At 39.2% G+C, this 70,026-nt stretch overlaps 5 protein-coding genes and 1 long non-coding RNA gene across 12 annotated transcripts in view; 4 read left to right on the top strand and 2 right to left on the bottom strand.

The window, feature by feature from the left end:
• The window catches only part of slc12a5a (solute carrier family 12 member 5a), a gene marked incomplete at both ends in the record, with an annotated part of 157,038 nt that extends 148,806 nt beyond the window's left edge, over positions 1–8,232 (top strand). For 2 of the 5 annotated variants that reach the window (XM_079241736.1, XM_079241738.1), the window contains 12 exons: positions 1–115; positions 501–605; positions 879–1,047; positions 1,626–1,821; positions 2,295–2,464; positions 2,686–2,817; positions 3,471–3,578; positions 3,976–4,101; positions 4,863–5,056; positions 5,273–5,287; positions 5,500–5,633; positions 8,141–8,232. The exon at positions 1–115 is cut by the window's left edge and continues 5 nt beyond it. In XM_079241736.1, the coding sequence (XP_079097862.1) occupies positions 1–115; positions 501–605; positions 879–1,047; positions 1,626–1,821; positions 2,295–2,464; positions 2,686–2,817; positions 3,471–3,578; positions 3,976–4,101; positions 4,863–5,056; positions 5,273–5,287; positions 5,500–5,633; positions 8,141–8,232 (1,556 nt within the window). Of the gene's footprint in view, positions 116–500; positions 606–878; positions 1,048–1,625; positions 1,822–2,294; positions 2,465–2,685; positions 2,818–3,470; positions 3,579–3,975; positions 4,102–4,823; positions 5,057–5,272; positions 5,288–5,499; positions 5,634–8,140 lie in introns of all 5 variants that reach the window. The other 3 variants (XM_079241734.1, XM_079241737.1, XM_079241735.1) reach the window with 2 other exon arrangements.
• Positions 8,233–13,995: 5,763 nt separating this feature from the next.
• Positions 13,996–24,842, bottom strand: ncoa5 (nuclear receptor coactivator 5). 3 transcript variants are annotated; one of them, XM_079241960.1, is made up of 12 exons: positions 24,751–24,842; positions 23,032–23,090; positions 21,529–21,798; positions 21,176–21,283; positions 19,230–19,293; positions 16,984–17,256; positions 16,788–16,906; positions 16,327–16,459; positions 15,948–16,150; positions 15,615–15,819; positions 15,410–15,501; positions 13,996–14,955 (listed from the first exon to the last, which is right to left on the bottom strand). In XM_079241960.1, the coding sequence occupies exons 3-12, from the start codon at positions 21,695–21,697 to the stop codon at positions 14,396–14,398; spliced, it is 1,926 nt and encodes a 641-aa protein (XP_079098086.1). In that variant the 5' UTR covers positions 21,698–21,798; positions 23,032–23,090; positions 24,751–24,842; the 3' UTR covers positions 13,996–14,395. The 3 variants fall into 3 exon arrangements, with proteins under 3 accessions (XP_079098086.1, XP_079098087.1, XP_079098088.1); XM_079241961.1 differs by having other exon boundaries at positions 15,948–16,147; XM_079241962.1 differs by lacking the exons at positions 21,176–21,283; positions 21,529–21,798.
• A 1,078-nt stretch (positions 24,843–25,920) lies between these two features.
• Positions 25,921–31,472, top strand: LOC306756793 (F-actin-capping protein subunit alpha-1-like). Its single transcript, XM_079241662.1, has 10 exons — positions 25,921–25,978; positions 27,631–27,694; positions 27,780–27,831; positions 27,914–27,977; positions 28,097–28,303; positions 28,393–28,472; positions 28,621–28,699; positions 29,529–29,600; positions 29,708–29,770; positions 30,567–31,472. The coding sequence occupies exons 1-10, from the start codon at positions 25,943–25,945 to the stop codon at positions 30,705–30,707; spliced, it is 858 nt and encodes a 285-aa protein (XP_079097788.1). The 5' UTR covers positions 25,921–25,942; the 3' UTR covers positions 30,708–31,472.
• Positions 31,473–34,132: 2,660 nt separating this feature from the next.
• LOC306756670 lies at positions 34,133–40,426 on the top strand. The gene is made up of 3 exons (XR_013771327.1): positions 34,133–34,197; positions 35,922–36,097; positions 40,329–40,426. It is a non-coding gene; the product is annotated as an uncharacterized lncRNA (long non-coding RNA).
• A 315-nt stretch (positions 40,427–40,741) lies between these two features.
• mov10a (Mov10 RNA helicase a) lies at positions 40,742–50,617 on the top strand (the record flags this gene model as incomplete). The annotated part of the gene is made up of 18 exons (XM_079242040.1): positions 40,742–40,929; positions 41,150–41,290; positions 41,381–41,543; positions 42,540–42,691; positions 42,784–42,954; positions 43,184–43,331; positions 43,912–44,070; positions 44,252–44,355; positions 44,476–44,573; positions 45,292–45,390; positions 45,552–45,639; positions 45,724–45,841; positions 47,550–47,741; positions 47,818–47,889; positions 48,045–48,170; positions 49,083–49,171; positions 50,230–50,342; positions 50,595–50,617. 18 exons carry the CDS (start codon positions 40,742–40,744, stop codon positions 50,615–50,617), a joined length of 2,244 nt encoding a protein of 747 aa, XP_079098166.1.
• A 562-nt stretch (positions 50,618–51,179) lies between these two features.
• On the bottom strand, positions 51,180–65,792 carry LOC306756903 (rho-related GTP-binding protein RhoA-D-like). Its single transcript, XM_079241822.1, has 5 exons — positions 65,666–65,792; positions 58,970–59,127; positions 55,995–56,115; positions 55,463–55,593; positions 51,180–53,850 (listed from the first exon to the last, which is right to left on the bottom strand). Exons 2-5 carry the CDS (start codon positions 59,123–59,125, stop codon positions 53,677–53,679), a joined length of 582 nt encoding a protein of 193 aa, XP_079097948.1. The 5' UTR covers positions 59,126–59,127; positions 65,666–65,792; the 3' UTR covers positions 51,180–53,676.
• Between the last annotated feature and the right edge of the window lie 4,234 nt (positions 65,793–70,026).

Genomic DNA, 70,026 nt, shown 5'->3' with positions numbered 1-70,026 from the left:
TGTCCTTCCTGGGAATGAGCTTGTGTCTTACTCTTATGTTCCTCTGCTCCTGGTACTATGCCATCGTTGCCATGGTGATTGCTGGCTCCATCTACAAGTATATCGAATTTGCAGGGTGAGTTTAACGCAACACCAGGAGAGACTGGCTGCATTTGTGTAATGAGTGAGAGAGTGTGTGTGTGTGTGTGTGTGTGTGTGTGTGTGTGTGTGTGTGTGTGTGTGTGTGTGTGTGTGTGTGTGTGTGTGTGTGTGTGTGTGTGTGTGTGTGTGTGTGTGTGTGTGTGTGTGTGTGCGTGCTCTCATGTTAGAACTAATGGTTTTGGATGAATAGAAAACTCACTTCTAATAGTCTAATAATAATCCACACTTCTTTCTGATAGTCCAGTAAAAAGATGTGTATACTGGGCACATTAGTGTTCTGACTTCCTATTCTAGGGACTCTTACCGATGATGCTTAATCTTTGACAAATACTGTATTAACTGAGTTGTGTTGGTCACAGTGCGGAGAAAGAATGGGGTGATGGTATACGAGGTCTGTCTCTGAGCGCTGCACGTTATGCCCTCATGCGGCTAGAGGAAGGTCCCCCCCACACCAAGAACTGGAGGTATGACACACAAAACAGCTGTGTTAAACATAGAAACGAATATGTCTGTACATGTTTAGTCATTCAGTCATCACTGCTGTCAAACAGATATTTGTGAAAATGAATTAACACATAAAGCTTTAATGCTTTTTTCCTCTGTCTCTGTTTCCCAACAAAAACTTCAACATGGCCAACTCAGCCATTTCTGCACTATTTTATTTAAATCTTTCTCCTTCTCCCTGCTCTTTTCTTCCTTATTTGCCGTCCTCTTCTTTTGATTTCTGTCCTCTTCAGGCCTCAGCTGCTGGTGCTGGTTAGTACAGATGCAGAGCAGAATGTGGAGCAGCCTCGTCTGCTGTCTCTGACCAACCAGCTGAAGGCAGGCAAAGGTCTAACTATTGTTGGAACAGCTCTAGAGGGCACTTTTCTGGAGAACGCCAACCAGGCCCAGCGTGCAGAGCAGGCAAGGAGCCTTAACCCTACGAAGTCAAGCATATCATGTTTGATACACACTGATTTTGAGACCTTTATGGTAGAAACTTTGCTGTGTTGGACAAAATCTAATACTTGTCTCCTGGAAGCAGAGTACTACCCTACTATAATTTTGAACTATCACACAGTAATAAATGGTATAAATAAAAATAAACTATTTTTATTTTGGTAAAGGGCCAAATCAAGACTTCAGATTGAAAAACTTGGACTTTTATCCCCAGTTTTGGTTTTAAAGTGTTAAACAGTTTAAAGAAAGTCTTCAAACTCAGGACATGACAATTTATCATAGTTCTGCAGAACAGTACTTTGATTTATTAGAAATATACCATGAATCTAATAAATTACCTGAAAGGCTGTAAAGATGCACAAAAGCTTACTTTTCTCTCATGAATTCATTCCTTGACTTCAAAGAAAATATAGTAAATTTTTAAGGTTTCTTTCATCCACAAATCCTAACTGTGAATTTTATCTGATTATTCCTTGTTTAGATAGATTTTATTTTCCTTTTTGCCATTCTGTAACTGGTATTTTCTGTCTTACCTTTTTTAGGCTTTACGTAAACTGATGGAGACAGAGAAGGTGAAAGGCTTCTGTCAGGTGACTGTGTCCTCAAACCTCCGTGATGCTACATCACATCTGCTCCAGGCCAGTGGGTTGGGAGGCCTGAAACATAATGCTGTGCTGGTTGGTTGGCCACGTAACTGGAAGCAAGGAGATGAGCACCAGCACTGGAGGAACTTTATTGGTGAGTTGGTTAAAAAGAGAAGACAAAAAGTTCAGGCCAAAAATCTTTGGTTCAAGATAAATCCTGCAGATTTTTTAGGTGACCTACTGGGATGGTACTCAAACACCCAGGTCTTCCAGTATATATAGCAGGTTTTATACTTGTGTCAAACTGGGACATCCCAGTGAAAAGATTCTCTCCTATTTTTAGTATGTTTTCTCCTCTCCTTCTCTAGGTAGAGGGAGAATGTGTGGAAAAAATCATCCTATATAGTATTAAACATGCATTTAGAAGGTATAATAGCAGAAAAAATATTATCTCACCACAAAAACTCTTGTCAGAGTATACGTGCTTCCATCTTACAAATATCAAATCCACAACCAAGATAGCATTCACCGTGACAGACATTCAAAGGAAAACTATATATTTAGCAACAGATTTCCACTCCTGTACATCTGACATGTTTCCTCTATATCTGTTTCGTCATGCTGTAGAACTGGTGAGAGAAACCACTGCAGCGAGCCTTGCCCTGCTCGTACCGAAGAATATCTCTGCCTTCCCATCCAATGGCGAACGCTTCACTGAGGGTCACATTGATGTGTGGTGGATTGTCCACGATGGAGGCATGCTGATGCTGCTGCCCTTCCTGCTCCGCCAGCACAAGGTACTGTGTAGTAGTTTCCACTAAAGTTTAAACACGCGTACACAACAAGGGGACATAATATATATTTCTTTTAAGTTCCCAGTCATGCAATATGAAAAATGAAAACAGTCTATAGAGGAATTTCATGAGTATTAAAAGTTCCTCTTCAATGCACAAGCAGATGTGCAAGTACTGACCACAATATATTTAATGAAAATATTAATAGCCTTGTTTGTCTTCAGGTCTGGAGGAAGTGCAAGATGCGCATCTTCACGGTAGCCCAGTTGGACGACAACAGCATCCAGATGAAGAAAGACCTGACCACATTCCTTTATCATCTCCGTATCGACGCTATGGTGGAAGTTGTGGAAATGGTGAGTTCTCTGACAGCTGTAAACACTATTGTATAAGTAGAACAACACATCTCATTAAAGTGCATTTATATGCACTTCAACGTCAAAAGCAGTCAGCTGGGGACATAATTAGAAAATCCGGCACTGCCTCAGGTCTGATCAGTTGCTTCAGTAAACACAACTCACTTTTTTTTTTTTTCTTTTACATGCAAAGAGGAAATGACTGCTGCAATCACTACACGACTGAAGCTTATTAAAGGATGTAATGGAAACCTTGAAATACAGCTAGTTACAAGGGGTTGTCATCCAAAGGGTTTGTCAGATGGTAAAGGAAGCTGACACCTTTCCAAAGCTGGAAATAAGGGGGTTGCGTCTGACTATTGCATAGCTTAAAACACACAATTAGACTGATGATGTCCATTGTTTGAAGTAGCTGTTCAGGCGTGCAGAGACAGGAATTTAATTAACTCTCTCCAGCTATTTTTTTTTACTTGAAATTACTTTTCATTTGCACAGCGTAGAGACTCTGTTTCTATAACTTCTTTCGTTTGAACTTTTTAGTCACAGAAAATGGTTAAGAGGTGGATCAGCACAGAAAGTGCAAGGTTACACTACAGACATGTTGGTTTATGTCATGGTCCAACTGTTAAAAATCAGGTTGTTCTTTATGACAGCATGACAGCGACATCTCGGCCTACACTTATGAAAAGACCCTGGTGATGGAGCAACGGTCCCAGATGCTGAAACAGATCAACCTGACCAAGAATGAGAGAGAGAGAGAGGTAAGGAAGTTTGTTCGAGTTAAAAGTTTTCCTGTAAAATTCACACAAAGATGCACTCATAAACTTGACATGACTTGACAGGCCAACTTGGTTTTTGCTTGGCTTGATTTGACTTAACATGACACTGAATCCCCTCCAGACAAAAGCATATCAGAGGTCGTGTCAGAGCAGTAGGACACCATATTTATCCCCTCTATCAGAGAGTCGTCCACAGCCACAATAGTGACTGTGTGACAACACGATGATGTTTTATCAGATCAGATTTCAATACCAAGCTGTTAGCAACTGATTTTTCGAGTCAATGCATCTAAAAAGTGCAGCCGCATTCATTTAGTTGGTCAATGTTCTCGTAAGCACAGGATTCATCACATTTCTCCCTTTATCTGTGACATTGTAGATCCAGAGCATCACAGATTCTTCCCGCGGCTCTATCCGCCGCAAGAACCCGGCCGCTGTAACCACCCAGCTGAGCGTCACAGAGGACCCACCGGCAACCAGCAAGGAGGAGAAGCCTGAAGAAGAGGTAGGATCAGCCTCTTCAGGTCACATGATGACGGAAAATGGTCCAGTGTGGAAAAAAATAAAAATTAACAAGAACCAAGGAGTGTATAATTTGTTCAATCTAAAGTCAAACAGAGGTATTGAAAAGGAACAGTTTAACTTTTCACTGAGATAAATGTAGGCACTTCTGCTTCTGAGGTCCATCTGAGTGATTATTGTCGTATGAAGCTGCAGTTAGCTTAGCTTGAATACTTTCAGTAGTTTTAAATCACTGCTAGATTCTCCCTCAATACAATTACTCCAGCAGTGACAGGTTACTGCTTATGTTTTGGGCTTGCTATTCCCAAGCCTCAGTCACTGTGTAACTGGATCTACGCTGCTGTTTGTAGCTTATAAACAAATATATGTGAGAAAATGGCATTATCATTGAAAACGTAGTAACAAAAGCAAACAAAGAGATTTCCCCAGCTGGCTGAAGGAAACACAACACTTTTACCATCTCAAACTCAAACACCATTTTGATTTTTAAGTGAACATGCAATTAAACAAAGCAGACAATGTAAAATAAAATAAACAATATAAAACTTCTTAACCACACTTGTTCTTCCTCTCCCCTCTCAAACACTGTGGCTCTCTGTGACTTTACCTGCATTCCTGCATTTTCACCTCAACCGTGGTTCTTTCAACCTTCCATGTAATGCATATGTAAATCCACATCCGTCCTCTTTTCCTCTTGTCCCATAGTCAAAGTCGGCCTCTCCCCCTGTTTCCCCCCCTGCCCAGGTACAGCTCATCCACGACAACACCACCCCGGCCAGCCCCGCAACCCCAGCCACCCCGTTGACCCCAGGAGAGGGGGCTCAGAGCCCTGGACAGCAGGTCCAGATGACCTGGACTGAGAAGTGTGACGGTGAGCCGGCCAAGCCTCCTGGAGCAGCCACACCAGAGGGCATCAAAGACATCTTCAACATGAAGCCGTGAGTGTTTTGCAAAGCTCAATGACTCATTAATTTTCATAAAGCCGACTAATTTCTGTTCCTGATAAATAGTCTTCATGCAGATTTTTAAGTTTTTAATCATTCATTTTAAGCACCATATAATAGTGGTGGAGCACAAGGTTACTAAAACCATTAAGTACAACACTTGCAGTTGTTTCTGTTTCTCTAACTGTTTCTCTTCCTACCATGCTGCAGTGAGTGGGAGAACCTGTAAGTACTGAACCACATGAACTCCATCCACATCTCACACTTTATCTTTTCACCAAGATGAGAATCGTTTAAAAATGCTAGAATGAGCCTTGGACAACTATATGAGCTCGGAGAACCATGAGAAGATGTCTGCATGCTGTCAAATATATGACATCTCAGCTGTAAACCGTGTAGATCAGTCTGACCTCCTCCTTTGCTTCGTCTTCACTCAGGAACCAGTCCAATGTACGACGTATGCACACAGCACTCCGACTGAACGAAGTCATTCTTAAAAAGTCCTCAGAGGCCAAACTAGTTCTCCTCAACATGCCGGGACCTCCGAGGAACCGGACAGGTGATGAGAACTGTATCCTTGACGGGGACAGAAGTAGGTTTCCTCCGAAGAGTCTGTAATGTGCTGGTGACGGCGCCGCCTTCCTATCAAAACACAAGTAATCAGAAATGACACTGATGTCACTACTGCTCAGATCCTGACTTGCTCCCCAAGTCCTGGGGTTTATCCTGAAAGATTTTTTTATGCCACGCCAGCAGTTGAATCATTTGAAATTCAGATTGTTCTAACATTAGCGTGACCAAAGCTGGAGGTCTCACACGGAGTTGGTGTGGCTTCCGGTTCTCTTGACTTTAAATAAGACCATTTGTTCATTTTCCAATCCTTAACTTTCAATAGGAAAGGGATGGTATTAAATCAATCAAAAAATGCAAACACTTAAGCATGAACAAGAGTTTGTGATGATTTAGGAGATTTTAAAACTGTTTACATTTTAGTTGAGCTCTACAGACGAAAACAGCCCCAGCCTTCAGGTTTGTTCTCCAGGAATTATCTGGGATTTTGTGTCCAATGAAAAAATGCTCAGTTGATTTACTTTTAGGAGTGAAAATCATTTGTTATCGTGAAGAGTGTTTGGACCAGCAACAGAGGTAAAGAGCTGATTTTAAAAAGCAAAAACTTTTTAAGGTAATTTATTATGTTTATTCTTCCTTCATTTCAGCGCACTGAATTTACATTAGAGGGGACCTTTTATCAGTTACTGTTGTCTCCTATCAAATAAATATTTTTACAAAGCATATCATGTATAGACAAGGATTTAAATACAGATACCTGCTGAGAAAGAAAAGCAAACATGCAAGCTCATGACAAAAAGAATGCCATATGCTGTATTTACACATCAACAAAAAAAAATGAGTAAAGAAAATCAAGGGAAGTATAAACCCACAGAAGCAGAACTAAATGGATGGCTGAGGGTCACTCAATCCAGCTCTAACTAAAGAATTCATCAAAAATGAAAAATTGATGCCTAACTTCAACAGAGGAGAAGATTTCTGCTTCCTAAACCCAAACTGGGTTATCTATCTGGTTTTATGAGAGAGAGAGAGACCTGATACCTAAAGGCTCTCCCTCCTGTTTTACGTTTAGAAAGTCCAGGATCCATAAGTAAAGCCTCAGCTATGTGCACATCCTGACTTATGCTTTCACCTTCTGCTCTCATCTGCAAACAGCTGTTTTCAGCGGAAATGCTCCAGCACATACATTATAAGGCAGGTTTGTCATCTTTTAGTTATCTGGTTGAACAAACCAAATCATTTTCAGTGTCTTAACAGGTTATCAGTTTAATAAGTCAATATATCTAATAGAGGCTAAGTTGTCATTTAGTCAGAGATAATTTCTATAATGTGGGTTTCTATGTACACTTGTGCTATCGACAGTTGCTGTCTCCGTTTAAACATAACAGTAGTATGCTGACAAGAAAATAATAGTTTTTAAAAACAATTATAATTTGTAATAAAATTACAGGTTGTGAAGCAGTTTGCGTAAGAGCACCAGAAACTGCTGCCAACATGTAAGAAAACATCAAGGAAATATTTTACACTGCATTCCTTTTAATTCAGAGAAAAAAGGTGACGTCTCAGTCTGATAATGTCAAAGCAGAAGCAGTAGTGGGTGTGATCTGTGTCAAATACTTGTCAGGGAGAATAAAACCCTCCCACCATCTACACACCAAAATATGTATTAGGTTATTTTCTTCTTTTTTTTCCTTTTTTATTTGTGTGTGCTTTCTGACATAAGCTACCATGTTAGAAAGAAGTAAACAGCCTTCATAAAACTGAAAAGTCACAGTTTAAGCATAAGCTCTTGGTTTGCAGTGCCTTCTGTAGTCTGACCAGCACCAAACTGCTGACAAGCTCATCAGCTAATAATTTAAAGGCTTGAAGTGTAAAAGTCTGGGAAGAGAAAGATAAGACATCTCTACATAAATACTAATGTTCCAGTATATCTGCTGGGTGTGTGAAATTACTTCTAAATATGTTCAGGAAATCTCTTTACTTACTGTTTTGCTGCGGCATCCATTTTTCTAAGATTGCAGGGTTTACGCTGCATGTGAGGACAAAAACTCAAAGTTCTGTGTGAAGCTCTGTGATGAAACAGTGAAGACATAAAATGATTTCTAAAGCCTTAAGTGGTCCCAGAAGCCCAGTGGTCCCACTAATTGTGATATAAAGGAGACATGACACCGGCAGGAGTCTTCAGCATAATAAAAAAAAGACGGGAACCAGCGCAGAAGCTGCAATTCAGTTTTGGTGTTTGTTTGGATGGATGGATGGAGGGAGGGAGGGATGGATGGATGGATGGAGGGAGGGAGGGGTGGGTGGATGGATGGAGGGAGGGAGGGGTGGGTGGATGGATGGATGGAGGGAGGGGTGGATGGAGGGAGGGAGGGGTGGGTGGATGGATGGATGGAGGGAGGGGTGGGTGGATGGATGGAGGGAGGGAGGGGTGGGTGGATGGATGGATGGTGTCCAAAGTGACGTGCAGTTTTTCCTCCTATAGTTTCTTTAACCGTTCTCTCACAGACATGGAGTTCCTGGAGGTTCTTACTGAAGGCCTGAACCGGGTCCTCCTGGTCCGCGGAGGCGGGCGCGAGGTTATCACCATATACTCCTGAAAGATCAGCCCCCTTCCTCCCTTCACCTCCCCCTCCCTACTACCTGTCCCTGTTTCGGCTGTACTCCCATCCTTTCATCAATGTTGCTTCAGTGTCAGGCTGTTTTTGTTTCCGTGAGATAGTTCTCTCACACCCAACCAATAGCCCAGCTCAGCATAAGCACCTCTCCCTCAGCTCCATCCCCAGCAGACCAACAATAACCTTTAACTCTAGTTCAATAATCTGCTTTAACTACTGCAACATCAAGACTCAACTAAATGTTACTTAGATCTGTCCTTTCTCTCTGCTAGTCTTTAACGTACTATAGTATCCTCACACTTGGTTAGGAGGATGTGTTGGCGGGCGAGGGTTGTTAGCTGAGGTGTGAGTGTACATGCATGTGTCTGTCTTTTTATTTCCCAAACACAAGTGTGGCATAGGCATGACTTCTGTTCAGAACGAAGGAGAGCCAGCTGACTGGAGGACTGTTTGTTAAGCTCCCTCATGGTGATTGGACATATCCCACAGCCTGTTGTCTCTGATGTGGATTAACTTTCAAGGCAAAAGACTCTGTCATCCCGGAGAAAGCTGGAGGAAGGAGGAGAGTACAGCTGTGAAGTAAGAACTGTGAAACTCACACATTTGAAGGAGGCTGAAATGTGGGTCAGACCTACGGTACTATCTTTAACCTGATCACTCTTTAGCATGACAACCTTACAACTCTTGTGTGTTTCTACTCCACTGGTTCTGCTACTGACATCACTGTGTTACCATCCACCCTCTTTTCCTCTCATTTCTTAGTGGCTGTTTATCCCTGTGGCCACTGTTAGTGCCAAAAAAAGGAAAAAAATGACAAGGCTAGCTTAGTTTGTTGAGGTTGACACGTAATTAAACTGTGAATCGTTTCCTAGCAGAAAGCTGGCGTGACAGCAAAGTGGGGAGACATTACATAGCCCCCCTAACCCCCCTCCCCACCCCTCACTGAGGATGTTATCACCGCCAGCATCCCCCCACCCTCATGTGATTCACTGTAAATAATGTACAAGCTCTGACGCATTGTTCAGTATTAGTGTAGTATTTTTGTGACAAACTACGAAGCTTCTAGTGGAGAGAAAAGGTCCCTTCACTCAGAGGGAAAATGCTCTTTTTAAAAAAATAATAATAATTTATTTATTTATTGTATTTATTTATTGGATGGCATAGGTCCCTTTCACTATGGTAACCCTCATTGTGAGCTCAGCAAAGTACTGCACATGCACTGTTAACGACTGTGCAACACACAAAGTTTTGATGACATCATCAAGTTAATTTTAGAAAGAAATTAAATGTTATTTTTCCATCTAGAGAACAAATATGTATTTATGTTTATAGACAAAACTTATACATATTAATCAAATAGTTTTATGTCATGTTGATTGTAACTTAAAGCTATATATCATTTTTGCCAAATTCAGATACACTAAATGTGCCAAATTTAAAGTATTTTTAAAAGAATATAGTAAACTAAATTCTATGGATTGAAAAGATAAAATGTAACGTAATGGAAAAGATAGAAATAAAACTAAAAAGTTACAAGAAGTGTCTTTGTAAAACTAGAATAGTGAAGATGCAGTTGGAAAATTGCCCTTCAGATAAGTAACGAATGGATGATCAGCACGCCGTGAAGCTCGCAGCTGCCGAATTTCCTGCTCACACCGAGGCGAGATGCTCAGCATCCATCAGTTATTTGTTCATAGGGGTCTAATTAAACAGAGGACAGCGGCTTCTGTAGCTACAAATCTTACTTCGTCCACAAGAAGGAACTCTATGCAGTAGATTCTCCAGTCAGATTTTATATTCGTTAGAATCAGTGAAGATTTGAGCCACTTGTTTCCCCGACTGAGTGACTTGTTAGCAACATAGGATTGAAAAAGTGCATCTTGGAAGGAATGTGCAATAGTTGAAATCTGGACCCACGTTGTCATGTTATTTATTTTTTTACACATATATTTTGTATATGTAGATTTCGTAAGTCTCTATACAATCCAGAATCATCTCACTCTGACCAAGGACAGCTGTCACTTTACTTTGACTATTCCTGTTTCTTTTCTTAAAGAAACTATTTTTGGTCATTTGCACTTGTAGTAGAAGTATAAATATAAATAAATACAAATATATACACAATATATACAGTATAAAAATACAAAACAGATTAGTTTCTAGAGCTATTTAAAAAAAACTATTTAATGTTTTTAGTGTTGCTTGAATGTCTGATCATATGTTGTGAATGCTGCTAGTATCTATAGATTTATTTGTACTGTAAATAGAGATGACTGAATCAACATTAAAGCGAAAAAGGGTATAAACATACATATCAGTGGTGGTGTTTATCTGACAAGGGTGAGGGTGAGGCTGTACATGTATACATTTGGCCTGTGATCTTTGGACAGGGTTAGCTTTCTGTTTTATTAGAAATCTTTAATGAATATTGTGATGCAATATTACAACCGAGGGCAAATCCTCCACCCTTTTCTCTTTTGAAATGCTCTCATCACTATCTTTATCACACACATTTAGAAGCAACTTTAAGGTATGAGAACTTTAATTGCTGTGGTTTATTTAAAGATGGGGGTTACCAAAAAAAAAAAAGTGTTTGATGGATTTGATATACACCTTACTGTTTGGAAAACTACCTTTGACACTTGTGATACTCCCCAAGAGACCACACCTAGTTTTCAAAGACGCTGGGGATTTTTTTTTCCTTTAAACACACTCGTCGCTGACAAAGACACAGCAGTTTTTGAAGAACGCTGTCACATTTTAGGATTGTCTCTACAACATCGCCTGCATCATCTGAGCCTTTTAAATTTATGGAAAAGAAAAGATATCTCATGTTTATTGGAAACGTTTATTGGAAATGAATTTATTTATTGAATTATTAATGTTTTATAATTGCTGTTTGCATGGTACTACGTGGCAATATTTGTTTTAGTGGTTTCTATAGTAACGACTTAAATGTTCAAGGTGCAGCATGGGGGAAGAAGGAGGTTGGTCGTTCTCAATCGGCTAAAAACATTTTGAGAATGTCTGTTGGCAGCATCGACCAGACCTTGAAAATGAGTCTTTTGCAAAAAAAAAAAAAAAAAAAAGAAAAAGTATGAGTTCACTTTATTGTTACTTGTTATATTTCAATCTTGCTCAAGTAGTCTTATGTAATGTAATAGGAAATTTTGAGTTTGCTAATAGGTGGGCCTTAAGAAGGGTCATTTCATTTTTGTATATATATATATATGTGTATATATATATATATATATATATATATATATATATATATATATATATATATATATATATATATATATATATATATATATATATATATCACTTAAGTCAGAGACACTGTAACCTACTAGTGTTGTCTTTTGTTGTACACTGTTCGATCACTGTGGACAGTCTTGGAGTTTTGTAAGACCATGTGCAATATTATCCTAACATTCTTTTCTCATTATGTTAGTTATGTTTTTCTTTATATGAACAACAGGAGATGTCACTTTTTTTTCACCATAAAAATTTAAAGCATTGAACCCAAAAGTGGTCTAAGTGCCACGCTGAGAAGCTGCGTGAGTGTGCAGCAGTGGAGGGTTCAGACTGCCTCGCAGTGACCTCTAGTGGCAACGGAGTGTATTACAGCTAACTGTGGCAGTCTGACAGCTTGTACTGCAAAATGATTCATTTCTACCATCAGAAACCTTCCTGCTGATTTTATCTGTTGAACATTTAAGCATGCATCACATAGACTATTTTTTAGTCTCTAGCCAAAATAATTTAAAAGAAAAATACTAATTGTTACATTTATTGTGTTTGTCACTCAGTCTGTGAGGTGAGCCCTCTCAGAACGCTTCTCTCCCCTCTTCACCCCATCTGCCTGAACCCCCTGGTCTCCCCCATCCCAGCCACAACATCCACCCCAGCTCTGTATTTTAAATGTGACTGCAGTATATTTCTGAAAAATGATCAAAGAATATAAAACTTGCGCTTCCAGTTCTGGTACCGGCTCTGCTTGAACAACAAAAGACAGTTGACTTTAGAAACCAGCATGTCCCTCTCTCTCTCTCCCACTGCCCTACTGTCCTACCCCAAACTGATCCATGATTTAGATCAGATCCTTCGCCTGCACAACTGTAGCATGAGACAAACCTGCTGGTGATCATCACTCAGTCTCCATCCTTAAACGGATATTAAGGGCTCTGAAACACATCTGTTACCGGGTTGAGGAGGTTTCCTGTTAGGACATCATTGAAAAGGAAAAACTAAACAAATCCCAGATAATTGCAAAGGGGGTGAACAGCCAGCAGCCGAGATAAGACCAAACCCTTCGGCAACAGTAGCGTCAGACAAACGTGAATGATGCTGGTGGGAAAACAGCAGCTGCAATTAATGTTTCACAAAGCTGATCTCTCTGGGAGTCAGATGAGAAAAACTCAAGCGTCTGGACAGTTCAAGCAGAGCCCCAAACCAGTTATGTTGTGTAACTCAGTGCATGCATGCAACTACCCTGAACAAGGTGTACTGAAAATATATTGGGTGTTTGTGATATAAAAAGTATTTTGTTTATCAGTCAGTTATGTTTGCTTTCTGGTATTAATACTTTTCTCTTTCCGTAGGACTGGCCTATCGTATCAAAGATTAATATTACAGTACAAAATTTTATTTTTATTTTTTTTACAAGATCTGTTGACAAGGTCCTCTTATCGTGTCACTTATCTGCAGATAAAATTATGACCAAAGTACTTATTGGTTTGGTGTGGAAATGTGTGCTCCAGTGAATTAGATGCAGACAAGGAAAATGTAGTTCCTCTAAAAATGTAGCAGTTATCAAAAACCTGCAGAAAATCAACACATGAACCAAGTGATGAAGAACAACCTGAGAAGTTGCTTGAAAGATGGTGTGTTAGCTGCCTGATCTGCGTTGCAGCCGTTGTTAAATATAATTATCTTAAATCAGTTAAATGTTTGGTTTTGTAAACAAAAAGCCTGTAAAGAATAAGTTGTTTTTGGTTGATGACGATAGTTGGCCTCGTTTACAATGTTTTGGGAAGCAAACAGACTGAAAAGCTCAGTCTTTGTACCCAGTTAGCCTGCTACAGACATGACGGCTATTTATCTTCTCATTTTACAAACACATTTCCCAGAATACTAAAGTTTTAAAAATTCCTCAACAAGCTGCACCACCCGGCAAAGGAACCATGTCACTTTCCATGCCTGCCTTTAATTCACTGGACTTGAGAACATTTTGTATAAATGCGTAAACTATCCCGGATGTAGACGATGCATACAGCATACACACACCTGGATCAAATTTCAATTGTATGAAAATGTTTGTTCATTCTGAACTTTACATTATTTTTCCTTAATACTGTACCCAGTCTTATGGTAAAGCTGTAGTGTTCCTTTCAGTTCTGTGAGAGTGTGTGTGCGTGTGTGTACATGTGCACTTGTAACTGCTGGGGTCCAGGGGTAGGTTGTGGGTAGGGGTGGGAGGGGGCTACATGTAAATAAAATCAAATACAGTTAGTGTGGAGGTGTTAATTTTCTGTGTCTGTGTAAGTTAAATATTCTAAAATAAAAAAAGACATGTATTATTCTCTATTGTGATTCATGGTACATTAAAAAGGAAAAAAGTAGTTTTATCTTACATTTCAAATGCTTATCTATGGCTTCTGGCAATTCCCGTTCCATTTTATAGATTTGTCAGCACAAAATGCAATAAACCAATACCATTTTATTACAGCAATTGTGTCTGGAGTTTTTAATTGTCTCATTTTAACCATGACAACAAAATACAAATTAAAACATTGTGCAAAACTATAAAACACACAACAGGAAATGGCTGGAAAACCAAGAACCAAAATGTACTTCAATAGTCTCCTTGTTTAACACAATTGTAAAAAGAATGCATAAAATTTTTCAGGTTAACAATTGAAAATATAGACTATCAGTAGTCTCAATATGTCACCCAATTTTAACAGCACAATATACTGCGGGGGGGGGGGGGGGGGTAGGAGAGGGAGAGTAGATTATAGAAACCTTTACAAAATGTCCCTAAAGTCTAACAAGACTAAGCTGGTAAATGCATCACACAGACAAACATGTGGTATTTACTTCTATCAGAGGAGAGGTGGGCCACATGAATCATTACGGCTTGTCAGTAATGTCGCGGATACATGGACATGGGTGGTCCCTGACCCATGCTGGCTGCTGGTCTTTGAGGTGGCTGCTGAGAAGCACCAGGACCCACCAGACTGTTGAGAGATGGTCCACTCTGTATGAGCGTATCGAGAGCTTTCTGGACACTTGGGTTGTCGAAATTGATGCCTGAAGCAGCTGCAGGAGCCCTCTGACCAACTGGTGTTACAGACACACGGCCTGGTGGGGTGCCGTAACCCTGGGATACAGGTCCAGTTGGCCCAGACAAGGGTTGGCGAGAGGGGTTTTGGGAGGGAGATGGGCCGAGAGAGCTGTACGGGTGTGACTGAGGGACAGGAGGAGGGAGGCCGCTGGTGCTTGACCCAGAGCCACTGTTAAACAGACTGAGGATTTTGGCCTGCAGCTCCTGCTGATGACTGGGGTTGGCCGAGGCGCTGGACGCTGATGACAGACTGTGGTGACCTGACTGTGGGGCTTTGTGAGTAGAAGATTGGAGTCCTGCAGCTGACAGTGACACATCATGATGAACTCCTGCAGTAGGTCCAACGTGGACTGAAGCTGTAAGGGAATACATTCAGTCAGTCTGCTGCCTTCAGCAACAGAGGAAGAACTCTTATTTCTACCATGAAGAGACGTGAAGTAAAACAGCAGTTTTACAAACTACACTGATGGACAGTTGCAACTACAGGCCCGGGTTACTCCCTCCCTCCCCCGCCGTGTTGGCGCATCTTGTCTAAATCTTGAACGATTTAAAGTTGACAACTTAGTTCACAAATGAAGGGTGACAAAACATTAAAGACCTTCTTGTGTTGGAAACTTCATTTTATTCATTTGGTGGTTAATTTGATGGTTTACTGGGTGCTCAATGACATTTTTGACATCTTTAACATACAATCCTCCTTTCTGCTTTATTCAAACATTAAGGCACATGTGACTAACCACACATTTAATGTATATTTATGTACAAATATTAATTTCAGATCAAATATAAAAACTTGAACAACATGATTACCTGTCAGAGAATCTCCGGTGCTTCGTACCAGACGAGATCTTTTGTCCTTCAGATATGCAACAAGGCTGTCCAGTTCCTCCGGGGTTAAAAACCTACCAGACCACACAAACAGCGTTCATTAATCCAGTGTAATCTTTTTTATGTTTTACACCCAACTTTCCAAAAAGCTGCAGTTATCAATGATAAATTCAACATGGCACAACACCTGTTTTCTGACAGCAGGGTGATGGCAGTGAGAAGTGAAATGGGGTGCGCCTCTCTGTCCGCTTCCCTGAGTAGCACATCGTCCGCCATCTTGGCAGCCTTTCTGGCGATTTCCTCACGTTCCTTTTCACGGTTTTCCACTTTGTAGGTGTCATAGTTGTGGGCAACCAACATCATGGCATCCTGCATTGGCATGTTTCGATGCTCTGCAGCAGCAAGTACACAGCAAAAAACAACTTATAAACAATGACTGAAGACACATCTTTCACATGGTGTGTGTGTGTGTGTGTGTGTGTGTGTGTGCGCATGCATGCATACTGTTGCTCTGAATCACCTTGGGGTGTGCCAAACAGGATGTTGACAGTGCAAGACCGGTGCACCTGGTGCTGCTGGGTAATGATGATGGCAAAGGGAGTGCGGGCTCTGCCTACATCCTCCAACGCCTGGGTGAGAGACACTTCCGTATTGAGGAAGATCAGATCCACCACCATTCCCAAATCACGGACTTTCCGCCCGACCGTCTCAGCATACTCCCTACAGTTGTTTTTGAAGAAAAAGTACAAGACAGGCAGACACACGCAGACAGACACAGACACACACACACAGATACAGGAGCAATATGAAATGAAAACATGCCATGTCCTGGTTGAATATTCACAGAAGCTTCTGCTCCATGATGGTTACATCCTATACAGCCCAGAAAGTGGACTTACTTCTGCGCCTTGTTGACAACAATCACAGAGCAGTCGACAGGACGGTCAGTGTCGTAGCGCCGCTGAAGTTCTTCATAGTACTGTCTATAGAGTTCATTTCGACGCCGCTCTTCAGGACGGGCACGGTCGTCTACTGTAGAACAGGGGCGATGTCAAAGTTTCATGTCAGTATCAATGTAACTTATTGAACTTTACTTCAGATTTAGCTGTAAAATTAAAATCATTTAAAGTCACAACTCAGTGTGAAAAAATACTTCTTTCACATGAATATTTACAAATTTTCTTATGTGATCAAACGTGTAAATGTGGCACTAAGCCTAATGTTGTGGTTTTGTTTCCAAATACAGAAAAAAAAAAAAAACAGTGAAACTAATGGTTATAGAAAATAAAACTAAAAGGACCGTAAGAGCAGAGCATCAGACTTAATAAACTGCAGTGTGTGTTCTATGTCATCTACGTACCTCCTGGCTCACGGCGTCCATTCCAGGGATCCATGTAAGGATCCCTGTAGGCTTCATCCTTCCTCCTGTAGTAGTCGTCTGCAGCGCTGCCACTGCGGTAGTATCGGTCATAATCCTCCCTGCAGTATTGAAAGGTTTCAGGATAAATAGAAACAAAGTGACTTAGACAAGTCACAGCTGACTGACTGAAAGTCACCTGTATGCAGAATCCCGCGGATCACCCCTCAGGTCCTTGTCTCTGCTCTCTGAGCCACGGTACCGATAATCCGGATCACGCGAGTGGCTCCCTGGTCGTGGCTCTCTACCGGAGTCTCTACCGGAGTCTCTCCCATCGCGGCTGTCCCGAGGATCACGGCTGTCCCGAGGATCACGGCTGTCCCGAGGATCACGGCTGTCCCGAGGATCACGTCCGTCACGGCCATAAACGGGTGAACGTGACCGAGGCCGCAGATCTTTGCTGTACGGAGCCCTGAGAGAAAAGATGATAATTAGCTTTACAGGAAGAGTGAAAGTGCCAATGAAATACTGCAGCTGGTTACAGGAACATCTTAACCCGACAAAATCACTTAAAGTTTTGCTTTTTTTTTTTTTTTTTTTTTTTTTAAAAGTATAAATTAACCCACATTTATTGATTGAACATCTGATACAGAGCAACCAAAGCCTTTTTGTTCGCAATATAACAATTTATTTCAGGAAGCAACTCTGTTGAAGCCAACAGCCTTTCCAGGATGTCCAGTGACTGATAAAGTGCGATGACCATTTGAGGTTAATCAATCATAAAGGAAAACAAAAAGCACAAGGTGGTTTGTTTTGCACCGTCGGCTCTACGCGGTTACGACACTTTCCTTTGGTCAGTAAAACCACAATCTCGCACTCCAAAAGGAAAAGTCGAAAATGCTGAAATGTGATCCCCCCCCCCCCCAGAGAAACGAAATCAGCATGAGGCTGCGGCATTAATGGAAACATAGAGGTCTAATAGAAGTCATAAAAAACAGTTTGAGTCAGGAGATCGGGTTAAGTTTTTTCTGAACTCCACTGAAGTAGTTTGAGACAACTTGGAAAAATCAGATATGAATAAATGTTGCTCAATGTACGTTTACTTCATCAAAAGGAAAATCTTATCAATTTAAGTGGGCTTGTCATAATAAAGGACAAGTTAAAAATACAAACAGTTCCTTTGCAATACATCTTGTTACCTTACATTAACATCTGCACTTTACCTCATCAGTTATAAAGACAGACACCTTCTCTTCTGCTGAAAAACTCAGCCGTTTCAGGAAAACATACCTGGTCTGAGTTCAGTTCTTTGACACAATTTGCATCAATGGTAGCAGAACACCAAAGCCAGGCCAATGCACTGAACTGAGACCATGTTCAGATGGATCAGTTAAATGCAAACGTCACCGCACAGCAACCCAAAATATTTTGCAAAGGAATGCAAAGTGGTTCACAAAATAAAATTAATTACCATTTTCCTCCCTTGGAGGATTCAGAAACAGTCAATTTACTAAACGAATCCTCCTTTTCCCCACACCTACCCGAAGCAAGCTTCAGGTAAACTGATGTGTGGGAATGTATAATGATTAGTTGTGGAGAACCAGTGTGGTCAGACGGCCAGCTGTGGGCCGGGTTCATTTCAGTCACATACATTTCTGTGTCAGGTCTTTGTTAAGCACCAGAAGTCGTGTGGAGAAGTAAAGATGCGTTCCATCTATTTCCATTCTGAAAATCCACAGAAATACAAAAGTTTTACTTTTCTGCTGGTTGATAGTTGGAGCCAGTTGAGAAGAAATATTTTTTTGGCAAATCTTTCAACGTAGAAAATTTGATACCTCTTGGGTCTTTTAAAAGTTTGTTTAGTAAATAAATTAAGTAAACTTTATGCACCTGTCTGCATGACAACCTACTTTTATTGGGTTTTGTTCTTCATAGTTTAAACTCCTTTCAGCATCTTTTCACATATAGGTTTCACTGCAGCTTTTCTTTTTTCTTTCTACCTCCACGTCATGTAATTGGTAGAGCGCAACTGATGTGTGAAAAGTCCACATGCTGCAGGATACAAGGCTGTTTTCTCCAGATGTTGCAGATCAGAATAAAGTCTGCTTTACCCAGATCGCCGTATTTTCTAGCCACAACATGAAATGTGACAGAAATCCCACAAAGTGTTGCTGGAAAATCAGAGTTGAAGAATCTCAGAGACGACACTTTAAATTACATCCATATGTCTCTCTCCTTTATTTCAAAACAAAGGAAATTTAACTTGGAGAGGAAAATCGGCTGTTCCACAAGGCATGACAAACTCTTCCCATGATGCAGCAGCTTCCGTGAGGACTCCGCCAATGGCAGAATTTACAGGTGAGGAAAAAGTTAAATGTTTTTGTTTTTAATACCGACACCTCAGAAGCGATGGTAGTTCTTCATATCCATTTTGCGTTACTTTACCTTCGTGGAGGGCTCTGCTGGGATTGAGGTTTAGCTTGCCGTCGCTCCACTGCCATATTTACATCTGAAAATAAATCAATCCAAACGTTGAACATAACAATGACATGTAGAACAGCTAATGTTGTTCACGCAAAACGTGTGGCCGCACCAACATTTCCACCATCCGTGTGAAATCGAGTGCCGATGTCCAAAATTTGGAAATCCAAACGGGGCGAAACGATCAGATCAAAGAAAAGTGAGCCGTCACATCTGACGAGAATCAGTGAGTGAGTGAGAATCACGGACAAATGAAGGAACAAAAGTTCACTTTTAAAATGTGCTCGCAGGTAGCAAAGCGTTAGCATGGTAATGAAATCTGTACATGACGCAAATGATTCCACGCTGAGCGAAACTCCAGAACACTGTGGTAGATAAACATGAGATTTCATGAATTGAATTTTGCCATTATTTATTAAAGAACTTGTTTGCATTGTTTGGATGCATTCAATCAAATTAGCCGTCAGACAGGGCTCAGATTTTCTCATTTTGTTGAAACCATTTTATTTACCGAATGCTGCGCATCACAACGTATTGCTGAAATAGTATCAAGAATAACACAGTAATATAAACTTTTCATTACAGAACAACCCAATAAGGCCAAATGCAACATGTATGTGCAGTGTTTGGAAGATCATGTATGAAATCCAGGGATTACTGGTCAAAATGCAAAGAAGGAATAGCATCACAATTCATTGGACTGTTACTCTAAGAAATCTTTCTGCAGAGTGGACAGACAAAAAACCAAAAACAAAAAAACTGAAACTTTTAGTTCAGGCGAGACATTTGGTTAGCGTTCCCTTCAGGTTCCAGATAACATCATCGTGGGTTATTAATTAGGACATGGCTGATGCTACTAATTTTTTGTGGTGGTGTGAGGTCTGCATATAGTTCTGCAAACCCCAATCAGCTCCCACTGCCCTTCTGTTCTGCTGCCACTTGGTGGCAGTGAAGGCAATATGTGGAGCAATCTGAGCTGTTCTTGCTTGTGTTGGGGCTGCTGGTGATAATGTAGCTTTGCACTACTGTGGAAAACAGACTATCAAGTTACTTTCTGATGCTTCAGAGTGGCATCTGTTGCGGCATTCAACTAACAGCGTTAGCTCCAATATGCATTTGATATATGGAGAACAGCACGTCTATCCATCTGTGTGGGCTGAGAGGATCTCACACACACACACACACACACACACACACACACACACACACACACACACACACACACACACACACACACAGGTACTTCTGTCAAGATGTAAAATCCAGCTAAGGTTGAGTTTGTAGCACTAGGATAGACAATGAGCCCAAAGTTCCTTTCCAAATTCACCAGTCTGATTTTGGGGATTAACATTTATCTCGAGAAACCCAGAATACAGAGGATGGTACCTGGGGGGTGTTGAAGGGGGATCAAAGTAAGAAAGTTTTTATGCCTTCCTCTCTCATTTGTTCGTCTACAACTCGCTGCACCAGGAGGAAATTAAACTCGCTCTGCTGTGAGGGCGTAGCTACACCCGATGCGTTCCAGACTAGTCAAAAGTTTACAAACCTCCCATTCATTGCTTTTGAAGGTGCAATCACCAGCCAGACAGCACGACACTGAGAGGCCTACAGTGTGTCCCATGTGCTTCTGAACATTTAATATGTGTCCTTCATGGAAAAAAGGATGTACTAATTAAAGGAAGATTTGATTTTGGGGGGCAAAAATGTTGCATCTGGTCTTCAGGATTTAAATTTACTATAACAACAATATAAGAGATGAGTTATATCTTTGGAAATGGCTTTTTCCCCCATTTTTCCTTTGCTGACATTTTTTTTAAAGACAACAAATGAGAAAAACTATCATGCCCATTGTTAAACAAAAAGGCATCCTCTTTACCCATACAATCATATTTTCTGCAGTTTAGGCTTACCTATTTTGTAACCTTTATATATTCGGCCCTTTTGAGCCGCCTTTGCAGCCTCAGCTTCCTCAATGCGCTCAAATTGTACAAATCCATACCCTCGAAACAAGGATACGCCTGGAAGAGGAATATTTTGAGTGGCACAAACTTAGGACCAGTTTTCAGAACATTTGGATAACTTTCCAATTATCAAGCTGAAAAAAGTTGTAATGGCTTTTCTCTTTAATGAAATGACTTGAGTTTAAGTTAAATGTTACCAGACATCTGAAACACTTTAACAGCGGTGAAATTCAGGAACAGCATCGCAGGTATGAACTGTTATGAATCAAAATTGGCGACTAGACGTTTATAAATTTACTAACCGACTATCTTCCCATACGGGCTGAACAGGTCTTCCAAATCCTTGATTTCCATGTCCGAAGTCGGCAAATTCCCAACAAAAATCCTTCTCTCCAAATCTCTTGGATCATTACTGCTGCAGGTGCGTGAAAAACGCCCTGGTGACGGGCTGCGGCTTCTTCTGCGAGACATGGCTAGATCCCAAGGTTTAGCGGTTTCTTCCTTCGTGCACTTCAAATGCTCGCACAGGTTTGGGTTGTTCGCGAATAAGCGTCTTTAAAGCATCCACAATCCTGAAACATGTCAGTGAGTTAAGAAAGGAGATCATATTCCTTCAAGGATAAAATGTCTGAAAATTTGCAAATGAAAAATCACATCAAAGCTCAGACAAAGTAAATTCCAAAGTGCTGCAAAAAATATTAAATGTTGCGCAAAACATCTTCAGGTTGGTTTTTGTTTCACTTGTGCTCCTCAAAATGTTTTGATTGCTGGCCTTAAATGATGGATCAAGAAATAGAATTGAATACTGGCGAGTAACACACGCAGAGAGCTCAACTTCAAGCGCAAAGTCAAATTCAGCCATGATTGTGTGAGGTGAAGAACTGCAATAAAGATTCCCATCACGTACCAAAAAATTATCTGTTCTTTATTGTATCAGAAAAATGCAAACTGTGTTAATAAATCAACTTTGGGTAATATTTTGTTCCAAGCTGTTTTATTTTTTTTTAGATGCTCCAAACAAAAAGTTAAAATGCTTGGTTGACATTAGTTAAACTGATTTATGTATTTAAATGGCACAGGGATAAGGACTGACGGATTAGTGCGAGGGGAACATAGATTCCACCTACTAGTCGGTGACAAGTTCTTGGTCAGTGTTGCAGAAAAATGATGATCCAAACGTCAAAATTAGCATAGGCAAATGTAATCCTTTTGTCTTGCGCTTCGAAAAGTGGGAGAAAAAGTAAACATTGCGCCCACGTTGCTTTCTTAAAAATGTTTAAGTTATTTTAGAATATTAAAATACAAATTCTGAGGGCAGGAACACGCATCTTTAAGATACGACTGTTGAAAGACACATTCAACCAGTTTTATGATGTCCAGAGTCACTGCACCCAAGAAAATTTCACCCACACTAGGGTTGTCTCATTTCACTTTGGCGTAGGCGATTTTCAAAGGGCGCTTGCTAATGATGATGAAGATGATGAAATGCGTCTTCACAAGTCCTCTTGAGATTAAGGAGTCATCTTGGTGAAATTCAGTGAAGAAAAAGGATGAGCTCACAATCAATTGAAAATGTCAAAATTTAAATGTAACCTTCTCCTCACAAAAAAAGGAGAGGGGGCATGTTTCCCAAGGACAAGTGTGTCCTGCCTGTTGCCCTCCACGCCACAAAAGACATTGATAGCCAAACACTAATTTTAAAAAGGGAAATTTATGATATTGAGATTTCCTGTCTCAACACCTACAGCACAAACTCTCAGTACGATCCTACATCATGTTTTAGCAGGAAGAAGCCCATTACCTACCTTAACTTGATCCGGATGCCCTGGATTTAGCGTCTGCCTACTTTGGAAGGACCAAATCTCTAAAACAAAGAAAAAAAACTAATTACACATTACCAAACTTTACAGAATACGCCACTTTGTATGCTGAGAAAATTACAGCAGCGCCACAACACAATTACAAAAACTAAAAAGAAGTTGTAGATGTGTTTGTGTGCCACTCTTTTTAACCTAAGATGTTACAAATTACCAACTTTATCAGTCAGTTCGGGTGACAGCACTTTGTCATTTAAACATTAATCCCTTTCTGTGATCATGTTTCTCAAAATCCCATCTATAAAAGCCTACTATAACGGATTAGTCACAGATTAAAAGTTTTGTTTGTTCTTTGTGCACAAAAAAACAAAACATGCAAGCATGGATTAACTCTTCTTGGCTTTATGCTTTCAAATCTATCACTGGTTATTTGATTGGAACAAAAGAAAATTTTAAGATGTTTTACATATTAAACTTAATAAAAGTAACAGTTACTATAGAGTCATAAGTTACAGTCATAAGTAGTCTTTTCTTGCAAGACAAATTACACAAGTATTGATCATATTGTTGTCAACTCTTGGAAAAACTATTTTATTTCCACTAGTCATATGCTGTCCAAAGGCTTTGTGCCACATCAACAGCTGTTTTAAATTATTCTGCTTTAAAGATAACAGCTTTAATGTAAATATATTATTTACATATTTATGTTCAGATAAAAACTATGTAAAAATATACATTTTCTAACTTAAATTTTACAATGCATTCACAGATCTCTAACTAAATCCAAGGACTTCAAACCCTCAAGACTTGTTTTCTGGAATAATAAATTTACAAATAATGTTTTGCATATGAACTATTTCTACCAAAGTTAGCCTTTTTTCTTACCTATTTCATGTCTAAGGATTACTGTATGAGGTTAGTGGGAAAAGTAAAATGTATTTCTATAAATAATTTCTAGGACGGGCAGCAATGACTAGCACTGTAATAATTACGTGAAGCACTTAACAGAACTAGCTTGTTTGTGCTAGACATCAACACAGTAATGTATTCAATGTTGAGTATCGGATATCTATATCAAGTTTGTGTTTTGTTTTTTTAATGAATGAACATATAAAATAGCCAACAAGGCCATCTTCTCACTCCTTACCCCTGAATCTTAATAAAAAGGATGTTAGCTCAGTAGCTAAGACGGCTAAGTCCATGCCATACAGGCCAGCCGCGTTTTGAATAAAATCCATGAGCTATAGCACAGGGATAAAAACTTTTGTCGATGCGATAAGTAAACTCGTTTAAATAAAGATGCATTCCCCCACAAATTGCATTAAATTTAAGAAATGTAAGCACCGCGGCCTAGCCGCAAGAAGGTCGCTCCTTCAGTTCTCGCGTGGGGAGGGGTTCGCTAAGTGGCCTTTCAGGAGGGGTTTGCATGTTTTTCCATGTATGCATGGGTTGTCATGGGGTATTCCAGCTTTTTCCCACAATCAAAAGACAAGCATGTTAGCTTTATTGGTCACTCTAAATTCTTCTTATGAGTGTCAGCGTGACTTATTTGTTACTGTGCAGCTAGAGGCAGCTAGCGTTGACTATTAGCTACATAGCATTCGTCAATGAAAGATTAAAACTTAAGGCTTATTTAACTGTTGCTATCCACCACTCCAAATAATTACAAATATTACTTTATGGAGAACGGAGAAAGTGTTTACTTACCATCAATTTGTGCTTTAGTTTTTATTCAAGCATGAGGCCCCAGACAAACGTTACCGTATTACCCAGCTATGCAACTATTAGCTTTACGCATGTGCGTAGTGCGTAAAGCTAACCCGCGAAAGACGGCGAGCTCAAATCGTGGCACTCCCAGCTGCTGCCACTGGCTGCAACAAACAACCAAACAACCCATAGACAGGCAATAACCTGCCAAAGACTCCCGGAAAATGTTGAGGATGATTTCTCCACCTTTCTCAATTAGAGATAAACTCTAGATCTAATCTTGTCACGTGCTGTCCTGTTTTATATTGTTGTATTCATCCGGTGCGTATTTTATTTAACTTTCCATTTCTTGTTTACGCGCATAATGGTTTCATTTAGTTCTTTGTTCACTCCTCTCTCCCAACACCTCAACTGGTCAGTCCAAGGGTACAGAACACCTCTGTACTGGTGAGATGTCCCAGTACAGTCAAAACAGCGACAGAAGCAACAGATGAAGGAACATCACATCAATTCCGACAAGAGCTTAGGCGCCAAGGTTATTAGTTTTGCCATAAATCATTTACAGAATTATCTATCTATCTGTCTGTCTGTCTGTCGATATATATTCTAAATTCAGAAACTTGTTTCATATCTCAAATGCACAAACCCAAAGTAAATGGAAACCAAAGGGTTGCCAGGTTATGAATATTGTCGGCGTTTTCCTCTTTGGGAATGTTATGTATAACGCTCTCATGGAAAAGATACAGCTTTTTATTTCGTAATGATCATCAAGTTGATATATAAATATATATTTTAATTATTTCTTTTGTATTTAAAAAAAAAAAAAAAAAAAAAGCTTTGAGTTTGCGATATGTATTTCACTTTCCAATCCATTCCCATTTTATTTAGAGCACTTTTCAAACAATAGTTGACCAAACATCTACACAATCCTGGGCTCAGCCATAAAAAAAAAAAAAAAACCTTCTCATATTGTGATTAAACAGTGATCTTATATACTTGCTACTGTTGGTTTACATGTACAAAATATATGCAGGCTATGACCCAGTATAGTAGTCGTTTATTTTTCAGTGTTGGATGTAACGATTTCGAGCAGGAGGATTTCGCTCATCAGTTTCCGGGTTGGGCGGTGTGCTGGGAGGAGACCTGGCAACATCCACCCACCCTTGCTTTGTTAACACTTCATTGAATCAAGATGGCAGATTTCGAAGAGCTCAGCGACGAGGATAAGGTATTACTTGGAAAATACTCATTTTCTGTTCTGTTAAGGCTTTGTCTGGGACAGTGTACTCTATGACAACCTCTCGGTGTTGCAGGAATTACTTAATGGTCCGTTTTAAGACTTGATGGAGCTAGCTTATGTTGAATTTGACACTTTATAACAGACGTGAACAAATGGATCAAGTAAACCTAAAAAATATCCCGACATTGTCTCCTTTGTTACAACAGCATATGATTGTGGTCGGTGTCTACTTTAACATGATGGTGGATAAAATTTAATATGTAATGGCTGACTAGCAGTATATTGGGGGAAGTCGAGCTACTTCCTGCATTTACAGTAAGTGTAATGACAGAACATCGGTGCAGAACAACACTCACACCCAGTTTACTACCATTTGGTGGAGCCTCTTTAACCGATCTGATGACATCAGAAGTTTAACTAAACCTCCCAACCACAACTCTATCCATGTTTTACTATCGCATTTGTCTGACACTAACTTTTCGCTGTTGGCAGAGGGTCCTCCTGCTGGGTTACTGGGCCTTGCAGAGACTGGTTTTGCTGTCTGCAAGCCGCATCATGCTGCAACATGTTGCAAAATATCGCTTTGCATTCCTTTAAGGCTGGTAGTGTGGCCAAGAGTTGTCATTTCCTCGTTTTACTACAGTATTCCTTTTAATATGAATGCAAATATGAAGGCAAGATTTAAATTCTCTAGCTGAACCTTTATATCTAATGTGGCTTGATATTATTTTTGGTAAACATGATGTCAGAGTTTGACGTTCTGGCATCTAAATGGATTGATAAAAGCAATGAAACAAGGTTATTCTTTGTAAAGTCATTGTACCTTTCAGTTGGACAGTCCATTTGTAGGTCAGTGTCAGCTGCCGCCCTGGAGGCATTAATAACCCTGTCTGTCTGACTGATGGCATGCACATAATACAACCACACAATAGAGTGACAGCAAGTCTTATTCAGATGCAGAGCTGGTTAAAGCTGTGAATATCCCTAAAAAACAGAGATTAGCTTGAACTTGTTTATGATTTATGTGTTGCCCATCTTGTACTTTGTTGATGTATTTAATTTTAATAAATTACCTTATAAAAGCAGCAGTACTTTGGTGCAGGTTATGACACTTTATGCCAATATTTACACACTGGCTGCTAAAAGCAACCCTTGTATAATATATATTACGCTGGAATACATAATATATGGTCAAATAAAGCAGCCTGCCAGAATACACTGTTCCCTCTGGCAGCTGTTTGTTACTTTAATTTAACTTTTCACAGATTTTATATATTTTCTTTTTGCAAATGAAGGGGAAATGACAAACAACAAACATCAGGTTTGTTTTGATTACTTTTATCCTCCTCAATCAGAGTGCCTTAGGGTATAAAGGGAACTAAATTCTGCATTATGGCTTTATTTGCGATGATTCTTATAATTTATAAGTATCATGATGAGACTCATGATGAGTGTGAGCGTGAGTGGTTGTTTGTCTCTCTGTGTGGCCCTGCGATGGACTGGCGAGCTGTCCAGGGTGTACCCTGCCTGTCGCCCAAAGCCAGCTGGGATAGGCTCCAGCTTCCCCGCGACCCTGAATTGGAATAAGCGGTTCAGAAAATGACTGACTGACTGATGATGAGACTTTTGTATATTTCCAGGTCCGTATTGCAGCTAATTTTGTGAAGCATGCTCCTCCAGGGGAGTTCAATGAAGTTTTCAACGGTTAGCCTCCTTTTTGATTTACATGTTTGCATCTTTTGTGTTTGAAAAAGAACAAATAAACTTATTTCATTATAATTCTTTTCAGATGTGCGACTTCTGCTCAACAATGATAATCTTCTCAGGGAAGGAGCAGCTCAGTAAGTTTCTTTTTGCAAAAATAAATGTCTCATGATTTATGTTTTTGCCTGAAAGTTAAGACTTTATTCTCTTTTGATGCAGTGCCTTTGCGCAGTACAACATGGATCAGTTCACTCATGCCAAAATTGATGGATATAAAGATCCAGCAAGTTTTATTTATTTATTCTCTTTTACATTTTATCAATTGTTTGTTTCATCAAACAAATAAAACTTAAGCTTCACTCCTTGTGATTATGACAGTTTCTCTTCCCGTTTCCTCACTAGGTTTTGATAACGGAGCATGGAGACCTGGGAAATGGACGCTACTTTGACCCTCACAACAAGATTTCTTTCAAGTTTGACCACCTGAGGAAGGAGGCTAGTAACCCTCAGCCCCATGAGGGGGAGACAGCCCTCAGGTCGTGGAGAGATGCCTGTGATTCTGCTCTGCGGACCTACGTCAAAGAGCACTACCCCAATGGAGTCTGCACTGTGAGATCCCTCTCCTAGTTTGCACCACAGCTGCCACAGTGAGGCCTGCACATAATAACTCAGCCGTTCATTGTTTTGTTTTGCTTCAGGTTTATGGGAAGACAATCGATGGCCAGCAGACCATTATCGCTTGTGTTGAGGGTCATCAATTTGAGCCTAAAAACTTCTGGTAAGGTGATAGTAGTTAATGGATAATGATTTTTTTTTTAAACTTCCTAATCAAATTCAGCCAGACTGTAATGTTGCTGCAGCATAGACGTAACAATGTGTCTGGAGTTGACTTTCAAGGACTTTCTTTTGCTCTGTTTTTTTCCCAGGAATGGTCGCTACAGATCTGAGTGGAAGTTCAGCATTTCACAGTCTACAGCACAGGTGGTTGGAGTCTTAAAAGTACAGGTATGTTGCTTAATTACTGGGCTCAAACGTAACCCTGGAGATCCACTGAACGCGGAATCGCCATGGTGCGGCTGTGCCCTAACAGCTGATTGCAGCAACACCAGTACAAAGCACTGGTTTTACCAGGTGCGCTGCGGTGTTTTTCTGAAGCATCCCAGAAGTGCCGCCACTTTCCACTTCTCTAAAATCTACGTCGATTCTATTTTTGCTGCTTTGAAAGCACATCAATCCAGAGCAGAGCGGATTGTTCAGGCAGGAAATCAGGTGAAAAAACCAAAGTGGATCCAGTGGATTTTGCCAGTGAAAGACTACATATCCACTTTGGATGCATTTTACTCTGAAACATCAACATTTCTTCATCTCCGGCAGCACCAAGCCGTTAGGTGCGAGGCGGCTTCAGTTAACAAATGACTCTGTGGAAAATCTTTATCTTGGGGGAGGAAAGCCTCGCCGTCTTGTAACCAATTGTTTCCACACATCACCACTATAAAGAAATAAAGAGCAGCGTGTGAGACGCAGTCAAACAGTGCCTGCTTTTTTATTTGTTGGTTTATTGTTTACTTTGAAGCACTTTAAAAAGCATTTTGAGTAGGTCTACACTAGCTATGATGCACGATGACGCAATCTTCACGTGAACCGCGGCACAGATGTTCTGCTCTGACACTCTGGAGGTGAAATAGGGTGCATCGCGGTAAGCTCGGCGTACCTACTCTGCAGCACTTCCACAACGCTTCCGCGTTCAGTGGATCCCCAGGATTAGCCTGACTGTGAAGGTGATTGTGCATCGTTATTGCATTCTCCCAGATATCATTTCCTCTGTTTATCATAGGTACATTATTATGAGGATGGGAATGTGCAGCTGGTCAGCCATAAAGATGTACAGGAATCATTAACTGTTTCTGTAAGTAGTTTCTCTTTTTTTAGTAGCTCTTCTTATCTGACTGAGGTCTGTACCACTGATTTTGTTCCTGGTTGGTTTAATTATTTCCCAATTCTATGTTTTGGCAGAACGAGAGCCAAACTGCAAAGGAGTTGGTGAAAATAATTGAGGAAGCAGAGAATGAATACCAGGTATGTTTAAAGCACTTTCACTTTATTGTCTCAAATCTTTCCTCTGTACTTTTGTTGCACATGCAAAATATGCCAAGTTTAAAACAGTTTGACAGATGTGTAGTAGTATTTTCACACCAATAAATTGATTGCTAAAGAGTTAGTAGCTTAGTGCAAACAAAAAAATGACAGGCCGTTAAAAAAAAAAACCTGTCAGATGAGAAGTAGCTAAAAGAGATTTCTTGAAAATATACATTGAAAATCGAACAAAGTACTGACTCAGGATTCATCTGCATCTTCAGTTGATCCATCTTCTGTTTACTGGAGACAGTTCAGAAATGCTCTCCATCTAATGATAGCTGTCAAGAAGCTGGTATAAAGGAGAGCAAACTATAAGAAAAGTGGGAGCTCTGACAAACGGCTCAAGAACTAGACTGAAAATAAGTGGCAACAGGTCATAAAGAGTCATCGTCACCTGCCTTGACCTCGATCTTACGCACATCTTGAGAGCTATCCATGAAAACTACTTGAATAAATGTAAAAGAACATTTTTGTTAAGAGGGCGTTGAAGAAGAAAGGCGGTCAAGCCAAAGTTTTATTTCAAACTTGTTTTGAGTAGTTAAAGCTGTCTTGGCCCTATACTGTGTCCATTTATGTTTTTCTTTAATCGCGGCATCTATTTCTCATTTTCTTGACGAAAAAGAAGTGTTTGCTCAAGTTTGAAAGAAGTGCAAACTAAAATTGCTGATTGTATCCAGCTAGATTTATTTTATAGTTAGAAATCATGACTAATATACTTTTGCTTTTTGTCTTTCAGGTGTCCATTACTGAGAACTATCAGACCATGTCAGACACCACCTTCAAAGCCTTACGTAGACAGCTCCCAGTCACTCGCACCAAGATCGACTGGAACAAGATTCTCAGCTACAAAATCGGCAAGGAGATGCAGAGTTCCTAGAAGATAAAGTCTATTGAGGTGACGACGAACTGGGAAGAAGCTGACACAGCGTAACCTACTGTATGTAACTTCCACAGAGTTGTAGGTTGCACTGGGCGCTGAGATGGGATGCCTTCATTTAAAAAATATCAAAGTTACTTTTACTTATTTGTAAACTTGTATTTTTTCATTTTCAACTAATAATGCCTTTGGTGACACTGTGACGTTTTGGTTGGCCCCTGCCATTCAAATTCTCACACATGTAAAAATACATGCATGTCTCTGATCCCTTAGTGCTTCACAAGGACCGATTCTCCAAAAGCTCTTTCCCATTTCTCATGTAGTAACTAATCCTCACTTATGATACTAAGTAACAGTCCTTTAAAAGCTTCTAATACCTCTGTAGTTTTTTGTTCTAATTTTTTTTTAATTACTGGAAGGCAAACCAAAATCTGTAATTTGAAATGTTACCTAAATGGAGACTTGCATGAAATCACAGTCAAGACCTTTTTTTTATGTTATTGGTTTTTTTTTTTAACTTTATACAATCCTGAAACATTGTAAGGTTTTAATCAGCATTATAATGTTTTCTTTCTTTTTTAAACAATTTTTTATCTTGTGTGTGGTTTATTTCCCATTGCTGGACCAGTATTTGTCCTCCCTCTTGAGATTTATTTGTCATTTGGGCTGATTATCTGTGTCCTCTTGCCAGCTGTTTGCCTTTAGCCTATGCTATATTTTTATACAAACTGTAAGTACAATTATTATTAATGAAATAAAAAATATTCCTCCAAATAATAATTCCAAGCAGTTTTAATCATTTGTGTGACATCGTGCATGGTTTTCAGAATTGGTTAATTAATCTTTCAGTATCTTTTTGATGATGCCATGATCAGTTGCCCATTTATCTCAGAATGATGCCATTGACTAAATAATGACTTACAGACAAAACTTTTAAAACACATCAATTTTTTGTACCAAAAACCCTTCTTCAGGGAGCAAAAAATGGATAAACTTAAAAACATGGAGTGGCCAGCACAGCCTCCAGCCCTAACCCCATCAAGCTGGTTTGAGACGAACTGGACCGAAAAGTGAAAGCAAAGCAACCTGCAAGTGCCACACATTTGGGGAAACTTCTGTGACAGTTGTGAGAAGAACTTTCTGAAGATTAAATGACTTTACCTAATAAGGATGTACTCCATGATGCATTCAGGGAGCCTAGTATAAAGAGAAAAGTTCTTCCTTATTCTCTCTGCCTCTCTTCTATCCCCTCTGCCTTGATGGAAGAGTAAAGCCTATGAATGGTCAGGTCGGAATAGTCTGATTAAGACTCAATTTTAAGTTTCTTTTACTGAATTTAAATGTTCTGTATTTCTTTGTTTTGATCTGTACTTGAAATAACGTATATCTTTGAAATGGGTGAATAACTAGTAGGCATTCCCTTTATTCATTCATTTTCCTATTTACAGATAACATTATTTCTGAAGAACAAATTTAATTTCTTATTAATTTTCCGATGCTTTTTGATAAATTTTTCATAAATATTATGATTTAATTCAAGTTTTTAAAAAAAAAAAAAATCATTTTAACTGTTTGATTTTATCATAGCATTGTTTTGAATTGCTAACCTCAATGTAAAGAGGTAACTTTTATTTAATTTATATTTGCACATTTTTGCTTTTTTACTCTTTTTGACACATATAATCTTTGTTTTGGTAACACACTAATTGCATAATCTTTTTACCCTGACAAAAAAAAAATCAAATAAATCCTGAAAAGACTGAAATACAAGTCTAGAAAATGCGACCCTTGTGGTTTGAATGGGAAAGCCCGTTTAATAGTGTTTTACTAGGTGATAAAGTTCGAAAGACGAGGTACTAAGGCGGGTCCAAACCCAGAGTGACCTCCCCTCGGATCCACATCTCCACACGTGTAAGTCATTAAGCAAATTGCATGACGCAGCTTAATTCATTTTCCTCTGCTTTGAGCAGAAACGGTCTGCTGATCTGATACTACTTTGAGATATACAGATGATTTTTTTTATTGTATTTGTCTGAGTAAAATAGGTATACACATTCTGTAAATATCGAAAGGGGAGTCAGTAAGATCTTTTCTGCAAGTATTTGTACAACTCTAATCAGAGTTTATATACAGTAATCTTCCATTGTTTTAAAAAAAAAAAAAAAAGCCATTAAGGGTCTAAAATCACAGTCCTATATGGAGCTAGTAAATGTTACCCCATCCTTTTATTTAATCGAGAGTTATAAACACCGTAAAATGTTTTAATTCACTCGGAGTGAAGCAGAAATGATCACATGCCAAAGATGGCTACTTTGATGAGTCGAAAGTTCAATATAATTTGGTCTAGTTTGGTCTACCATAGACTGTATATGAAGAGTCTAAACGTACCTTGGTCCAGCCCATTCCTTTTTAGTTGGTTTTAAGATGGGTCAAAATCAGACTTATTCTAAATTGGGATAAATGAAGCAGCTATTCTATATATGATATGTTTAAATTTTAAATTGATTGAAATAGTTATAAGTTGAAGCCTCAATACAGACAACATACATCATACTTAAGTCTTCTTTGCTGAATTAAATACAAACCAAACTGCGCTCTATATTTTACCTATTGTGATTATATAATGAATATGAAAGCAGGGAGTGTCAACAATAATCTAGCTCGACGTGGCTATTCCTATTCGTCACATGAGACTTGAAATGAATAATTATTGTAGCCCCTTAGTAAATCATTTAAATGTAAAAAAACAAAAAAAAAACAAAAAACAAAAACCTCGTCTTAATAAATTTTGTTTTCAATTACATTTTTATTTTGTTGTAGTACTGACGCGTTTTCGCTCTTCTTGCATGTAGAGGTTGGAGACGCTCCCTAACTGGGACCATTGCTGAGCATCCTTTACTCGAGTTTTGCGCTCGTCATACAAAATAGTAGATCTGTAATTATTCTGGCTGATGTTCAATAGTGAAGAAGGACAGACAAGTAGTATTAGTTTCAGCGCTGTGGATACCTATCCAAGACTCAATGAGGACGTAGCACGCGGAAACCCAGCGTTAGTTCACGTCAGTAGCAATCAGGCGGCGTGTGACTTCAGGGAACTGCTAGCATAGCAGATAAACTTCACTTTTATTAGCCGGACGAGCAACATTAACTTCTGCCTTTAAAGCACGTAGACATGCCGAGACTGGCAGAGTCATTGGCATCCGGACTGGACTTTATTGAATATCTCGGAGACAGAATAAACTATCACAACAACAAGAGTGAGCTTCGCAGCATCTACAACACGGAGTTTAAGGACAGGTGGGCTTCAGCAACCACGTCTGTTTGGGTCTGACTGGACTGGATTTGGCTCGGCATGCGATAAATTTCTCGTGTTTGTGTTCACAGAGAAGGAACAAAACATCCCAACTTTTCCAATGTAGTTTATGCCCTTTTGAAGTTCAACAAAGTCTACATACGACACGGGAAAATCTTCATCAGACTTAGGCGCCAGGTAAACGTGAAGGGAGGGGGGTATGTGTCACACTGCCTGTTTGGTGTTATTTGTTTTGACTTCTGTTGTTTAGACATCATTCTGGATAAGTTTTATGTTTTTCTAACATAACAAAAGTGGAATAAAGATTTTGCACCGATGGAGCTTCAATTGCCCATTGTGTCATCATCCTCATCATCACTGTGTACTGTGAGTAGGTTATAAGGATGCGTGTTAAAGGAAAGCAGGGTGTACTGTGCCTTTAAGCTGTTTATATGGCCTGCATACATCTTCAAGGTACTGATATACGACAGTAATTTGGACAGGGGTCACCAACTCTGGTCCACAAGGGTCAGTGTCCTGCAGATGTTGGACGTTTCCCTGCAGCAAAATGCCTGATTCAAATGAACTGAGCAGACTGTTGCAGAACTTGGCAACAATCTGATCCATATTATTTGATGTTATGTGTATTGGCGTTGGGTAACAATATCTGCAGGACACCAGGCCTTGAGGACTTGAATCACTGATGCCTGAAAGGGGAGGAAATGGAAAAATACCAAATCAGGCCCATCCCTGAGAGGGGCGGAAACCTACCCTCTGTTATAATAAATAGCCAGGCAAGACAGACACAGATACTGATAATTTTTTTATGTTGATATATAATGGTGTATGACCTGACCTCAGGAGATTCCTTTTAAATTAAAGGGGTGCTATTATGGTATTTGGAGTTTTCTGAGCTTTCTACAGTGTTGAATCCTCATCAGACATGTGAACTGCGCTGTTTTTATCACCTAAACCCATGTTTGGTTTCCATGGCGATGAAAAACGTGTCGTTTTAGGGAGTTTTTTTCTACTTGGAAATCCTTGTGACGTCCCGGGGGATAAGGTTCGGTGATTGGTTACCTTCTACTGGTTAACAAGCGCATGCACAAATACATCAGGCGGGTGGAAAATGTCGGATAAAGTTATTTCCAACGATGGCTGGTGAGTTTACCAAAGAGAGACATCCTGTTGCATTCCTTGCTGTGGGTTGTTGTTTTCCACTTCGTTTTCAGGGTCTGATTCAGGTTCCAACATGTAGCGCTGTATGCTATGTGTTGACATTTTATTTTGTTTTTTTATTGAGTTCATATTAGCCTAATCCTTCTGTTTATGAGATGTTACAACGACGGCGAAAGCAGGTGCGGTGCGCGCTCCCGATGTAGTGCAGTGGCGGAGCTTGATGCAGAAGCGTCTCAATCCACTCGTTTTGCCTACAGGCTGATCTGACAGCCTACGGAGAGGGTCGGTCTGAAGTAAATAAAGCAATTTGTGACAATAACTCCATCAATCCCAGCTCTTCTGGTCTCGGAAATAAAAATAAATTAGCCTGAAATGCACATAAGAGTTCCACTTTAAGCACTGGATGTGGGCAGAGGTAGCGAGGAGCTCCACGTAGATAAAAGGTGAAGACCCCAGAAAGTTTATTTGTCTGCCTGTTTTCTGATATTGCCTGAATGAATGCACCCAGCTTGCTTGTGCATTTATATTTCCAGAACAAGTATTTTTTCTCCTGTCTTAAGAGGAGAAGATACAGAGGATAGGGATTGGCAGACTTAAAAAATTTGCTGTTGGAACCCCTGAAGTGACCAGCTGAAAGGAAAAGAAGATTTTTACTTCTGATATGACTAAAAAACCATTTTTGAGCAAATGAGCAAGAGAAGTTGTCCTACAGCAGCATTATGCCATTTTTTTCCTCCCATTAGGTTCAAATATACCCTGACCAGTGGAGAAAGAAATGGGTCCCTCAGCCACAAAGTCTCATCTCTGGAACTAAGTACCCAGTGAACCCACACACTCCCCCCACAGCCATACCAACCCCTGAGTTGAGCCCAAAGAAAAAACTGACCACAGACATCATCAACAAGATAAAGAACAAAAGGTATCTTTGAAGCATGTTTCGCTGTTTTCCAGCATTTTTCTGTTTTGTAATAAGTTTATTCATGTAAGGCTTTATGAGGTCAGTATCTGCCGACGAATGAACAGTATTTTTTCAGCATGTCTGTATATAAATTAGCTGAATAGTAACAACTAGCTTAGATGTGAATGAGAAACAGTCTCCATTTGATAGTTTATCAACCAGAGATGAACTGAATTGTTTATGTGTCAGGATTTATATTTGGAACATTCTTAAATATTGAGGGGAAAAAAGTCCAAGGTTATGTTTAGTCTTCGCATTTATTGACCAGTCGTTGGCATGCAAATACATTATTTTTTAACTAGATGTCTGAATAATGTGTTGCTGGTTGTCAAGTCCAATGTTAGTTTGAGACAATCTCTAAAGGTATCAGTAACTTTTGGAGGAAATTTAGAATAAAATGAAAAATAAATTGTCCAAAAATTCCAGAAAATGTCATTAAAATCCAGACAACAAAGGCAACAAGTACATCTACAATATAGAGGTTTAACAGTGAGTAAACTTACTCTATGTTCGACTTCTTAACTTATGAGGTTGACCAATACAGGAGAGATGTGCTCTTTCCTTTTTTTTTTCGTAAAAAGAAGTCTCACCACGTCACCATGAAGGCCCTTACAGTGGTGCGCGGGAAACTTTCACTCAAAGAGAGAGTCACAATGATGGAGCGTGTGGTAGTAAATGCATGTTCACTACTTTCAGAGCTGCAGAAAGAAAGCAGCTTTGTCCTGACTAGAGTGTTTACTCAAGTCTACAATTATCAGCAGGAAGTTTGAAGGTGCAAAAGAAACAGCCAGGCTGACTGCACCTGGAGATAATACAAGTAGAGCATCTGTTTGGTTTTATCTGAGAAGTGATGACAACTGCTGAAAAGGAAGTGTATGGTTTCAAATATAATCTCAGGAGACCGGGATATTTGCAAGTCTTTATCTTTAAAACAGAAATACAGCGACTTTCAATAGTATCAGCTCTCTAGGTGTGTTTTTCTTTTTTTGTGTGTTTGTTTCTTTCCAGTTACAATTTGAAATTTAAATAAAAAAAATTACTATGATAAAGTAAAATAGCACAAAAAAAGAGAAAAAAAAGTTATGAAAAAAACTCAATTTAATACTGATGCTGATGAAGAACTGATGCTACCAGTTATCTTTCAGAAGTTACATAATTAATTAAACGAGGTCCACCTGTGCAAGTGTCACATGATCTCAGTATATATCCACCTGCTCTAAAAGGCAGTCTGCGGCGCCACCAGGCAACGGGCACCAAATGCAGGTAACATCAAGTGGACTGAGGAGCTCTCCAAACAGGTGAGGGATGAAACTGTGAGGAAGTACAAAATAAGGATGGGTAATCAATGGAAATCAGAATCCCGGACCACTTTTAAAGACACACTATGCAACTTTTCTAGATTTTCTCATATCTCTTCTATATCGAAGGCTAAATTTTGGCATCATATTCTGTACTGTCGGCTCTCTTCAGCCAATAAAAGACCGTCTTACCTTGACTCTTGTCTTGTGTGCATTTATGTTTCCATGTTACTCTGTCCCTCTCCCTCGCTCTGGTAGGGTCTCGGTGTGAAACTGTAACAGAGGTTCACCTTCTAGCAGGATAGTGATCCTTTTAATGGGCTGCGATTAATTTCATGTTGCCTTCCATGCTACTATTAAAGGCCTCACTATTAGGTTGTTCTTGAGGTCAGTTGGGTCTGAGTATCTCCTTAGCAGGAAGCTTTGTCCGTCTTATCAGTGTGATCCTTCTGCTTGATTTAAAGCATCCACGTGCCCTTCAGGTCACGTAAACATAGTCGTAAAACTTGAGAATATCTGTCGTTTTAGGGGAGTTGAACCCTGCTATACATCTGGAGCTGGACAGATGAAAGGTGCCAGACGGTGTCTGGTACAAGCCTCGGATCAAATCACATATCTAGTTGTCAAACGGAACAACAGATTCACTATTATCATATTATGTCTCCAGAGTTCAGTCTGATCAGACTTCTGAGCAGCTTCTCTGAAATTTGTCGATCTTTTCTTCTTTTTTATACAAGATGGCAAAATTTCCCAAAGTCTTGATTTTATTTATTTTTTTAAGTAGTAGTATTGTTGTTGGTGTTTTACTTTATTTATATATATTTCCCCAGATGGTACCTGTTTGTTAAAATTCTCCATAACCTTACCTCCTTACTGTCTTCCTTGTGGTTTGTTTTACTTTAGATGTGTTCCACAAGTTCAAGATAAATATAAATTGGATACAGATTGCAATAAGAAACTCTTGAACAAGTTTTTAGCATTTTCAGAAAACGTGATACGAAAGAAACCACAAACCAAGTTTGCGCTTTTTTACTCTCCACAAAATAAAAATACTAGACTGCAGAATTTTATTCTGAAATAAATGACATTTCTTGCATCAGCATCTCAGAAACATTTGATATTAACTATTAAGAGTACTGATGGGGGTGTATTTAAAGAAGAGACCACGCCTCAACGTTGTAGCCTGCATGAGCAGTGTTGTTCAGTTGTTTTTCTACTCTTCTGGTTTCACATCACAAGGTGCTTCCGGTTCTCTTCAAGCACACACTGCAAGCAGATGACGGGTAATCAATTCAGAATTTTTGCAAAAACAAAAAAGCAGTGAGTAGATACTTGTAAACTCGACCTATTTATTATACATCTGCTGACATAGTCTCACATACAGGGGTGAGTATTCTTTATTTACTAAACTTTCACACGCAAAGATTTAAACATTTTAAAGGCATTGAACCGAACTGCTTTAATGTTTGTTTGTTTTTTTTTTTGGGGGGGGGGGTTCTAATCCTAATTTGATTAAATTTGATTTAAGAGCCTAGGGACTGATTTTGTCTTGGACATGGTTTCTACATTGATTGATTGGAAACATTATTTATAGCATTAGGCGTGTACTCATGCCCTACTAAATATGTCTCTTTTTCTAGACGTGTCCCTCTTCAAAACAATAGTTCGGATCATGACTGAAAGTATACCATGAGGATGCTGCAGAAAAAATATTAAATGTCATTTAGTTATAAATAAAATATTATCACTTAATGTTTTGTTTTATTAACCTGCCTTCAGTTAAAGAGACAGTATTCAGGGAATTATGTATTTCGGGGACTGTGGGGGGAGGGGGAGGGGTGTTTGCTCTCTGTCCTTGTGTATGAGTGTGTGGAAAGAACTTGTCTTTATTGTTTTTAAATGTCTTATCTGCTGTTTTTGTTTTAATCTTTATCACTTGATTTTATCTTGTAAAGCACTTTGTGTTGCCCATGGCATGAAAAGTTTGATTTAGTTAGTCTAAGAGCAAAAATCCTTTTACCTAGTTGATTGTAGTTACTGTAACAATGAAAGTAAAGTGTCACTATGTTCATTTTAATTATAAAGCAAAAATGGAATAGGCTTTGTCTATTTTAATGATAAACATGTCTAGTCATGCTTTTTAATGCAAGTCTGTACTTGACCAAACCAGCTGCATTTTACACCAGTGTTGTCAGCTCCTGGAAACGCAGTGTGTGTGGGGGGGGGCTTTATAGGGGAAGGTTAGCCAAGAGGAAAATCAGATTAGTTACGTTATCTCCTGGCCAAACTGGGCTCTACATACAGCTGGGTGATTACAGCAGATTTAGGTGTTGATCTGATTGCAAGTAAATCCATGACATGTATTACTGATACAGTATTTTTTTTAAATTTCACAATTGTTTAATGAGTTTTGCCTTTTAATTATTTAAGCTGAATATGATTAATTAAACACAGAACAGAGATTTTTGTCAACATTAGTAAATTTAATAGCAAAACTGGTCAATTTAAATATAAGCTATGTTTTCATATTGTGTACAACATATAAAAATAATGCTGTGATTCCCTTTTCTCATAATTATTTGATTAAAAATAAAGTCAACTCTAAATTAGCTAAACAAAAGCAAAACTTACTATTTGTTAGATAAAAGGTTTTATAAGTTTAAACAGCTCACAGTCATCACTCCTTTAAAAAAACAAACAGATGACTTCCTCTTGCCTTTTGGTTGTCCTTTAGGGGACTCTGCTTTGTATTTCCAAAATTACCTCTGTTAGGTGTTTCATGAGTCTGTTACTATGTACTCACTGAGATCTCTAAATTTCTGACATAATCAAGTCGGAGTAAAAATGAAGTGACGATCATAACAAGCAGGGTGATCATGTCTATCTTGTCATAGGAGTGACATGGCATCTGATAAACGGGGCATTGAAATCACTTCAGACCCTGCAGCGATCGGTGGAAAGATTCAGTTCACTGTGTCTCCTCAAAGGGAACCATTCAAGGTCTCTTTCCACATTTTAAACAACGGCTCAGACAACATCAACTTCACCAGATACGGCTCTCTGAGCAGGATTCTCTGTTACACCCTGGTGGACGAGAGGAGAGTGACTAAAGCCAAGCCGATGTTTCTCTGTCCTGGTGAGACGGCAAACACAAATTTTCCTTTTTTTTTTTTTTTTTTTTTTTTTAAACAAAAAAAATGAAAAGATTTTTAATGGCCTTGAATTATTTCTTTTTATTTCCACAGGAGAGAGCTATGATGTCACCGTTTGTATGACACTTATTCACACTGGATTTTACCCTGTGAAAATGTACTTCGAGTTCCAAGCAGAGCATGACTTGCCAAAGTTGAAGCGCTTCCAAATATTCAGGGAGATTGAAGCTACAGTGCAGACCCAGCTGGCTGTGGAGCTGGGCCCCATAGCTCCCTATAAGCGAGTCAAGGTGCCTGCTTATAAAACTCCTCATGTAGTTGAGGAGGGAGTAAAACCGGAGGGGTAAGTTGATATAATAGAAATACACATTAGTGGTGTTTTATTAGTATATGTTTTGTTGTACTCTTTCTCCAAATGGAAAACGCTTCATTAGAAGTAATGTTTGAGATTTTAAGCTGATTTTCTCATTTGCGTGTGAGATCAACAGAGGGACTTAAATTAGCTACAAACACGGTTTTATTCATGCTTATTATGCTCATATGTTGTGATATGTTCTCCTCAGTTTTGCTGGCCAACACATGCCAATAACGGTAAAATTAAAAGAATACCGCTACCCTCAATACCTGACAGAACTAGTTAAACATGGGATGGAGGACTCTGAGCACCTTTCTGCAGCTGCCAGGCAGAAGCTTCCATTAGTGAAGTGAGAAATTCGTTATATTTAACTATTCCTGTTAACAATAAAGCATGTAATGGAACTGAGCTCCTTTTCGCATCTTTGCTGTACATCCAGGAGTATCATCAACTCTCCTTTATGCATGAAGGACTACTCCCACCATTTCCACCTTCTGCTACACTTGGAAGAGATTAAGATGGAAGTGGGCATCAGAGACTATGACCTCCACAATCAAACCATGACTCAAGACCCAGTCAACAGGAACCTCCTCGTACTCAAAGTAAAGCGATTTTAAATCAATGCCCTCCTTTTTCCTCTTATTTCCAGATGAATCAGTTTAGATCTTTTCAGCATAAACACCTCTGCTTCTTACCAGTTGACTTCTTCTTCTCTTTTTTTTTTTTTTTTAAATAAGTAATTTTTCTCTTTTTATTTCCCACATATTTAGCAAAAATGCTGATATTTATTTTTTTTTTTTTTGGTCTTGGATAATGGAAAAGTAAGCTCTCATGCCATCACAACACAAGCTCTGTCATTTACCACAATGATACCCTATCACTTTCATTTCTAGTAAAACTGATAGTTAATCACACACGCCACACACTGACTGGTGGTTTTCTACACAGAACCCTCAGTTGTGGTGCATGTTGTGAGGTTTAACACAGGTCAGGGCCATTTAAACCATGAAATTTAAACAAAGGTCATATACAGCTAATCTGAACCACAATATAATCTCAAAGGAACATTTTTTTTTCAATTGAATCAAACAACCCTGTTACTGTGTTAGATACCCTTCATGTGCTAGATTACATTGACAAGGAAGAGCTGATGGCAGCAGGCTGTAGCACAGTCTCCCTATACTTCTGATCATCGTCATCTTTATCCTGATGCGCATAATTTCTAGTCTTCACCACTTCTGTGCCTAGCAGGCCAAATGAAAGTGAATACTATCTTAATGTATTGTTCAGAGACCAGATCCTTCTAGAGATTTTAAATCAATACTACTAGAATGAGGTATGGGACTAATATGGTAGACTGACAAGGATTTTCTCATTCAAAGATCTTTAGTCTTTAAAATATCAGATATACAGCCGAAGCCAGTAGTTTTCTATTAGCAACACAAATCATATTAGCTAGGGTTAAGTTTGAAACAGCTTTATTCAAAATTATACATTTTGTATTCAGAGTGTAAATGAGTGGTGGCAGTGAAGAGTTAAATCAAAAGTGAATAAATGGGAATCATCTGCAAAGAGATGACCAACATTGTCATCAACAGGTTCCTGGTGTTGCTGAAAATCGTCCATCTGTCCTTAAAGGAGATTGTCTGAGATTGACTAGATCTGGAGAGCAAAGCTCTCTGACCACGGTGTACACTGGATATGTACACAAAGTAGAGCTGGACAGTGTCAAACTGAGCTTCTCTCCAAGGTAAAAGTTAGAATGAAGACACTTGAATGTGGAGAAACTTCACATATCTCACAACCTAACTGGCATGTTAACTACTGTTTTATTTCTTTCAGGTTTTTGAAGGCTTTTCTGAACAACATGAGATTCAATGTGGAGTTTACAATCAACAGGTTGACGTTGAAGCTACAGCATCGTGCTGTGGAGCTGGCAGTGGCACACCAGCTTGGGGAGGTGCTGTTTCCTTCTGGTGCAGCAGTGCCCGATGTTCCCTTGCCTGACCTTAGGTTTGTATCCAGTTTAAACACAGAAAGTTGACCACCTCAGAGTACCGCATGTTTTATGTGACATGTTCATATAGAGAAGTTGAAGCCAGTCTGGTGTTTATGTGGAAATATGCGTTTACTTTGCTCTTGATACGAAGTTGGCTTTTCTAAACCCAGTTTGGAGGTTTAGCTTTACTCCTTTTCATGGCTGTGAAAAGACGTTAAAGTTTATTCTTGCTTTCATCTCCAGGGTGTTCAACAATAAACTGGAAAAGAACCTGGAGCAGCTTGACGCCGTCCGGCACATCATAGCCGGATCATCAAAGCCTGCTCCTTATATTGTGTTCGGGCCTCCTGGTACTGGAAAGACAATCACGATGGTGGAAGCTATTAAGCAGGTATTAAATGGGTTTTTGTTCGCTGAAAGATATGTGCATCAAGTCAGTTGTACAGCTTCTCTCAACATTCAGTGGGGATCTCCACTGACACATTTACTCAGACATCACCATTTACATAAAATGACTATAGTTAGATTTCATATTGTTTGTGTGTCTTCAGTGATGTATATTTTAACACCCTTCCAGCAGTCGGTGCTTTCCATGGAAAGCACAGACTTTCCATGACTGCTTGGAAATGCAACCCTTTTTGCTTTTTACATTTTTGTCTCATGTCCTTGTATGATCCTGGCATTTTCACATTAATAATACATGTTTAAAAAAACTGTTGCTGAAAAGTCAAAGAAAGTTGTGGAAACTTGAGGTGTTTGCACCTGTTGAAGATAATATGTTGGGAGAATATATTTGCATTTATTAGTTGCAGCATCATTAATGCTCCAAAATTAGTTTGAAAGCTTTAGGAAATTTTTTAAATCACATCAGGTGTTTACAAATAAGTCTGTAGTTTGCAGAACTTATGTCTTTAGTACTGAATATGAATATATATACATTTCACCTTCTTAACACCTTCTCATATTGTCAGGTCACCAAGGCCAACAGATCAGCTCACATCCTGGCTTGTGCCCCTTCAAACAGTGCATGTGACATACTCTGTATGGGACTGGTGCCCCACATGAACTCTGAAGTTTACCGCATGTACGCCTACAGCCGAACCCTGAGCAGCATCCCCGATATGTTGTTGGTGAGCATCGCAATTTAGTGTGTGCAAAGAGGAATAGATGTTCAGGCACAGCTACTCCAGACATCAGTTACTATGTAACAACTCGCAACTCGGTCTACACGTAGGAGAAAGCATCTGCATGATTGTGGTGTTTGGCTAATAATTCAAACATTATTAAACATTTTTTAAAAACTATTTTCAGAAATACTCTAACTGGGATGATAAACAGGGCTCTTTCGTGTTTCCTGAAAAAGAAATCTTGATGAAATACAAAGTTATCGTAACAACGTTGTTCACAGCTGGCAGGTAAGAACTGAATATTTTGGCACAGTCTTTGAGTCATGAGCTGAGTTTACTGTGTTGTTTGCACCACTTGTACGCAGCACTGCTGTAGTTAAAACGCATCTGCATGTTTCTTTACTTTAGACTTGTGACTGGAGGGATCCCAGTTGGCCATTTCTCACACGTGTTTGTGGATGAAGCAGGCCAAGCTGCAGAGCCAGAGTGTGTTATTGCAGTTGCAGGTAAACCCTTTTAAGCATTTTAGAAGCATCCTTGGTTTTAGTGACATGTTGTAGAAAGTATCTCAAAAATAATGTTTTTAAAAGTCCATACAGAGTGACTGTAGATGTGAGTGTAGTTCTGATATAATTCAACAAATGATTCATCTTTGCACCATTATTCATAATTGTATTTAATTATATCTACAACAGTTTTTAAAAATTATTTTAGTTTGAGAATTTGATGTAAATATCTTCTACTTGTATGATATAATACTTCTTTAAACTTAGGTCAGAGAGGGAAAGGCTTCGAGGGTTGGGAAGCATTTATTCATTCATTTTCTAAACCGCTTAATCCAATTCAGGGTCGCGGGGAAGCAAGACAGTTTTTTTTTGTTTGTTTGTTTGTTTTTACCCCAGTTGTACTGAACAAGACTGAGAGTTTAGATACTGATTGCCACTAATAAATACGATCTGGTTCAGAAGAGGAAAGATGAATGGCAGGATGTTTATAAGCTCATGTTGATTTGACTTTTACTAAGTTTAAAAAAAAAAAAACCTGACCAAGGGCTACAAAAGTCTTTGAAAAATAAGTTTTTAAAAAATAGTTAAAAATCCTACAGCTTCTAAGGTTAAACATCACATTGTTAATGTTTTGTCATGTTAAAAAAAAAAAAAAAAAAAAAGTACTGCATCAGTGGTGAAAGTAATGCCTAATCTTACTGTTTGGTTTGTCTTCCAGGTCTTCTCAGTGCAGACAAGGGTCAGTTGGTTCTGGCAGGAGATCCACAACAGCTGGGACCAATTCTTCAATCTCCCTATGCAATAAAGTATGGACTCGGTAAGATTATTGTAATTTTAGAGACATTTCCTCCTATTGCAGTGTTTTAGTACAGCGTATCATTAAAAACTTTGTTTGTAGAAAATGTTCTATATTTGTATTATTGGGTCATGTCTTGGATGGATTGATTGATCTAGCAGTGTCACCTAAACCCTCTCCAGAACTGTCTTTGCTGGAGAGGCTGATGAAACATGAATTATATCAAGACTTTGGCAACCGTTTTGTCACCAAACTGCTGAAAAACTACAGGTGCATCTCTGAAATCATCTTAATTTGGCCTGTTGGTGTTTTCATTTAATGACTGAAAGTTTTTTGTTCCTTCTTTCCTCTTAGGTCTCATGATGCGATTCTGAAAATCCCAAATGAGTTGTTTTATAGGGGGGAATTGCAGGTTTTTGCTGACAAGGCAGAGCGCGAAGCCTACTGTAACTGGGACGGCCTTCCTCAAAAGGTGACAATGCAGGGATATTTTATTATACTTTGTATACTTAAGTACCTATTGAAAACTACTGCCAGGCCATAGAATCACTCACCTAAGAAAAAGGCCCATCTTCTCACACATTACCCCCTGTATTTTGAATATTCTGGATCACCAGATACTTTGCACACTGTGTTAAAAACTGTAATGGCAATTTCATCTGTATCTTCCAATAGTGAAGAATCTTTTAAACAAATTCAAGTACCCAGACAGTGATCTGGGCCACTCCAGTATGTATTCACTTAAATCCATTTGTTACATTTCCTAAAATTACATTAAAATCTGAGTGTTGTTGCTGACAGATAATGGGCAGTTCATTGCTGCAGATGAAGGAATTATTTATTGTAAGGCAAGATTATTTGTAGAGCACATTTCATGTACAAGACAATACAAAATTTTTTCCATGAAGACATTAAAAGCATTACAGCAGGATGCAGGAAGCATTAAAAGCAAACTCCATAAAGAAATGAAAAATTGAATAAAAAATATAAAACTCAAGAAATAGAAAAAGCTTAATTTTATTTAATTTGCTTCATTTTATTTAATTTGTTTCATATCGGCCTCCCCCATAAGCTGTGAACAAATGAGTCTGTTTTACATTTTCAATAGTAGTTTGATGATGTGAGCTTTTAATACTGAGGTTTGTTAATTTAGCAGCAGTCTTGCATCCTGTCTCTCATCTGAGATCTCTCCAATTACTAAAAGTCAGTCTGATGTGGACTCTTGTCATTTTTCTTACCCTTTTTACTTTTCTCTTCTTTATTTGTTCTCTGTTAATGTCATCTTAAATTTCTTTGCTGAATCAGACATAATTGGCATTCTGAACGTCCAGTGTGTTTGACATCCAGTTGCTGAACTGGAACATGGATACTGTAAAGTGGGGATCACCATCTCCAGACTGTGAAGTATTGAATGTTTTCCTGCTGCAACACACCTGATTCAAATGAAATGGATCTTCAACAGTTTTAAGTTCTGCACAAGTCTGCCAATGACCCATTCATTTGAATCCGGTATGGTGCAGCAGGAACACATCCTATATCTGCAAGACACGGGCCATTGAGGACCAGATTTGGGAATTCCTGCTGTAAACCATAAAGCTGTCACATGATGTTCCAGGATGGAGAAAAGTTGTGAAATGCAGTCTACAACTTCTCAGCCTCAAGTGGCTGTGGGGCAACAATGGCTCCAGTTATGTTCACAATAAATGTTGGGGAATCAACACAAGCCAGGCACAACGTTTTGAGGTCAGAAACGTGTAGTATTAAAAAAACAAAAAACAAAAAACAAAAACAAAACCTGAAGACCAAATGTCGTTCATCTATACTCCCAGTCACGACAGCGGAGTGATAGTTTGCTTGTAACTGACTTTAAAAAAAAAAAAAAGTGAATTTAGCCACGAATATTTTACATGTTTACCACTTTCAGCACCAGCACCAAAATGTTTGCATTTTACATCTTGCTGCAAACACTCAAATTGTCTTCGAAAAGGGATGAATGTCAAATGACTATTTTAAGACACTTATAAATGATAATCTTGAAATTTAATTAACTTATTCAGAGTGGTTACATTACTCAGTTTAGAGTTTAATAATTTTCAAACATGCAGGTTTCTATCACCAGACTGTGTAAATAATACAGCATTCAACACAGTGACTGACTACTGACTCCCCACCACAAACAGGGTTTCCCAGTGATTTTCCATGGCGTGATGGGGAAAGATCAGAGAGAGGCCAACAGTCCATCTTTCTTCAATCTGTCTGAGATTGAAGTCCTGATCCGCTACCTCAAAAAGCTTTTGAAAACACAAGGAAAGAAGGGTCTGCCCAATCTTACTCCTCAGGACATCGGCATCATCACCCCTTACAGGAAACAAGTAAGGCTGTGTGGTGTCAACTTGTGTTTGGATATATTTGTAATCCTGCATCAGCACATTCTTCCTTTTCTAACAGGTCGAGAAAATCCAGAAGGCCTTGAAGCTTGACTCCACCCTGAAACAATGGATTAATCTTAAAGATCTCAAGGTGAGCATGCTTTGCTGTAAATTCATTAGGATAGCCTCTGGCGGAAAAATGTAACAGAGTTGTTAAGGATTATGTGCTTCCACAGTAAAGCTGTGTAAAGTGCTGTTGTCATGAAAGATGTTTTTTCCCTGACATTTTGTCTTCCTGTAAATCAGGTGGGATCTGTGGAAGAATTTCAGGGACAAGAGAACAAGATCATCATGGTCTCTACAGTCCGTAGTAGCTTCGACTATGTAAAGATGGACAAAGACTACAATATTGGATTCCTATCAAATAAAAAGGTTTGTCACATTCTGACTTTAAAATCCATCCATCTGCTTTCTTCTGCTTATCCAAGCTCAGGTCACAAAGCAACAGCTTCATCAGGGAGACCCAGACACCACCAATATAATTCTTTTAGTCATTGCCCAAATCTTATCTGTAGATGAGGGTTAAAAGTAGATAAACCAGTAAATCTAAAGATTATCATTTTGGCTCACCACGCCAGACTGGTACAACATCCTCCTTACTGCTAACAAAGCCTCCGCTCATCTGTCCATGTCTCGCTCCATCCTATCATCACTCGCAAACAAAATCCGAGATACCTCATCTCCTCTGTCTGAGGTGGAGAATATTTTCTAGTCCAGAAGAAAACAATCAACCCTTTTCTGGTTTAAAAAAATCATGGCAGACTTAGAGGGGCTGAATTTCATACTGCTGCCTCCGTGGACTGACCCACTGCATGCAGAAGATGTTGGTCTGATGAAACAAGCAAAACCACATCATCTGCACAAAGCAAGGATGCAACCCTGACATTCCCAACACAGACACCCCCCGCCCTCCCCCTCCCTCTTTTGCACCTCAAGATCCTGCTAATGGATATCACCAGCATGATTGGTGACAAGTTTGATTTCATGCTAAGAATGAGGACATATTCTTTTTTACTTTGGGTATATTGGAACTTAAAAGCTCACAGCAGAAACTGCAGCCCTACTTTACACCTGCTGCAGTGTTTAAAGAATTACTGACGGGATACAGTTTGTAGACTCACATCCACAAAACACACATAGACTGGATGGTGAAACCTCCATGACTCCCTCAGCAGCTCTGCTTCTTTATTATTCAAAATAGAAAATAAAACCACATTCTGTCCATCTTAGATATGTTTTACCATTTAAAAAATCTTTTTTTTTGTATGTTTGTGTTTTTTATAGAGGTTCAATGTTGCCCTGACAAGAGCCAAGTCTCTGCTGATAGTCGTGGGAAACCCTGTGATTCTCAAAACGGACGCTAACTGGAAGAAGTAAGTCAAATTAGACCAAAGATGTCCTGTCAAAGTTTGTAAAGTACACTATATCATTTTTTTCAAATGCATATTCCTGTCCATGAACCTGATGTGATCCAAATGTGTCAGCTGCATGTCTGATCGAGCAGTATTCCCTTCCTTTGGGAAAGCTAGGCCAGTGATCTTAACTGGGTTGAAACTAAACTTGTACGTACATTTTGATACAGCATATATAATGTCAAATGTCCTGCAGAGGAGCATGCACATATAGGGGGGGGTCTCACTTTGATGTATGAAATGCTTTTTAGAGGACTCCCACAGAGTGTAGCATTAAGTATATCCTGTGCATCATTCATCTCCATTATCAGGTAAAGTACAGTGCCAGAACTGTCCAGAGCAAAGGAAAGTGTGGGAAAAGAGGTGTAAATGTACATTTGTTAGATGGCTGAAATGAGTGGAGAAAGTTTTTTTGTGTGTGTGTGATAAGAGCATCAGAATGTAAAGTGAACGAGACAGATGTGAGATTAGCGATGTTGTTTGGTTCGGTGGCCTTGAGAAAAAGACCAGAGGCTGATCTCTAGGTAGCAGATATTAAAGCGTTGAGGCTTTAATTTGGAATAAAAGGATGGGGACTGAGCTCATCAGAGACACAACACATTAGATGTTTTTAGAAATAGTCTGAGAGGCCAGACTAAGATGGCTTGGCCTTGTGCTGAGAAGAAGGATTGAATGTTCTGGCTGAATGATGCTCAGGTTGGAACTACCTGGCTGGAGAGCTAGAAGTAGGACCTCAGAGGTGATTTGTGAAGAAAAGGACACTCTGTGCAATCCTGTGAGGATCACAGTCCTGCAGGTTTTCATTGTTTCCCTGCTCCAACTCATCTGGCTCAAATAATCATTAATAGGCTGTTGGGTCCATTAAATTAGTCTATTAACTTCTGCACAATGATTTACATTTGTGTTGTGTAAAAGTAGTGTATGTTCAGTAATTCTATATTAAATATGTAAAACAATGTGACTTAATATGGGGCCTTAACAAATTCTGTGTGAACCTTATTTGTCATTTCTCTTTTCAGGTTCATCAGCTACTGTGAGAAGATGAAGGGTTATGCTGGCGTGAATCTAAAGAATGAAAAAGAGGATGAATTTGTTGCAAAAATGGAATCCTTAAAAATCTTGGATTCTGAAGGTTGTTTCACGTTTAAACTAATCAAGATTAAACAAGACTTATAACATCTACTGATTATATCATTTACTTTTATAAGAATTTAATTTAGATAAATTGTCTTTTGGGGACTTTGTGATCAGCGTTTGTATGGATTTGTTTTTACATTTGCTTGAGAATTAACAGCAGCAGATGCAGTAGAATGTTTGAATATGTTTATTTAATGAACAGAAATAATTTTTTCTAATGAGGAAAATGTTTGTTTTTCCCCTGCAGGGGAGGAAGGTGACCTCCATTAAGATGTGGAGCCCATGTGGGAGAAAAAGCATCAATTCCTATCAAAACAATCAGCCACATCATCAATATATGAAGTTTTCTTACATTAAGATGTGTGGCCAGATCCAGTATTTCTAGTTTTTTGGGGGTTTTTTTGTTTTTTTTTCCTATTTGTGCTTCATTATCTCCACAAATATTTCCTTTTTTTTTTTTTTTTATAAAACTTTCTTACAATTATTCTGCAGTTAATGGTTCTCTGTTTCTGGTCATAATGCCAAAGTGAAGCAGTGAATCTTTTTAATGATTGCCTTTTACACATTGACTCTTTTTGGACTTAAAGTATGACTCAAAGTTCAGAAATCATGAATACTGTTGCAAACAAGACACTTTTCTACATGTCACATTTGAATTCAGATGCATTTTCACTGTTTACTCCAACTGCTTTTATTACCCTCTAAAAATAAAGTTGGCTTTTAGAATGTACATCATCATCTCTTATTCCTCGTATGGCACAATGTCCTGCAAACCTGATTTCACATAACGTACTTTAAAAACTCATCCTGTTAAACAGTCCGTTGTCTCAAAAATAGTTTAATGTTTATTTCAGATTACACATTCACTACAGCACTTTGTTTACAAAGCATTACAATGAGCTCTAATATAAATCTGGAAGCTTTATCATCTCATATTTCCAGGGAAAAGTGACAGAACACTGAGCAGAAGCAGTTTCCACAGACGTGTGCATGTTAGTGCTTGTGCATGTCCAATGTAAAGATCCAGGATTTTTCCCCATGCATGCTGTAAACACAAGCTGTGATTTTTTTTTAGCTGGAGGTTTATCTGCAAGCACAACAGCAGCATAGTACATGCTCTCAGGGATATGTTTACCAGTGGAGCCTCTGTTGCTCTACAGGAATGCTTTCTATCATTGCGCTGTGCTTCCAGCTGTGACAGCTAGTCCACCATCTTTGCTGAACTGGTTCCAAAGGCTTTCTTTGCAGTGAGCTTGTTGACACCTCTTGATGTCATGTCACAACTGTGAAACACCTAAAAAGGTCAATTTTAGTGATAAAAAAATCAGTTATAACTGTGTTCCTCTGCCTTAACATTGTGCTTGTCCAGAGCTAAAACATCGATCAACCATTTTAAAGTTATGACAGTATGTAGCTTGTATAATCAAAGTGCCCTCTACTGGGAAAGAAAAAAGAAAAAAAATCAACTCAGCTTTCCATTTAATCACTAAGTCAACATGTGCTCTGCTGGCAGGATTACATTTGCAAGACAGACAACAGTGTAACAGATACAGACCGAACCAGCTGGTATGTTTGCTTCTGGCATTTTAAGAAGGTAGCATGCAACATCAAAGGTTTTGTTTGGCCACAGTCCTTTCATAAACCTCCCTCCATGCAACCAGGGGACAAGTATAAATGAATGGGAAGAGCATGACCGAGGACAGTCAGAACATTATTAACTGAGTATTTGGAGAGGACATGTTGGCCTAAACTGGGAAGAGTCTGACATGTCTTAAAAGGCAAACGTAGCTACAAATTCAGAGTGAACTCCTGCTGATCTGGATCTTTTCCTTGAGACATAAAATACTGGATATTTGGCAGTTGTACAAGCTAAAAATTGAAGCAGGTTATGGATGGACACCCTGTGACACTGAGGAAATTTGTTACAATTTTGTGATTCGATTTATTGTTGCTAAACTTTCTAAAGTGAACTGGCATAACCCCCCTTCAAACGCTGAGACTGCATGTGTAAATGTTAATGCTGAGCCCTGTGTAAATTTTTTTATAAACCAATGACACACTGCTACTTTTCTAAATATTGGGAGAAGCAAGTTTTGCCAAACATGTCAGGAAGTTTGCTCTTTACTTTGTCAGCCAGAATCAGGTCGGCCTACAGCAGCCAGTCAGTCTGGTTTGGGAGGGAACAACTAAAGGCACGCCAGAACAGAGAAGGCACCAGGGAACAAAACAAACAAAAAAAAAAACCCCACACTGCTCAGTCACATGGCTTCTCTCAGCCATTAAGAATGTTGTCTGGCTGGAAATGTGCAACAAGCTAACATGACATGATTTCCACAACTGGGCTAACCCGTCAAACATTACAATTCCAACAGTGGGTGTGAGAGACTCACTTAAATAGCAGCAGCAGCAGCAGAAGAAGAGCTGAACTCAGTGACTCATAATAAACAAACAAGCCTTCGTTTCCGCATTGTTTCTCTCTCTGCTGCGTCATCTCCCTGGTTGGTCCTGACAGCTATTGTGCATAGTTTAGTCATATTAGTCTGTGTCTCCACTGGCTACTTCTCTACTTCTACCCCCACTGCCTAGGTCCACTGCACAGATCAGTAAGAGTTACGAGGGGCACCGACTGGACAGCTTCCTTCTGTGTGATCATTACTAGCAGAAGCATCTGCCATCTTCAATACGAGGGGACTAAAAATGTTGAATTCAAAGGGAGAAAGTGGGTGTTCCCTGCCTACGAAGATGACTCAAGCAACCATTTGTTAAGCTTGAGCAGTTGTTGCTGGAAGTGAAAGTCTTAAATCAGGCTTTGCTCAGGTTTCATGACAAACACAATGTGTAAAATGACAATACAACAAGGAGGACCTCAGCTGACCAACAAAGATACAGAGGTGGTGGAGTACAATTTTAGAAAAGAAAGTAGCTCTCATGGCCACCTGCTATGATGGCTGCTACGATCATAGAGCTTGACTGTTTACACATGACCTCACTTGCGGTGACTTTATGCCAAGATGCTGCTCACTCCAACAGTATTGCATACATAAATGTGCACCTACCACACCCCTGTTACCTTACAAATATAAAGAGAAAAAAAAAGACTAAGGAACAAAAGCAACGAATGAGTTAGAAACATCAATTCTTAATCATAATTGTAATATAGACAAGTCCTCCTGTATTCGGTTTGTTTGCGTTCAATTCATCGGTCCATCTGTCTGCAAGAAATACGCGATACAGTACAAAGATCTATTTGGTCGTAGGTCTGTCCTTTTTGTGTGTCTTGCTTTTCTTCTATTGGTCGGTTAAAGTCGTGGTGTTTGGTTCAGGACTCTTCACAGCAATGTGCAACCGCCTCTCTTCCTGTGCTTTCGGACCTGAAGCGCTGCTCTAGTGGCCATTTCAAACACTTGCCGCACGCCGTCCTTCGTCTTGGCAGAGCACTCCAAGTAGCCAAAAGCACCGATCCTGCCCGCCATGTCTCTGCCTTCTTCTGTCTTCACCGGCTCCTGCAGGGGTAAGATCAGGGATTGTTACTCAGGTTTAGCCTCTGACATTAGAAAATTCCTGTTGTCCTTTATTTAAAAAAAAAAAAAGTATCAAAGAAATTTTTTGTCAAACCCAAACATGTAAAATGAATGTTTTTGGTTTGTTTTGTTTTCCCCCACTGTCCATAAACCAGGCCATCTATCTGGAAATGTTAAATTCTTTTTCTTGCAATAGTATGTTTGAAAGAAGGAAAAAGAAATAGATAATGCAATTTTCAATGTAATTTGCTATTTTTCTGAAGAACACTTAAACACTGTCTGCTTGTGATAAACGAGCTGTGTCTGTTTGACGGCATAAAACCTAAAACACTTGAATTGATGACTTAGTGCTCCTCTTTGTCAAACAGTCCCTGAATTCTGCAGAAAGGAAAAGCTGACGGTGGTGTCTGAAAGAGCTGCAGAGCTTTGTCAACATGTTCCCATTATCAGGACCTGGAGACAGACAGAACGGGCAGCAGTGGCATTCAGTGACAGAGTTAACCAATCTGCGGTTGCTATTATAGCTTGACTAAAAGGCCAGTGAGAGCCTTTCAGACCTCCGGCATTGTTTCCTGGGGCAACTTAACTCTTAGTGGCACGAGAAAGAATAAAGGAAACACGGTGGGGTTTTTATTTTAAATCAAGTTTATAAAGTGTGTCACGTCTAAATGTGTCCCCTTCCTGGCTCTTTTCTGTGACATTTTGAGAGGACAATCTGACGAGGTCGGGCAAAGTTACACGAATGACCCAAATGTATGAGGACCACATGGTCTGGTCTATTAATGGCAACTCAGGCCTGTTTGCATGATATTTAGTTAAACATGAAGCCATCAGTCTGGCAACTTCAACGCTGCATTTGTCTTAGCTTGTGTTAAATAAATAGCACAATGACATATTTAGTATTGGAGATTGTATTTACTTAAAGAGACCTGACAAGGACTAGAGAATCAGACGATAACCTAACATTACTGGGTTTTTTTGGGTTTTTTTTTTTTTTTTTTTTTTACAATAACTTTGAAGTACATCATTTTCTTGTTTTTAATTCTCAGGTATGTTCTTCTATCTGAGCCTAGACCTAGAAGGAAAGAGGAGGCTGGATGCCACGTTTCTGAGCTGCTGTGCTGTTTCTTGAGTGCTCAAATTGTTTAAATGGAACGTCGTAAATCAAATTTTATTGTCTGAAGGCACATCGCTCTTTCATTCCTTCTAGAATTGACCCAGAAAACACCATCACAGGCCTGATGTAGTAAATATTTATTGAGCAGAGTGACCATATACAAAGGGACTCAGGGATTCATGCTTGAGTATATACAGTAGACAGGAGATGAAATCTTGTAAACATGGGGATGGATTCTACTTTTCTAAACACACTGCTAGTGTGTATGTGTGTGTGTGTGTGTATATATATATATATATATATATATATATATATATATATATATATATATATATATATATATATATATATATATATATATATCAGTCAGATAACAAGTTAAACAGTTTGAAAAGTTTTAACCTTGCTCGTACTTTCCGACCCCTGGAGCCTGTGACATTAATAGATGTCGACCGTGTCTGACTGCCCCCTCCATACCTGCTTCATTTTTGCTAGCTCTCGCCGTGTGTGGTCATCATTCCTCAGGTCCTTCTTATTCCCCACCAGGATAATGGGGACATTGGGACAGAAGTGTTTCACCTCGGGAGTCCACTTCTCAGGGATATTTTCTGTCCCAGGAGAGAAAAGAATTGAGCTGAAATACTTGAGCGGAAGAAGGAAGGGAGGGGTGGGGCTGGGAAAAAAAAAAAAAAGAGGGGCAGCAGTGCAGAGTCATGGTGCAGAACACTTCTCATGATGGATTGCTCTGCAGACTGCTAGGGGCAGAGATGTTTTTAGCTGCACTGATCCTTGTTCCCACCAAGTCCATTTACGTATTTAAGCTGATGTGACCAAATATCCTGAGGTAATATCACGTTAATAAACTTCCATTGATATATCATCATATCTGCTGTCATGCCAGTTGGGTTTTCCCCAATCCAGACTGACTTATTGTTTTTTGGGTTTTTTTTTTCCCTTTCTTTTTAAAATCAACAGCATGCAAATCAAATGTTTTAACAGAATTAATCACCTAAACTGTCTGGGCTGTCAATGGAGAAGCACATGAGAATGACATCTGTGTCGGGGTAGGAGAGAGGCCTCAATCTGTCGTAGTCCTCCTGACCTGCAGTATCCCACAATGCCAACTCCACCTGAGGAATAAAGAGTCATGAAAAAAGTACACAAACATAAACACATTTCCTTACAAATAATAAATCTTTTTAAATTATTTACGATAATACAATTTATTAATTTGTAGAGATTTCAAAATTATTCAAATGGATCCATTTTGAAGGCTAGAAAAATAATTACATAATGTTTCCCATTGAATAGCCATGTCATTCAGTTCCCAAGCCATGTCTTTGGTGCCATGACTGTACAATGACGTATGAATCCTGATGCCTCAGAGTTAATTTCCCAAAGGCCAGTGCTTTACGTAGGGGGAAATAAATAATGTTAATGTTGCCTGACTTGGAACCATCATGACCCCGGGCTACCAGTACCTTGCATCTTGATCGTAACATGTGATTCATTTGTTTTTACCTCTCTACAATACATCCCTGTTTGTAGAAATTTGGTGTGTGGACATTACTATGTCATTCCCACAGCAGCTCTGGCCTAAGCAGAACTTCATAAGACCCTTGTATTGCAAGTATGATGGAAATTAACTTTGGGACTGGTTTCATCTCATCACACCGCTGATTAATTCATTTAGGAAGATTAGCGAGCATCAAACCAGAAACCTTCTGCTCCTGCAGAGCTATTAACAGCCAGTCTTCCCAGGAGTCTGCTCTTTAGCTGACTCACCAATTGCAGGGAAAGAAAGGAAAACTTTCACAAATTTTTAAGACTAAAACTTGACTGAATGAGGGTAAATTCCTATATGCCCACTGAGGGCACAAGAATCAGTCAACAGCCCTAAAATAGAGTTTTGCTGAGGCGGAGAGGGGGAGGTGGCCGAACACTGGTGAGACTTTGTGAGTAACTAGATCATTATGTTCCCACTGGACTTGCTGTAAGCTGCAGACTTTGGGGAGTAAAGAAAAAAAAACAACTATTTATAGAATCTGCCCAGTCCACTGAAGGTGTGAGAAGAAAATGTTCTCCATCTCTAGAGGGGATTCTCATTTAAAGGCAGAACACAAATACAATCCAGCTGGCTGTAGAAGAGACCATTTCTTATAGGACAGCAATCCTCGAGAGAGAAACACAAGGACACACACTCCTGTTCTCCCAAACAAACCCCCTCCCCGGACCGATGTTCATCATGAAGTCCTAACTTTATATTTCCTATAAAGACTGCAACGCTTAACCCCTCCCTGCCTTCCGTCCATGTAAAAGCAGCCAGGACAAGAACAGGAAATGAAAGACTTATCAGGAAGGTGCAGGACGAGGGTCCTGAGGGAGGGAGGGGGATTGCCAGGAGACATCCCTGTTCCCTGTCTGTACAGGAAGTCAGGAAGTAGAGTCATTTCCTGTTTTGCCAAGATGTGATCCTGCAGCGGTAGTCAGATCAAGAGAACAAAAGCCTTTGACATAACAAGCCATCTGCAGCTGAGACTCAACCCACACCGACCATCTTCCAATGGGTCGAATTCAAGACGTCACATACTCTCTGGAGTGGGACGACTGAAAATACACCCCGCTTGGTTTCATAACGCCACCGAAAGCTAAACCTGCCTTTTCCAAACAGCAATTATCCAGGCATGACCAGTCGGCACTCATGATTCAGCAGTGTAAAAATACATAAATGATGCTGGAAACAGTCAGTGTTGTTAACATTTCTGGGTAACTCATTCATTCCTAACACAAATAACCCAAAAAAAAAAATCCAAATTTGGTTTTGTTTGTTTGATTTGTATTTGTTTTGTGAGGTCACAAGTAATTAAAAGTAATCTTCATGCACCATCACTAATTTCATTTTTAGAACAGCGGCGTGCTAAGATTAAACCTGAACCCCCCCCCATTTTATATCCTAGCAACTAGCAAGCGAGCGACACCCTGGACAGGCCGCCAGTTCGTAGCAGGGCCAATACAGAGACAAACAACCACAAAATTTAGAGGGACAAATGAACCTAAACTGCATGGTCGTGGTATGGATCTTTAGATGGTGGGATAAAGCTAGAGTATCCAGAGAGAATACACACTAACATGGGGAGTACATACAAACTCCACACAGAAAGGCGCCTGTTTGAATCCCCCCCCCCCAGTCAAGGTTCACACCAGCAGTCTAACCACACCACCGTGCAGCCCTAAACCTGAACCCGTGCTTGCTAACTCGCCACCTAACCAAATACACCTGCAACAGATGGACTTTGAGCCAGCCTGCCTTGGCTGCAGGCTGGTAATGACACCCTTTATGAATGGTATTAATTATTCATTGCCACTTCAAGCACCAACAGGGGTTTCATTTTGATTTAAACCACCTTTTTTCCCTGAATTTAGTTTAGTGAAACAACACCTGCGTCATCTTTGTGTCGCACAACAGATTTTTTCCATCCCATTATAATCCGCTTAGTCATGCGCTGATGTCAATATTAACGATGTTGACAATGTCGATATTAAGTGCGAAGATATTTGATTACACTGGAAGGGGAACTATGGTCCACACAACACCACAGTTTGGTAAACATGAACCAATATGAGTCGCTGTTGTAGACAAACATATGTGGATGTTTATGGTTAGATTAGTAGGTTAAGACATGCAGTTTGTAAAGGAAATGAGGATATAATTCCCTCAATGGCCCCTACGTTCCACATCATTGTGGGCTGTTTGCTATTTTTGTTGCAATCTTTTTGTCCTCAAATGTTCCCATGATACCCTGCCCCCAACAGGAAAGTGCTCACTTGGATAAATTTACAACACTGTGACTGTTAACTGTGCAGTAAAGCAATGTAGAGGTTGATAGAAATAGCAACAGAAAACATTTGTGTATATACTTTAGATCAGAAATGAAAAAAAAAAAAAAACCCAAAAAACTGCTGTGATCAGCTAGTCGTACAAACCTGTTTCCCATCAACTTCAATATCCGCAATGTAGTTCTCGAACACTGTTGGGACGTACACTTCAGGAAACTGGTCCTTGCTGAAAACAATGAGAAGACAAGTTTTCCCACAGGCTCCATCTCCAACAATCACCAGCTTCTTCCGAATGGCTGCCATTTCTGCAGGGAGAAGTACAAGGATACTTTCAGCACTGACATCTAACTGACAGCAATGCATCACATCACACCTAAGGGTGTTTGATGTGCATGTTGTTGTTGTTACAGCCAACTGTCACAGATACAGACATCCTAATGCTAAACTGCCAATATAAAGCAATGAGACAGAAGGGAAACATAGGAAGGATGCTGAGAAAAGTGAACTGTGCCATCAGGCTTCTTCTCTGTACACTTTGTTCCCCTCAGTAACACGTGAGGAGGAGAAAAGTGTACAGGAAATTAGTGCAGCTGGTGAAGCACACTGTATTTGACTGTGTACTAAAGAATACACAACCCTATTTTGTCTTTGTTGTGTGATTGGGGGTTGTGAGTATGCATGTACATGAAACTAGAAGGATAGACAAATCTATGAATTCAGACTAAAAGAGATTACGCAACAGCCAAAATAGCTGCACTTTTCATAACCTAGCTTCTTGTACAGAAAATGCAACAAAACATACACAGCATGAGTATGAAGGAGTGATTTCCATTATCTTTACTGATCAGCTCGACCGTGTTTTGATGATTTAAGTAAATCTATGCTGTGATGGACTGGCGAGCTGTCCAGGGTGTACCCTGCCTGTCGCCCAAAGCCGGCTGGGATAGGCTCCAGCTTCCCCGCGACCCTGAATTGGATTAAGTGGTTCGGAAAATGAATGAATGAATGAAGTAAATCTATGAAGGTGTTTCTTTCATTATCAATTACATCTTTTAATCATTGGGGATTTGATGATGCTATCGGTTGTGGTTTTGCAAGAATGTCTGATGATTAAGTAATTTGTACTTTACTGTACAGATGAACAAACTGTCAAAGTAACTGAACATTCCTGCAAATTTCCGAGGGCAGAGGACTGGTTTAGCTGGTGCGCGTACAGGCTGCGTGTTAGCGGTGCAGCTGATGGATGAGATAGAGCCATGCTGCCTGGAAGCAGCTGTGCATATAGTCATTTGACTCCACACCTCATCTACTTTCTGCCAGACAGTCTTGACAGCAATTCTCTTCACGAGGGCATTCACTTATAGGAGAAATTCATCTTCCCGTCCTGCAGGCAAAACTTAACTTGTGCCCACTCCAATGCCCACTTTTAATCACTGCTGCTCAGATTCATAGCAACAGAGGTACTTTTATAACATGAAACTTTACATTTCATGTAAAATTATGTGAAGTTTTCTGCATTGTGGCCTCAGTTTTAATGAATAAATATTGCACAATGTGTAATATGACCTGTATTGTAATTTATCCCTCATCTTAAAACCTGTTAAGATCCTTTCTCAGCTCAGACTTTATTTACTGATTAGTATTTCAGAAGGGAGTCTGAAATCTTTCAGGCCTTTGCAAAAGTATAACCATTAAGATATTAGCAGCCACTGTCTTATAATCATAAGAAAAAAAATCCAAAATGTGGATATTTTCTGTTAAATTTTTCATATGGAGGGCAAATAATATGGACTTGATTATCAACATGCATGTTTATACATTCTGCCTAAAAACGGTTAAATAAATCTAAATCGATTACATTTTATAAATAAATGGTTTCAGCAAAAAACACAAAGAATGAGTTAAAAATGAATATATTTCAACGCTCAATTCAACCAGTAGAATCACTGGAATGACCAGTCTGTTGTAAGACACGTAAGCAGGTAATCCTGAATGGTTACAGCATTCACTTAAGCTGCATTTTAATCAACAAAAACTTTTTTTCTTTAAAGGGGACATCTAACGGGAGCAAATGGATGAGTGATGTGGAAGATGATGGGCTCAAAGTTGGACAAGTCAGAAACAACAGCATGGAACTGTGAAAACAATCCACTTCCTGTTCTGTCGAGTCCTGGGAGGAGATTTTGGCTGCTGGTCGGTGTGGAGAGTGACAGCAGAGCTGGAACCCAGAAAGAGCAGCCAGAGGCAATGCAAGACATGCATGACCATGCGCCTGCTGACTCAAACATGCATACACACCAGCACAGCTTCTCCGTTCCACCTGAAAAATGAGATTTTTCTTTGTGCCAGTGATATTGGGAGTCCACGAAGGAACATGTTGACATATTGGCAAAGGGAAATTGTGCATGAAAATGCCCTATATATAGTCACCATCTGTGCTGAACACTCAGGTTACCTGTTACAGATGCTCTCAATTAACAGACTAATGGATCCTAATGAGACAATGACCTTAAAAAGGAAATTTAAGTGATGGTTGGTAGTGACACATGTGGGGCATTTGGACTAAAAGCCCTTAAAACTTAACTGCTCTGAGCTTCTCTCTCTCTTTTTTTTTTTTTTTTTCTTCTTCTTCTTCAAGGACCTTAAAGATCATTTAAGCAGAGGGTCTTTTGCAGTTCCACTGTGGTCCGAAGCACAGGGCAGATTAAACTAATTAAGTCAGCTGAGGTGTGAAATGTATCTCCTTGCTGGGATGTTGGGGAGTCAGTGCTGGTCAGAGCATCCTAAACCAAACAGTCATACCAGGACATGTGCATCATCTGCATTTACAATAAAACTATAAGTGGTGCAAATTTTAGCAAGTTGTACAACAGGCTAAGAAGTATTTCATTTAAAGATCTGTCTCATCTTTTAAATGGGAGAACTTGTACAACTGGTGGCTGACTAAATACTTTTTTGTCCCACTGTATGTCCCACCTGAGCTTGAACTTGTAAATGTTGTCCAACAATCAGAAATTTACAGCTGACTGCTCTGATTCATTGCCTTTTTCTTTTGTCTCTTACACACACGTATAAAAGCCTTACGCTTCTTTATGCAACTAATACATGAGGAACACAACTTATCTGCAACCAGTAGATGTAAATAAACATAACTCACTTGAAAGACTCAAAGGCTACTACAAAGAGCCCAATGTGTAAACTGATCTCCAAACCAGCCAATCTGTTCAAGCATCTACCTGATGAACCCAAACAAGTCTCATCCCCCATTCTCACAACCCAAAAGCTCCACATGGGTCCACATCCACCTCAAAAAGTCCCATAACCAAACCCCAAAGGAAACACAATATGAAAAGAAAAACTGGTGTAGTGGAATGATCCATCCTTGCACCATTGAGTACGAAAGCAGGCGAGTTAAAGCTGTAAGACGCATGGAGGCATAAAGAAAACCTGATCCAAACATAACATTAAAATGCAAAGAAAAGCCATGCAGCATTACTTCGTACAACCATTTGCCTGGGGTTAATGAACACACCACCTCCATCTCTCCTCCTCTAAGGTTTCCTGAGGCTTAAGGGCAACCAGGAGTTATGCAACGAGCTGAGCAGTTTGCACAGAGTAGAGTGTTACCCTGACCAATGAGGTGAGCTGCCTTTTGGTTCTCATGTGAGTTTAATATCAACAACAATGTTAAGCATAGACAAGCATTCGACAAATAAAAGGCCTGTTGTTTCTGCAGATGCTGACTTTGTTGTTCTGCCATCCTGCAAACATTTTACAGGAAATGAGCTCGAGCAGGATTGTGATGCTCGCTTAACAGGCTTTAAAGGGCTGCACCTCTGTTTCTGGTATAAAACAAAACCAAACATCACTGCTCTCACAAAGCTCAGAGGAAATGATCAGTTTACAACAAAACTGAAAAGTTAAGGTCTTTTAATGTTTTACCACAATAAGAACTTTTCTATGCCAAAACTCAACATATTCCCCAAGGTTAGGGTCTGTTTTTGACCTTAGAAAAGAAAGAAACATTTAAATTTGTAGGTATGAAAAAGGAAAAGAAAATCTGCTGCACTTTAGCCAACCAGTCTAAGAAATGGGGCAAAGTTCAAAAACCTACTCAGGCTGTGGCTGAAAATTAGCAGACAGCCAAAGACACCAGCTGTCTACGCCGCCTTCACTCAGTCTCAAAGAATCTCTTCTGACTAAATCTGACAGCCTGCAGCAGACAGACATCAAACATTTGGTGACTATGAAAATCACCCCACTGCAAGTCTTGTGTCTGTCTCGGATCTTCAGTCTGTCTCAGATCTGATATTCATGGGTTAGACGTAGAATTTCCTGAGTTTATGCTGTGAAAATAAACCAAACTGAAATGTGAGTGCAACGCCGTGACCCAACTCTCGTAGGAGCCTATAGAGACGCTCACATCAGCTCCTCTCATTCTGCAGATGCATGTCACAAACACACCAGCTCTTTGAAAATCGTGACTCTCGCCGAGTCATGATTTTACTGGTACACCCATGGAAATGATCAGATGTGTTGGACACCTCAAGAAATGAGATTGTGTGTGATCTCTCTTGAAGCTGTATTATGAGGTATTTGCTCATTCACATTTTTCATTTCTAAACTAAATAAATAAGATTATCCATGTGTGGCAGTGAGCTTTAAAGGCTAAAATTGATGCTTCTGGGGAATGGGTGACTTAATTTTTGCCGATACCATTTATGACCTTTTTTTTTTCCAAATGAATTTTTTATCAGTTGAAATAAGTCCCAATAAAGTTCAATTTGACCTTGACTGAGGCCATTATCTCATTAAAAAGCATTCATTGACTCATACTGATGAAATGCTAATGATATAATGCAGCCTTTTTTTATGTCTTGTTAAAGATATGATAAAAACAACTTATCTGGCTGCCATGTCTGTTGGTAAACCTGAAGCTGTAATCACCTTGTACCGATACTGACATAACTACAGGACATAACAGCACCATGTCAAGTATGAAAACTTAACATGGCATATTTAAAGTTTGGTTTTTCAGTTTTTGAATCAATTAAACTGGGTTTTAGAGGTGTTGGTAGCCAGAATATTATTTTTAAGATGAGCCAGGCTAGCTTTTCTATAAACTACTACAACTACTGCTAAACTACGCTTGTGTGTCTTTCTTTTTTCTTCTTTTTGAATGACACAGTAAGCAAGAATAGGATTTTTATAGCTTCCTCGATGCAATGACCAAGTCAGGCCACTGACCAGTTTCAAACGAATGACCCAGCTTCTGCTCTGCTTCAAGGCTGCTTTAGAGGCCATGATGTTAAAAATACACAAGACAAGCACTCCTCTTGAAGCCTGTTGAGAGGAAGTAGGACAAAACAAGGGCAGAAAGTTGGCCGGTGTCGTCCGGAGCAGGATGACCAGGCACAAAGACAGAGAATGCAATGTGTGGCTTTGAGTGAACAGACACCTCATCGTTCACTTCTGTTCAACAACTCCAGTCATGAGCCAACAATAGAAGACGACAGGCAAGTTAAGACGATCCAACCAGGTTTTTCCAGCCTGAGTACTGCTGTTCCTCTGGGAAACGGCAACTGCAGGGCTCGATTACATATTATTTTCAATATTGAATAACTGCCTTATATATTTCTTCAAACATTTTATTGATCGTTAGGTCTGCGGCACAAAAAAATAGTGAAAAATATCTACTGCACTGTGTTTCCCCTGCTGCTTGTCATGTGTGACTAGTGATCCCAAAAATAAATAAATAAAAAAAACTCTGGGAAACAAAAAAAAAAAAAATCTAATTTTATTTTAAAAAAATAAATAAATAAAAAAATTAAAAAAATCAACTCAAGGTAAGTTTTTGGCTCTAACATTCACTGTTCTGGTCAAGCAATGGTCAGCTGACTGAATGATAAGCTGGTAAATCTCAATAAGACCGACAGTAATCATTAAGGTAATTTTTAAAACATAAGTTTCCAACACAAAATATCCCAGTTTATAGGCTGTGCTTCTGATTTTGTTTTCAACCATCTTGTCTTTTCATTTACAACAATTACAGACAAGCTTCTAAAACTGCACCAGAAGTTAATCTGAAGTCTGAATTATAAGCTCAACAAAAGAGTTAAGCACTGACCTCCGTGGTGTTTCTCTCTCTCTCTCTTTTTTTTTTAAAAGTTTAATTATATCGATTAATTAACCGATTCATGATGTGTACTGTAGCTTCAGCTTTGTACTTTCGTATTTCTTTGTGATAAGTTCTCGGTTTCATTTATAACAGTTTGAAAAACAGAAAGGCATCTTTCATAAGTTTTTTTTAACAAAAAAAAAAAAAAAAGAAAAACAACTTATCCTTCAGCGACAATAGGAAACTGAGTAATCGACTTAATCCGAATAACTCTCCAGAAATTTGTTTTGTTCGTTTTTGTTTAACAGAATATCAACAAACTAAGAAGATGATTTTGCGCAAAAGCTTTTTAAACTCAAAATGAAAGTCTCAACAAGTAAATTAAATGTTCCCAGGAAGAGAAATACCTCATTAGGAGATTTGGACATTTGCCATGAGGAGTCTGTTATCGAGGTCGTTGCACTTGGACAGACTGTACATGATGACGGGATCTGATCTGCTGCTGCTACTAATGAAGAGTCAACAGTTGTACTTAAACGCAACCTCTAAACAACCACAAATCACCACCACACTATGGTTTAAACTGTAACCCAAGGAGGGCGGAAAGGCAAATAATAGTAACAGGACAAGCAGCCACCTTGTTCTTTGAACAAAGTAGGCGAGCTTAGAGTTAATTAGATAAATGAGAGCGTTTAGTTAGACTTCAGTCTCCGTCCCACAGTTACCTGAAAGCAGCCGGATGAGAGGTTTGTAGAAATGTCAATCCTTGCTCGCCCTTTTTCTTCTTCTTGGTTTCGCTTGATCGTCACCGTCACACACATACAAAGACTTCTTGCTGCAGTGTTCGCTAATTACACAGCGAGAGCTGAAAAACTGGGCAAGCGAGCAAAGACCCTCCCACTGGCACCAGCTACAAGTTAAGCTTTGCTAACAGGCTACAACTTCCGGTTAGAATTTCCAAAATAAGTTACATCAGAACCTTTCATTAATTATGCAAACATGTAAACATGTTATACTGCTTCAGATATTCCTCCCATTTTATTTAAATACTTTAAATGTTATTATTTCGTCATTATTGTCTTGTCAGTTTTTTTTCATTTATTCATTCATTCATTTATTTATTTATTTATTTATTTATTCATTTAGTTAGTTTGTTACTGTCACGGTTTGAACTTTGTGTTGTCTCTTTATCTCCTGGTTCCCTGTTTTAGTTAGTAGTTTTGTTCCCTTGTGTATTGTCTCCCATTGTGCTTCCTTTTAATCGGCACACCTGGTTTTGATTTTCTGATTTATTTAACCTGTTCCTTGTTGTTCCCTCAGTGTATTTATACCCCTTGGTTTGTGTTCTCAGGGCTGGTGCATTGCTCGTGTTTGCTACGTGTTTGTTTAGTTCTTTATGAATAAAGAAGTCTTGGTTCTTCATCGAGCCACATTGTCTCGCATTTGGGTCCACACTGCCACCAGCACCTTGACAAGCTAGTTAATTAGGTAGTTATCTATTTGTTTTTTGTTTTTTTAACTACATGGTTAATTTATTTAGTTTTTATCTGTTGTCTGTAATGATGTAGATTTTTAGATGGGTTAGAGGTATCTACAACTAAATCTGCAACTAGCAGTTCTTCAGTTGTACGGCTTGTTTCTGAAATTACACGTTCTTCACAAAGGCTCAAATATTAATTGCGCCTTTAATTTGTTGGCAGTTCGCCTGCATATTTATAATGCACTTTTTATGGTTTGGAACATTAGACTATGTTGCTTAAAATAAACGGCATGTCCATCTTTTCAGAAGTGCAGGCAAAGGTTAGTTCTTTTATTTTAAAGCTGAAACCCATAGTTCCGGTTTTGCTATTATTAATGCTAGTTAACTTGACACTAGTGCTGCAGGACTGGCTGGAGTCACCCAGGATCCCCCCCCCCCAGACAAAGATGACATCATCTGTAGTACAAGAACACTCATGCAACAGGAGGGATGGGTGTGGATAACCAGTTAAACCTGAAACATTACAAATAAATTAATAACAGGCTCTTTCTTTTACGATTAATGAAATTGTTCACACCAGATAAAATGTTTAAAGTTGTAGTTTTTTATTCTTATGTAATACTGTAGCAAATGTGGAAATGCAGCACAAAAATGAGTGACTATAAACAGTACTGACAAATATAAATCATGTTTGATCAAACACTCAAGGCTTTGGGAGGCAACCTGTATTGTATATTGTGGTAAAGGCTCTTTGGGTGGTCTACTAAAGGCATTGCCTCCAGAGCTGTGGACATGGACTGTAGCCTTCCTCTGGGTGGCAGTTCCTATAGTGGGTTGTCTTGGTTCTGTTCTTCTGCTGGTTCTTCAGTTCGGTCCTGCAGTAAAAAGCAAAATGGGCAAGAAACAGTTATGAAAATCAAACAAAAAAATCTAAAAAAAAAAAAAGAATAGGACTAAAGATTTAAGTTTAAGACATAAGGTTGTGTGTATGAGATGGAGGTCAGGAGCACTGGTGCACCACAAGGAACTGTACTCTTGCCATTCCTCTTCACACTGTACACCTCAGACTTCCAGTACAAGTCCTGTCATCTGCAGAAATACTCTGATGACTCTGCAGTTGTGGGGTGTATCAGTGATGGACAAGAAGCAGAGTACTGAGAACTGGTCAGTCAGTTTGTTAAATGGTGCAGTGACAATCATCTTATATTAAATACCAGCAAAGCAAAAGAGATGATTGTTGACTTCAGGAGGAACAAGAATAAACAAAGCACTGTTTCCACCCTGAGAGAGGAGGTGGAGGTGGTGGAGGAATACAAGTATCTTGGAGTTTAGCTGGACAACAAACTGGACTGGAAATGCAACACTGAATACATCTACAAGAAAGGTCAGAGCAGACTGTACTTCTTAAGGAAGCTGAGATGGTTTAACATCTGCACCAAGATGTTGCATATCTTCTATAAGTCTGTTGTGGAGAGTGCAGTCAGCTTTGCAGCCATCTGCTGGGGTAGTAGCATCAGAACCAGAGACTTGAAGAGAATCAACAAACTGATCAAGAAAACTGGTTCTGTGCTTGGAGTAACTCTGGAGCCGCTGGAGCTGATTGTCCAAAGAAGAATGCTGCACAAGCTGATGAAGGTGATGGAGGATTCTTCACAACCTCTCCACAACACAGTGATGAGACAACAAAGTGTGTTCAGTGACAGGCTTCTTCAGGTCCGATGTAAGACTGAAAGACACAGAAGATCATTCCTCCCAGCAGGCATCAGCATCTGGAACAAGACCTCCTCAGATTAATTGTTATTATATACTACAATATTGAATTTCCCTTTGGGGAATAATAAAGTATTTTTCATTTCATTTGAGGAGCGACCCATATCCAAATGGCTCCTTTTGGCATAACACAGCAGCCAGACCATCCTTCTGCTGTCATGATGCTGGACAGGACAGGTTTTTTACAAAAAAAAAAAAAAAAAAAAAAAAGCGAATCGAAATACTCTATGATCAATACAACCTTAGCTCCACTTCACTGATTTACCTTATATTTTATAATTCTCTCCTAAAGAAATCAAATCTGTAACACAGTCATAATTTTGAATGTGTATAGAACCATTCTTAAAAAAAGTGATAGATTTCAAAAGGAAAATGATCTCCTCCTGTTTTTTGTTTAATAAAAAAAGGATGTCATGGTATTTATTTCTCTTCTGTCGCCTTAATAGTTTTTGGAAACGAGGAAGGAAGATTAAAAGTCAGCAAACAGCTTCAGAGAAGAAAAGTTAAAAACAAATGAGAAAGCCAGAAATCTTGGTGTAGTCCTGGACTCAGACCTGAATTTCAGCGGTCAAGACTTTTACAATTTTCAGAACATTTCAAAGTTTAAAGGACTAATGTCTCACCAGGATTTAGAAAAAAAATATCCATGCATTTATTTTTAGTTGAAGAGACTGTTGTATTTCTGCCCTTACAGGTCTCCCCAAAAAGTCCATCAGACAGCTGTAGTTTTTCCAGGAGGATCCAGCCTAAGTCCTTACCAAGACCAACAAAGTGGATCATATAAGTCCAGTCTTCAGATCTGTACCCTGGCTTCCTGTTATCTAATTTTTTTTTCACAGAATCAGAACTAAACATGAAAAAGCAGTTTTAGCTTTTTATTCTTATTACATGTGAACAAACTCCCAGAAAACTGCGGGTCTGCTGAAACTCTTTGCTGCTTTAAATAAAGATTAAAAATGTTGTAATGTAAAAAAGGGTTGTAGAAAAAGCTGCTGAGTGCTGCATCTCTATTACTGTAAGTAAGTTCAAAACCATGCCCTCTTTTTAGTAGCCATAATGACAGGAACCTTACAAAATGCTCCAAGTACTTGATGGAGGTAAGGAAGTGAAAAACACATTAAAAAACAAATGGGAAAAATCAGATTTATTTCTCAGCTGTAATACATTATCCTTCCACCAAACATTCTGGTAGCTCAGTTGAGGATAAACAATTATGATTAGAAACAAAAAAATAAACTTCTGTCAACCAATATGATCTTTAAAAATATATGGACAATCTAAATAACAACATGGCATAACAAATAAATGGTACAAAAAGGGTATGAGGTACATTTAATGGTTTACAGTATATTATATAAATTATATGTATATATATATATATATATATATATATATATATATATATATATATATATATATATATATATATATATATATATATATATATATATATATATATATATGATTTGATTTTTTTTTTTTCTTTTGCCAAGAATCAAATTTAGTGCATTGGAAGAGAGAAACTCTTGAGTCCCTTTCATGTTTTAATAAGGCATGTGTGTGAAGTTTACCGCATCTTATGCAGATTTTCTCCTCAGAGGATTAAACAAAGACAGAACAAAAGAAGCATGAAGCCAAATTAACAAATAGTTCTGTTCCTAATTTCCTTTTTTCACATTGGTGTAACCCTCTGGTCTTTTATGTAATAGAAAAAGAATAGGACATGCCATCGATGAGAACATTCATAATGATGATAATGTAAAATCAACAGGCTACCACGGAGCATGTGCAACAATCTTCAAGGGCTTCAGCGTGTTGTCATTCATTCATTCAGTT

The sequence above is a fragment of the Telmatherina bonti genome (assembly GCF_933228915.1).
Source record: "Telmatherina bonti genome assembly, chromosome: 6".
Classification (NCBI taxonomy): domain Eukaryota; kingdom Metazoa; phylum Chordata; class Actinopteri; order Atheriniformes; family Telmatherinidae; genus Telmatherina; species Telmatherina bonti.
This window is presented reverse-complemented; position numbering and strand designations above follow the sequence as displayed.

What these genes read in the sequence shown, in the direction of transcription:
- ncoa5 (XM_079241960.1), bottom strand. Translation starts at nt 21,697, where the DNA reads ATGTCTCGCAGAAGAAGCCGCAGCCCGTCACCAGGGCGTTTTTCACGC. An exon ending in CCGCGGGATTCTGCATACAG is followed by an intron (nt 16,907 to 16,983) that starts GTGACTTTCAGT and finishes TCAATACTGCAG; the next exon opens with GGAGGATTATGACCGATACT. An exon ending in GTTGTCAACAAGGCGCAGAA is followed by an intron (nt 16,151 to 16,326) that starts GTAAGTCCACTT and finishes CAAAAACAACTG; the next exon opens with TAGGGAGTATGCTGAGACGG.
- LOC306756793 (XM_079241662.1), top strand. Translation starts at nt 25,943, where the DNA reads ATGGCAGATTTCGAAGAGCTCAGCGACGAGGATAAG. An exon ending in AGCTCAGCGACGAGGATAAG is followed by an intron (nt 25,979 to 27,630) that starts GTATTACTTGGA and finishes GTATATTTCCAG; the next exon opens with GTCCGTATTGCAGCTAATTT. An exon ending in TTGATGGATATAAAGATCCA is followed by an intron (nt 27,978 to 28,096) that starts GCAAGTTTTATT and finishes TTTCCTCACTAG; the next exon opens with GTTTTGATAACGGAGCATGG.
- LOC306756903 (XM_079241822.1), bottom strand. Translation starts at nt 59,125, where the DNA reads ATGGCAGCCATTCGGAAGAAGCTGGTGATTGTTGGAGATGGAGCCTGT. An exon ending in TTGAAGTTGATGGGAAACAG is followed by an intron (nt 56,116 to 58,969) that starts GTTTGTACGACT and finishes TTTATTCCTCAG; the next exon opens with GTGGAGTTGGCATTGTGGGA. An exon ending in TGACAGCCCAGACAGTTTAG is followed by an intron (nt 55,594 to 55,994) that starts GTGATTAATTCT and finishes CTCCTGGGACAG; the next exon opens with AAAATATCCCTGAGAAGTGG.